The sequence below is a fragment of the Erinaceus europaeus genome, chromosome 7, assembly GCF_950295315.1.
Source record: "Erinaceus europaeus chromosome 7, mEriEur2.1, whole genome shotgun sequence".
In the NCBI taxonomy this organism is placed as follows: domain Eukaryota; kingdom Metazoa; phylum Chordata; class Mammalia; order Eulipotyphla; family Erinaceidae; genus Erinaceus; species Erinaceus europaeus.
This window is the reverse complement of record NC_080168.1, coordinates 113,948,476-114,008,623: the sequence shown is the minus strand read 5'-3', so window position 1 is coordinate 114,008,623 and position 60,148 is coordinate 113,948,476. Positions and strand designations below refer to the sequence as shown.

General features: G+C 43.4%; 2 protein-coding genes and 1 pseudogene across 3 annotated transcripts; all 3 read left to right on the top strand.

The window, feature by feature from the left end:
• The first annotated feature begins 561 nt into the window (after positions 1-561).
• Positions 562-7,663, top strand: LOC103126797 (N6-adenosine-methyltransferase TMT1A-like). Of its 2 annotated transcripts, none has more exons than XM_007537707.3 (2): positions 562-1,316; positions 7,227-7,663. In XM_007537707.3, exons 1-2 carry the CDS (start codon positions 819-821, stop codon positions 7,395-7,397), a joined length of 669 nt encoding a protein of 222 aa, XP_007537769.2. In that variant the 5' UTR covers positions 562-818; the 3' UTR covers positions 7,398-7,663. The 2 variants fall into 2 exon arrangements, with proteins under 2 accessions (XP_007537769.2, XP_060051348.1); XM_060195365.1 differs by lacking the exon at positions 7,227-7,663 and adding an exon at positions 4,582-4,756 and having other exon boundaries at positions 568-1,316.
• A 17,402-nt stretch (positions 7,664-25,065) lies between these two features.
• LOC103126795 (N6-adenosine-methyltransferase TMT1A-like) lies at positions 25,066-34,089 on the top strand. Its single transcript, XM_007537705.3, has 2 exons — positions 25,066-25,647; positions 30,322-34,089. Exons 1-2 carry the CDS (start codon positions 25,150-25,152, stop codon positions 30,556-30,558), a joined length of 735 nt encoding a protein of 244 aa, XP_007537767.1. The 5' UTR covers positions 25,066-25,149; the 3' UTR covers positions 30,559-34,089.
• Positions 34,090-42,716: 8,627 nt separating this feature from the next.
• LOC132539324 (alpha-ketoglutarate dehydrogenase component 4-like) lies at positions 42,717-43,862 on the top strand (annotated as a pseudogene).
• Positions 43,863-60,148: the final 16,286 nt, after the last annotated feature.

Here is a 60,148-nt window from a genome sequence, read left to right as displayed (position 1 = left end):
CAATATGCATCCAATGCTCCTGGCAGCGACTTTTTTTTCTCATACTTTTACTGGGTAGGACAGACATTGAGAGGGGAGTAGGAGACAGAAAGGGGGAGTGAAAGAGGACACCAGCAGACTTGCTTGGCTGACTGTAAAGCATCCCCCCTGCATGTGGGGAGCTGGGGGCTCAAGTCCGGATACATGTGTGGGCCCCACAGTTTAGTACTATGTGCACTTAACCAGGTGCACCACTGCTCAGCCAACTAAAATAAGTCATTTTTTAATTGAAAATATTTTTAATTACTATGGATACAGAGAAATTGAGAGAGAAGGAGAGAGAGAGAGACACTTGCTTCATCTCATGATGCTCCTACTCACCAGGAAGAAGTCCAGAGGAGGAATTCTTGTGAGCTGTGGCCAGGCAGGCATGTTTTCCCCTTCCTTGAAAAGTCAAAGGGCTGGGGTGGGGGAGGACCAAGTCAAGGGGGTCACTGTCAGTCAAGGGGCGGGGGCAGCAGTCCTCAGTGAGCTTTGACCAGGCTTCACCCACAGGCTGCTTTTGCAAAGGATCTTGGAAGTGCAGTGAAATGAGCTGAGCACTTGAAACTAGCAAGGGGAAACCGAATTAACCCAGGAATAAAGGACAGAATCCACCTTTATTCTCAGAAAAGGCTGGAGATGGAACTCTACTTTTATGAATTGCTTTTTCCAAATGCTTTCTCATTGGCCGGCCCTTTATTTGACCTCTCAATGCCTCTGCAGGCAGCTTGTCTTAATCTTGATGCAGCCAGTCCAGTCTCTAACCTGGGGGCTGAGTGATTTCCCTCTTCCGAGTAATGGCGCTCCTCATCTCCGTATTCCGGCTGCTTGTCTCCATCCTGGCATTCCCCATCTACCTGCTCAACTTTATTGGCTTGTGGAGTGGGATATGCAAAAGATGTTTCCCCTGCTTCATGAAGTACTTCACTGCAATATACAATGAGAAGATGCTGAGCAAGAAGCAGGAGCTCTTCAGCAACCTGCAGGCATTCGCAGCTCCTTCTGGGAAGCTTTCCCTGCTGGAGCTGGGCTGTGGCACCGGCGCCAACTTCCAGTTCTATCCGCCAGGGTCCAAGGTCACCTGTCTGGACCCCAACCCCAACTTTGAGAAGTACTTGATCACCAGTATTGCCAAGAACCGACACTTGCAGTTTGAACGCTTTGTGGTAGCTGCTGGGGAGGACATGCACCAGGTGGCCGACGGCTCCATGGATGTGGTGGTCTGCACCCTGGTCCTGTGCTCCGTGCAGAACCAGCAGCAAATCCTGCAGGAGGTGCGCAGGGTGCTGAGGCCGGTGAGTGACTCCTGTCAGGCTGGGCAGCAGGCCCCCCACTGCCAAGGGCAGTTCTGCAAGTCAATCAAACTTGTAAAAAGTAAAAGCCACTGGAGGAGACGTTGGAATTTTTTTTTTTATCTTAAGAGTGGAAGAGAAAGATAAATAAAGCTTACAAAAGCTTTTACAACTCCTGCAAGGAGGGAGTAGTATAACTGATAGTGAAAATTGGAATAAGGTATTGGGTGAGGATTAGTAAACAAAGGATTAACCTCCTTCATACTAAAGGACATGCCAAATCTGTAAACTCTATAGGAGTTTTTAAATCACTAGGTAAACAGGCAAAGAGCAAATACTGAAAGACAGGTTCAACTTTACTCTCACTTTAAAACAAATTAAGAGGAGTCGGGCAGTAGCGCAGTGGGTTAAGCACAGGTGGCACAAAGCACAAGGACCAGGACTGGTGGAAGGATCCCGGTTTGAAGCCCTGGCTCCCCACCTGCAGGGGAGTCGCTTCACAGGTGGTGAAGCAGGTCTGCAGGTGTCTGTCTTTCTCTCCCCATCTTCCCCATCTCTCTCCATTTCTTTCTGTCCTATCCAGAGACATCAACAGCAATAATAACTACAACAATAAAACAACAAAAGCAACAAAAGGGAATAAATAAATATCTAAAATATACACTACAGAAATACATTTCTAGTATTACAATAATATGCTAAGGAGTGGATCTCTTTCTAGAAAACAAATTAAAGCAAGACATCACTTTTACACTTAGACTGTTCAACAACTTAAGGTCAGGCTAGACTGGACATCCCCATATCATAAGAGGAAGTACCCACTTTGGAAGACAACTCAGTAATACCAGAATTTAAATTACATAGACTCCTGTTCAGTAGAATATGTCCTGCAGTTGTTCTGCTCCAAGGTGCACAAATTGACCAATAAGCAGACACAGTAACTACAGCATTTGTTGTTGGAAATAAGCTAAACACCCATCCATGTAAGGAGGTGCGTGTACATTGTCTCCAAGGATGAAGGAATCCTCTACAGTTGATGGGAAAAGTTCTCTAGGATCCAGAGGGAAAAATCCTCAGGGGTTAACATGAAATTAGAAAAGTAACCTAAGATGACATTTAGAGACTTTTTGAGAGAGTACGAGCCCATTTGTGGGGAAAGAGTGTGCCTAGACAGGTGTGCATGTTGATGGAATGAAGAGCAAGAAGCTTAATAGTGGTCACATCTGGGGGGCTGGGTGGTAGCACAGCCGGTCAAGCACATATGGCATAAAACGTAAGGATCCCAGTTCAAGTCCCGGCGCCCCACCTGCAGGGGAGTCACTTTACAAGCATTGAAGTAGGTCTGAAGGTGTCTATCTTTCTCTCCTCTCTGTCTTCCCATCCTCTCGATTTCTCTCTGTCCTAACAACAACAATAATAAAACACGGGCAACAAAAGGGGAAAAAAATAGCCTCCAGGAGCAGTGGATTCATAATGCAAGCACCAAACCCCACAATAACACTGGAGGCAAAATAATAATAGTTACATCTGGTAGGTGGGATTGCATACGGGGGACTTTACTTTATAAAAAATATTTTTATTTGTTTACTATTGGATAGAGACTGAGAAATTGCGAGAGTGGGGAGGGGGAATAGAGGAGAGACTGTAGACCTGCTTCACCATTCTTAAGACTTTCCCCCTAACTACAACAATAAAAAACAACAAGGGCAACAAAAGGGAATAAATAAATATTTTTTAAAAAATACTTTCCCCCTATAGGAGGAGTGCGGGAACTTGAACTTGGGTCCTTGCACACTGTGATGTGTGCTTAACCAGGTGTGGCACAGCCTGGCCATAGAAGTTACTTTTTTACTTCACACCTTTCTGTATAGTTTCAATTTTTTTGCATTTGCAATTTTTACATATTAACTTTACTAATTTAAAACTGGTTTAATTCTAGGAACAAGCTGGACATAAATGATAGCTATCCTATTTAAATACTCCTTCAAGTTAGATATTTTAGAAAAAATCAGTAATCCTATTTTATTTTTGATAAAGATTATTTTACTAAAACATTGTTCAGCTCTGGGACCTTCTAGACTCAAGAATGACAGTCTTCGCATAACGACTATGGTATCTTCTAAATTCCTCTGGAGAAAAAGAAGTCAGCAACAGGGTCAAAGGTAATATTTCTGTCTTTGACTAAAAGATAGGTCAAGAAAGGTAAAGCAGTAAATGACAAATATTAAATTCTAGGGGCTGGGTAGTGGTGCACTGAGTTAAGTGCACATGCTGCTGAAGTGCAAGGACCTTGCAAGGATTCCGGTTTGAGCACCCCCCCCCCACTGCTCCCCACCTGCAGGGCGATCACTTCACAAGCCAGGAAGCAGGTCTGCAGGTGTATTTCTCTCCACTCTCTGCCTTCCCATCGTCTCTCAATTTCCCTTTCTTCTATCCAACAATAACAGCAATAACAGTAATGGGGAAAAATGGCCTCCAGGAGCAGTGGATTCCTAGTGCAGGCACCAAGCCCCAGCAATAACCCTTGTGGGGGGGGGGGGGAAGCAACAAACAAAAACGTTGAATTCTAACGTATCATTCAATGTCTGGTTCCCACGTTGAGTTCTGTCACCAGAGGACACATTCTGGGCCCAGTCTGTGCATGCCTTTTCTCAGTGTCACTAATCTCACAATCCCTGCAGGTCGATGAATTATTCATCTTTTTTTCCCTTTTATTGCCACTGAAGCGATCGCTGGGGGTCAGTGCCCACACTGAGAACCTGAACACCTATCAGTTAAGGAGGTGCGTGTGCGCTGTCACCAAGGGTGAAGGAATCCTCTACAGTTGATTCAACAGTTCTCTAGGATCCTATGGGAAAATTCCTCAGGAGTCATCATGAAATTAGAAAAGTAATCAAAGATGACATCTAGAGACTATCTGAGAGGCCACTGATTTTTTCTTTTTTCCCTTTGTAGTTTGATAGGACAGAGATATTGAGAAGGGACAGGGAGAGAAAGACCCCTGCAGCCCTGCTTCACCACTCCTGGACTCCCCCACAGGTGGGCAGTGCAGATCCAAACCCACATGGAGGCATGTGTCCCCCCCACCCCCCCCCAATTCTTTAGATTCCTGCAATGTCCTCAAGGGCTCCTGTTTCTGTATTCCTGGCAGTCTTCCTCAGCTGCTTGCATGCGCCCGCTCTGCTAAGTATGACCAGGAGCTTTGTTACATTCTCATTTCTTTCTTTTGTCTGTTTCTTTTCTTTTCTTTCTTTTATCTATTTATTAGAAAGATAGGAGGAGAGAAAGAACCAGACATCTCTCTGGTACATGTGCTGCCAGGATCGAATTCAGGACCTCATGCTTGACAGTCTAATGCCTTAGCTGCTGCGCTACCTCCCAGACCACCAGTCTCATTTCTCACGACACGTTAAGGCAGGTATTTTCTTCAGGTGAGGTTCAGGAAATAGACCTGAAAATGTTAAGCCATTTACTCAAGTTAAGAGCTAGAAGATGTGGTGATCTGCAATGCAAATACCCTCCCCCCCCCTTCTTTTGCCTCCAAGGTTATTACTGAGGCTTGGCTTGTGCATAACTACACCATTCTCAGTGGCCATTTTACCCCTCTAGATAGAGAGGGAGAGAGAGAGGGAGGGAGAGGGGGGAAGAGAGAGACACACACACAGAGAAGGAGAGACACAGACAGCATTGTCCCAACACTTAGGAAGCCTCACCTTGGCAGGTGCTCTCATGAGAGCCCAAGTTTAAACTCTAGTCTTGGGCTCTGCTGGGTGAGTCAGCTCCTAGCCTCCAGTGCAAATGTTCTTATCTCTGAACAACAGTACTTGTTACCAGGGCTTGGTCTCTCTCAACTTTTCTACATGTTTACTGGCTTCCTCCTCTGCTCATTCTCTAATAACTGAGAGGTTTTCTGTCTGGCTCTCCCTTTACTTGTACTCAGCTTGGGCTGACTCACGTACCCTTCAAGTTTTCAATTACTAGGAGTACACAGATGATTTCTAAATCAAAATGTCTCGTCCAGATCTAGCCCAGCCCCAGCCCTACAGACTCAACTGTCAGTCAGCAGATGCTTGAATGGGTGGCAACATGTTCTAACATGTGCTGCTCAGAGTTAACACGGGCAGAGGCAAGTTTGACCCCTCCAAATCCAGCTCCTCCTTTCTGCCTCCTGGGCTAGTCTCGGGACGTGTCCCCTAGCACACTCTCTCTTTTGCCACTAGGATTAACTGGGATCAGCATGCTTGCATGACAGATGCACCTCTCCCAGCAGCCATCCCCCTCCCTTCCTTTTTCTTTTGCCTCCAGGTTTGTCTCTGTGGAGACGTACTCTACGAATCCACTGCTCCTGGTGGCCACTGTTCTTTTTTTTTTTTTTTTTTAAATAGGATAGGACAGAGAGAAATTGATATGGGAGGGGAAGTTAGAGAGAGGGAAACAAAGGCAGACACATGGGCTGCCCCTCACATACTGCGAAGGGCAAGGACTGGCTTGAGGATCCTGGTTCAAGTCCCTGGCTCCCCACCTGCAGGGGGCTGACTTCAGAAGTGGTGAAGCAGGTCTGCAGGTGTCTGTTTTTCTCTCCTTTTCTTTTTCCCTGCCTCTCGATTTCTCTCTGTCTTATCCAACAATGAAGACAACAATAGCAACAATGATAAACAACAAAGGCAACAAAAGGGGAAAAAAAAAAGTCCCAGGAGCAGTGGATTTCATGGTGCAGGCATCGAGCCCCAGCGATAACCCTGGAGGAAAAAAAGAAAAAAAGAGAGAGACTTCCTGTAGGTGGGGAGCTGGTGGATCGAAGAGGGATCCTTGAGCAGTCTTTTCCATTATTCATTCATACACACACACACACACACACACACACACACACACAGTGGGGGCGGAGAGAGAGAGAAATAGGTGGGCTGGACTAGGATGGGATGGGAAGAGAGTAATCAAAGGCACTTGCAGCACTGCTTCATCACTCGTGAAGTCTCTTCCCTGTAGGTAAGAGAGCAGGCTAGAACCTGGGTCCACATCCATGGTAATGTATGTACTTTACCAGGTGCACCACCATTTGGCCCCATCAACAGGTCTCTTTTCTCCTCTTTCCCTCCATGTCTGTCTATAACACTATCAAAAAAAGTGACCTCTGGGAATGGTGAGAACGAGCATGCACAGAGCCCCAATGACAACCCTGCTGGCAATATATATATTTTTACATATTTTTTTCTCAGTATTTTTAATCATATTTACACCCTTGTGGCAATGATGCTGAAGTGGTCAACTATTTAGTCTCAAACATACTTGGCATGTTTTCCTACTCTCCTGCTGGGAATTCAGGTTCTCTCATAGAATATACAAAGCAGAGCATGTGAACAATTTCAGATGAGTTGAAAGTTTCTTTTTCAGGCTGTCCTCAAGCCAGATAGCCCATCTGAGTGCTGTGCCTGCTTTGTTATGTATGAACTGGTGAAGGACAACAGAGAAAAACCACAACAGAAGAAATGTTTTAAGAATGCTAAAGATGGGAGTTGGGCTGTAGCGCAGTGGGTTAAGCACACATGGCACAAAGTGCAAAGACTGGCAGAAGGATCCTGGCTCCCCACCTGCAGGGGAGTCGCTTCACAAGTGGTGAAGCAGGTCTGCAGGTGTCTTTCTCTCCCCCCGTCTTCCCCTCCTCTCTTTATTTCTCTCTGTCCCATCCAGCAATGATGATATCAATAACAACAATAATAACTACAACAAGGGCAACAAAAGGGAGCAAATAAATATTATAATAGTAAAAGAATGAAAAGAAAACAGTTGACAGAAGATGAAGCTATTGACCAAAGGAGCCTTATTAATAATTTACATATTTACTCATGTCTCCTCAAGAAGTGGCCCTGGCTTTCCCAAAACTAAAACCCTGGAAATGTGTTTTCTCCTCCTCAGGGAGAGGCTTTTTATTTCATGGAGCACATAGCAGCTGAGCCTTCAACCTGGACTCACTTCTGGCAGCAGGTCCTGGATCCAGTCTGGAACCTTGTGTTTGATGGATGCAAGCTGACCAGAGAGAGCTGGAAGAGCCTAGAGCAAGCCAACTTCTCCAAGCTGAAGCTGTAGCACCTGCAGGCCCCCCTGGTCTGCGGGCCAGTGTGCCTGCACATCTCGGGCTATGCTGTGAAATAATGTGGCAGAAGACAGCTCAGGCCACTTGGAGCTCCAGCTTGGCACTTCAGGCGGCCAACTAGTTGGCAGAAAGGAAACCATTTTTTAAAATAATAATGTAGATTATGTTGAAACAATCCCACATATCCAATGAGAACTCTTTAAGAAAAATTAATATATTCATGTAGTAGAAAACTGCACGCCATTGAAATTAAAGTACTCTGTGATTACTGACTACACAATGGGTAAAGAGCAGAAGCAGGTCAGCAGGTGTCTGTCTTTCTCCCCCTCTCTGGTTTCCCCTCCCCTCTCAATTTCTCTCTGTCCTGTCCAACAACAACAAAATGGAAAAAATTTTGGAGATTAAAAAATTTTTTTTAATAGTGATTTGTAACTTTTGGAGTTTAATTTGATTTTCACAGGTAATTAATGTTCACAGAACACTGAAAACAAGTCCTAAAAGCACTGGGTTTCGACTGTCTGGTGCTGACCATGAGGGAAAGAGGACGGTAGTAGACTGACTCGTTATCCAGGGGCCAGGCTGAGAGGCTGTGTTACAGTGAGCAGGGATCCCATGCAAAGCACCATCTGCAGGGGGAGGTTTCTCCACTCTGCCACCTCGTGAACCACAAGGGAAGTTTCTCTTTCTCTCCCTTCTCTCTCAATTAACCTGTCTGTATCCAAAGTAAAGAAGGAAATCAATCAATCTCCAGTTGTGACTGCTAAGGCTGAATCTGAAATAAGAAGTCACCCCTATCTCTTACTCTGTTACACTAGAGTGACTGAGGTGTGGAAGGGAATGGGGTGGGGAGAAGAGGGTGGGATGTAATCCAAGTGTCTCTGTCTCTCTTCCTCTCTATCTCCCTCTTCTCTCTCAATCTCTAGCTGTCTCTACCCAATAGAGATAAGAAAACAAAAAATTGGGAGTCGGGTGTTAGCGCCGTTGGTTAAGCGCACGTGGCGCAAAGCGCAAGGATTCTGGTTCGAGCCCCCCACCTCCCCAGCTCCTCACCTGCAGAGGGCTCCCTTCACTTGTGATTCTTCTTCTAGCGTTTGCCCTTCTTCCGTAGCCAGTCAACAGCGTCAGGTTGAGCCTGATGTAAAGTTTCGAGACCTCCTTTGAATCTGGAGAGGTGGCAGTCGTTGACTATGTGGGTCATAGTCTGTCTGGAGCCGCAGGGGCAGTTCGGGTCATCTCTGGCTCCCCAGCGATGGAACATAGCGGCGCACCGGCCATGGCCTGTTCGATAGCCATTGAGGAGGGCCCAGTCATAACGTGCTAGGTCAAAGCCGGGTTGACGCTTGCAGGGGTCTGTGATGAGGTGTTTGTTCTTTACCTCAGCTGACTGCCAACTCTGTTTCCAAGAGACTGGAACAGAGAAGTTCAGTGTAGGCGTAGGGGACCAGAGATTGGGTGACGAGACGTCAAGCATTGGACAGGGTGGGCGAAGATATCCGCGTATATTGGCAGGTCCGGTCGAGCGTAGACGTGGGAAATGAACTTAGATGATGCCGCATCCCGATGAATATCTGGCGGGGCGATGTTGCTAAGAACTGGCAGCCATGGGACCGGGGTGGAACGGATGGTTCCAGAAATTATCCTCATGGAGGAATATAATTTGGAATCGACCAAGTGGACATGGGGACCTCTCCCTATTATACGATCCCAAACAGCCAGGCTCTTTTCACAGTGCTAGATGGAATAAAGACTCGTCACCCGACCTGTGCTGGATTAGCACAGTCAACGGCCAAGCCTTTCCCGCTACGAGACAAGTTCTCAAGATCTTCCCGCACAGTCATCACCGCCCAGCTATCATCCACATTGGTCTCTAGCTCCCACTGATTCTGTGCTTGGAGAAACTAAGATGGAACTTTCGGAAAGCAAACTGGCGTCTGTTCAGTGATCTTACCAACGATTCTATTCCTGCAATTCCAATTAACTCTATCCCCTCTGAAGATTCCTACAGGCGCTTCTGCCAAGCCATCTTCAAAGCAGCTTCCCAAGCCATTCCTCGTGGGAGACGTGCTAACTATACGCCTTGTCTTGATGCTGAATGAGAGCAACTACTAAAGCAGTATGATGAGTCGGGCGACCCAGATGTGGCTGACCATCTCATTGCCTCCCTGGATGCAGCACGCCAAGCCCGCTGGCAACAACTCATGGAAAGTCTGAACTTCACCCACTCAAGTAGGAAGGCCTGGAAGCTTCTTCACAGACTGGGTGCCGGTAGCCAACCCCCTCCCGTCTCCCATCCTCCCGTGTCTCCAAACTCAGTGGCCAGTCACCTAACTCAAGTTGGACGTGCTAAGATCGACCCAGTCTGGAAAAGAGAAATTTCCCATGAGTGGTCATCCCACTTCTGGTTATCTTGTCCATCTCCAAAAATCTCTCCCTTTACACTGTCTGAACTGGAAGACGCTTTGAAGAGGGTTAAACCAGGAACAGCTGCTGGCTATGATAACATCACCCCAGAACTCATTCTTAACCTGGGTCCCGCTGCAAAGAAGTGGCTCGCTTCATTCCTGTCCCACATCTTGGAATCTGAGTCTATGCCCAAAGTTTGGCGTCGTGCGAAGATTATAGCGGTTTTGAAACCAAAGAAAGACCCAACACTGGCCGCCAGCTATAGACCAATTTCTCTCCTCTCCGTGTGTTACAAACTCCTTGAGAGGCTGCTTCTGTCACATATTTCTCATCTTACAGAGAAATTCCTATCACCCGCCCAAGCTGGTTTCCGCCCAGGAAGATCTACCTGCGAACAAGTCCTGGCCCTCTCAACATACAATGAAAATGGATTCCAGAAGAATTTAAAGACAGGTGCTGTCTTTGTTGATCTCACAGCAGCCTATGGCACGGTCTGGCACCGTGGTCTCCTAGTCAAGATCTCAAGATGCCTGCCTCCATGGGTGGGCAACACTATATCGTTTCTTCTCCAAAACAGAAGATTCCGGGTGCATCTGGGTGACAAGTCTAGCAGATGGAGACCTGTCTCAAGTGGCTTCCCCCCCAGGGCTCTGTTCTGGCTCCTACGCTATTTAATATTTACATCAATGACCTCCCAGAAACTTCTTCAAGGAAGTTCATCTACACCGATGACATCTGCTGTGCAACTCAGGCATCCAAGTTCGACATCCTCGAGGAAACACTCACGAAAGACATGTCTCTGATATCTGATTACTGTAAAAAATGGCGACTAATCCGTAGCACTGCAAAAACGGCATCATCTGTTTTCCATCTACACCATGCCTCGGCCTCGCGTGAGCTTAATGTGCAGCTTGGCGGTACGAGAATCCGGCATGAAGCCCAGCCAGTCTATCTTGGCGTTACTCTCGATCGCACTCTGTCATTTCACAGACATCTCATAAAAACTGCAGCAAAGGTGGGCGCGAGGAATAACATCATTGCAAGACTGGCCAGCTCCTCATGGGGCGCGAGCGCTTCCACACTACGATCATCATCTCTGGCATTATGCTATTCCACTGCAGAATACTGTGCCCCAGTATGGTTCACATGTGATGAAACAGGACTGCAGGTGTCTTTCTCTCCCCCTCTCTGTCTTCCCCTCCTCTATTTCTCTCCTATCTGGCAACAACGACATCAATAACAATAATAATCACAACAATGATAAAGGCAACAGAAAGGAAAATAAATAAATATTTTAAAAAACAGAAAAAAAAATTTTTTTTGCCTCCAAGATTATCGATTATCACTGGGGCTACATGACTGCACTACGAATCCACTGCTCCTGGCAACCATTTTCTTCCATTTTTGTTGTTTATTGTTGTTGTTGGATAGGACAGAGAAATTGAGAGAGGAGGTAAAGACAGGGAGAGAAAGATAGACACCTGCAGACCTGCTTCACCATTTGTGACGTGACCCCCCTGCAGGTGGGAGCCAGGGGCTCGAACCCGGACCCTTGAGCAGGTCCTTGCATTTCACATGATGTGCACTTAACCCGAAGTGCTACTGCCCAGCCCCCAAAATAAAAATAGTTCTAGAGGGAGAGGGAAGGAGAGAGAGGGAGGGAGAGAGGGAGGGAGAGAGAGGGAGAGAGAAATAACTTCAAATTGTCCCTTAAAAGGAAAAAGTGACTTCTCATGAGAAGGATCTACAATCATCCCCAAACCTCAGTGATCTCATCAACTTCAAAATTTTTACAATGACTCAAATTGTTACTCAGGTTTTAATTGATCTCCTCTGATTTACAGTGAATCAATTTGTTACTCAGCAGATTTATCTCCTCTTTGCAAGGTTACTAGTAAGCAGTTAAATCACTCAAAAGACTGTTATTTTGTTTTTTGTTATTCTTAGTATCGCTAGGTTGACTCTCAATATTAATGTACCAGGAAGTTACAGCTAGCTCTATCTTACTGTCATGTCTTTTATAGAAAAGCTTGTTTTGTGCTCTAGAGTCTTGAAATATTAAGATAAAGACTGTACTTGACCCTTGAGTATATCCTACAAAACTGATTCAGTTAAGATTCTTGAGTTCAGGGAATCGGGCAGTAGCGCACATGACGCAAAGCGCAAGGACCAGCGTAAGGATCCCGGTTCGAGCCCCCAGCTTCTTCCTAGGTGGTGAAGCAGGTCTGCAGGTGTCTTTCTCTCCCTCTCTGTCTTCCCCTTTTCGCTCCATTTCTCTCTGTCCTATCCAACAACAACATCAATAACTACAACAATAATAATTCCAATAATAAAAAACAAGGGCAACAAAAGGGAATATATATATAATATATATAATATTATATAAATATATACATAATCAGTAAAAAAAGATTCTTAACAACAAGACAACAAATAACCCCATCCAAAAATGGGGGGAGGACTTGGACAGAATATTCACCACAGAAGAGATCCAAAGGGAGTCGGGCTGTAGCGCAGTGGGTTAAGCACAGGTGGCGCAAAGCACAAGGACCGGCATAAGGATCCCGGTTCGAACCCCGGCTCCCCACCTGCAGGGGAGTCGCTTCACAGGCGGTGAAGCAGGTCTGCAGGTGTCTATCTTTCTCTCCTCCTCTCTGTCTTCCCCTCCTCTCTCCATTTCTCTCTGTCCTATCCAACAACGACAACAATAATAATAACTACAACAATAAAACAACAAGGGCAACAAAAGGGAATAAATAAATACAGTAAATATTTAAAAAATAAAAAAAAAAACAGAAGAGATCCAAAAGGCCGAGAAACACATGAAAAAATGTTCCAAGTCTCTGATTGTCAGAGAAATGCAAATAAAGACAACAATGAGATACCACTTCACTCCTGTGAGAGTGTCAGACATCAGAAAAGGTAACAGCAGCAAATGCTGGAGAGGGTGTGGGGTCAAAGGAACCCTCCTACACTGCTGATGGGAATGTTAATTGGTCCAACCTCTGTGGAGAACAGTCTGGAGAACTCTCAGAAGGCTAGAAATGGACCTACCCTATGACCCTGCAATTCCTCACCTGGGGATATATCCTAAGGAACCCAACACATCCATCCAAAAAGATCTGTGTACACATATGTTCTTGGCAACACAATTTTTAATAGCCAAAACCTGGAAGCAACCCAGGTGTCCAACAACAGATGAGTGGCTGAGCAAGTTGTGGTGTATATACACAATGGAATACTACTCAGCTGTAAAAAATGGTGACTTCACCGTTTTCAGCCGATCTTGGATGGACCTTGAAAAAATCATGTTGAGTGAAATAAGTCAGAAACAGAAGGATGAATATGGGATGATCTCACTCTCAGGCAGAAGTTGAAAAACAAGATCAGAAAAGAAAACACAAGTCGAACCTGAAATGGAATTGGCGTATTGCACCAAAGTAAAAGACTCTGGGGTGGGTGGGTGGGTGGGGAGAATCCAGGTCCATGAAGGATGATGAATGACATAGTGGGGGTTGTATTGTTAAATGGGAAACTGGGGAATGTTATGCATGCACAAACTATTGTATTTACTATTGAAAGTAAAACATTAATTCCCCAATAAAGAAATAAATTTAAAAAAAAAGATTCTTGAGTTCATTTTGTTTTTTAAATTTTATTTATTTATTACTGGATAGAGACAGAAATTGAGAGGGGAGGTGGAGAGATACAGAGGGAGCGACACAGAGACCTGCAGCCCTGCTTCACCACTTGTGGAGCTTCCCCTGTAAGTGGGGAACGGGCTTGACCTGGGTCCTTGTGCACTGTAACGTGTGCGCTTAACCGGGTGCGCCACCGCCTGGCCCTCTTGAGTTCATTTTATTACCAAGCATACACTTTGATGAATGTGGTAGACGACATGCAAGAAAAGTTCACTGTGATGATGAACACCTTGATAATTTTGGTTAGGGGCTGTGTGACAGCACTCTGAGCAACAAGTTGTTTTTTTTTCATTCTGACAGAACTAAAATTTTTTTTCTGGGGGCTTTGTGGTGGCGCACCTGGTTAAGCACACATGTTACAGTGCACAAGGATCCGGGTTCGAGCCCCCAGTCCCCACCTGCAGGGGGAAAGCTTTGCAAGTGGTGAAGCAGTGCTTCAGGTGTCTGTCTGTTTCTCTGCCTCTCTATAGCCCCTGTCTCTCTTGATTTCTGGCTTTCTCTGCCCAATAAATAAAGATAATGAAAATTAATAAAAAAAAAGAAAAAAAGATTTAATTTTTTTTCTTTTAAAAAATATTTTATTTATTTTCCTTTCTGTTGCCTTTGTTGTTGTAGTTATTATTGTTGTTATTGATGTCGTTGTTGCCAGATAGGACAGAGAGAAATAGAGAGAGGAGGGGAAGACACCTGCAGTCCTGTTTCATCACATGTGAAGGGAGCCCTCTGCAGGTGAGGAGCTGGGGAGGTGGGGGGCTCGAACCAGAATCCTTGCGCTTTGCGCCACGTGCGCTTAACCAACGGGCTAACACCCGACTCCCAATTTTTTTGTTTTCTTATCTATATTGGGTAGAGACAGCTAGAGATTGAGAGAGAAGAGGGAGATAGAGAGGAAGAGAGACAGAGACACTTGGATTACATCCCACCCTCTTCTCCCCACCCCATTCCCTTCCACACCTCAGTCACTCTAGTGTAACAGAGTAAGAGATAGGGGTGACTTCTTATTTCAGACTCAGCCTTAGCAGTCACAACTGGAGATTGATTGATTTCCTTCTTTACTTTGGATACAGACAGGTTAATTGAGAGAGAAGGGAGAGAAAGAGAAACTTCCCTTGTGGTTCACGAGGTGGCAGAGTGGAGAAACCTCCCCCTGCAGATGGTGCTTTGCATGGGATCCCTGCTCACTGTAACACAGCCTCTCAGCCTGGCCCCTGGATAACGAGTCAGTCTACTACCGTCCTCTTTCCCTCATGGTCAGCACCAGACAGTCGAAACCCAGTGCTTTTAGGACTTGTTTTCAGTGTTCTGTGAACATTAATTACCTGTGAAAATCAAATTAAACTCCAAAAGTTACAAATCACTATTAAAAAAATTTTTTTTAATCTCCAAATAAAGGAGTCTGAGCAGTGGTATACCTGGGTTGAACACACACATTATCATGCGTTAGGACCTGGGTTCAAGCCCTAGCTCCCCGCCTGTGGGAGGACCTTCACAAGCAGAGAAGTTCTGCAGGTGTCTATCTTTTTTTCTTCTTATATCCCTCTGTACTTCTCAATCTGTCCCTGTCCCAGTCCTAACAAACAGGGAGAAAGAAAGAAAGAAAGAAAGAGGAGGAGGTGGTAGAGGAGAAGAAAACACAGGAGCCAGGACCAGTGGATTCATAGGGCAGCACCGAGTCCCTGCAATAACCCTGATGGCAATAAAAATAATAAACTCCAAAGAGATAATACTTGAACACTTTTAGAATGGCTAAATAAGAAGGTGAGTATATCAAGTATTGGTAAGGAAATGGAGCAACTAAATTTTTCATTAACTACTGGTAGGAATATAAAATGGTACAGCCACTTTGGAAAAATTGAGGGAATGTCTTAAAGACACGAATACAGAGCAGGGGTAGAAAACATAATGATTATGCAAAGAGACTGCCATGTCTGAGGCTCCAGAATTCCAGATTCAGTCTCATGTCTCACCAACCAGAAACTACCCACATGCCTGATAACTGCTGACCAGACAGACAGAGGATGATCCAGCCTCACAGTAGGATGCTGTTCAGCAACAAAACCACATGTGGCATACAACAACTGTGGCTGACTGACAAGAAAGCTGCGTAAAAGAAACCAGACAAAAAGCATATGCATTCACAACTCCAGACCCATAAAGCACTAGAACATGCAAACTAGTCTGCAGGGACCCCATCAGTGCCTGAGGAAATCCAAAGGCAGTGGACTGTTCTGAATGGTGGACCCACAACAGGTGCATATGCCAAAACCTACCAGACGATGCACTTCAAATCTGTGCAGTTCACTGTACACCAGCTTCACCTTTAAACCTCTGTTGAAGACGAAATACATCGGACATTCATAAAGCATGCGGGTTGTAGCCCATACCTAAGCAACTGAGCATGACCTGTTACCCACCAGCAGCTTATTTTCCAGAGCTTTATTCTCTTATGACGGGGTGGGGGGGGCAAAGAACCAGAGCCTTACTCTATCACCTGCAATGCCAAGGATCAAACTCAGGGCCTCATGCTTAAGAGTCCAAGATTTCATCCACTGCACCACATCCTAGGCAGGTGAGCATAACCTGTTTTTATTTTATTTCAACTGTCACCAAGCTTATCACTGGTAACTGGTGCCTGCCTGCACAACTAATCCACTGCTCCCATTGTTTGCTTTTTTTTTTTTTTGGTTTTTGTTTTGTTTTTGTTATTTGATAAGACAAATATTGTGTGAAGGGAAAGAGAAAGACACCCATGGACCTGCTGTGCCTAGTGAAGCACCCCCCCCTACAGGTGGCGAGCAGGTGCTAGAACCCGGGTCCTAATGCATGAGAACGTGCACCACCACCTGGTCCCCCCATGACCAGTGTTTTAAAAGCAAACACTGATGGGGAGACAGCATAATGGTGACTTTCATACCTAAGGCTCTTGAACTCCTAGGTTCAATCCCTAGCACGACCATAAACCAGAGGTAACTAGTGCTCAGGTAAAAGAAAAACAAAATAAACAAAAAAACAAGGAAGAAAAGGATGCTTTCCAGAAAAAGCACACTATGGGAACGAGAAATAGCATAATGGTCAAGAGAAAGATTTTCAAGCCTGGGCTGCAGTCTTAGGTTCAATACTCTACACCAGAGTAAGCCAGAGCTAAACAGTGCTCCAGTAAAAATAAAAAAAGTCCCCCACACCTATGGACATCTAATCTTTGACAAAGGGGCCCAGATTATTAAATGGGGAAAGCAGAGTCTCTTCAACAAATGGTGTTGGAAAAAATGGGTTGAAACATGCAGAAGAATGAAACTGAACCACTATCTTTCACCAAATACAAAAGTAAATTCCAAGTGGATCAAGGACTTGGATGTTAGACCACAAACTATCAGATACTTAGAGGAAAATATTGGCAGAACTCTTTTCCATATAAATTTTGAAGACATCTTCAATGAAATTAATCCAATTACAAAGAAGACTACGGCAAGCATAAACCTATGGGACTACATCAAATTAAAAAGCTTCTGCATAGCTAAAGAAACTACTACCCAAACTAAGAGACTCCTCACAGAATGGGAGAAGATCTTTACATGCCATACATCAGAAAAGAGGCTAGTAACCAGAATATATAAAGAGCTTGCCAAACTCAACAACGAGAAAACAAATAACCCCATCCAAAATGGGGGGAGGACATGGACAAAATATTCACTGCCGGTATAGCCTGAGGGTGCTTCTTCCAGAGGTAGTGCTCTCTGGGCTGGAGAGAACTCAACTGGAGCCGATCTAGGCTGCTGCATGGGAGAGGGATCAGGAACTCGTGCCGCACTAACTTCGCAGGAGATACACTCTGGAACTCTCGGAGCCGGAAAGCAATTTACAAGTGTCTTTAATCAGAAGAGCAGCTGTTTTTATACTCTCCAAGTAGGGTGGAAACAGGATGTGACATAGAGAGGGTGGAGCAAAAAGTGACTGGTGGAAGATCAGGGTGTGACAAGGAGAGGATCAGGGTGTGACAAGGAGAGGGGGTGGAGCAGGTAAGAATTCTACCACTAAACCACCAATGCCCTGGAGGGAGTGTGGTGCTTTATGTAAATGTAAAAGTGATTTATGTAAATAGACCAAAGCTTTGAATGGGATCAAATCAATCCCTATATAGGCATATGGTTAAGCAGAAGGCAGGGGGAGCTGGTATACTACCCAACAATTCACCACAGAAGAGATTCAAAAAGCCGAAAAACACATGAAAAAAATGCTCCAAGTCTCTGATCATCAGAGAAATGCAAATCAAGACAACAATGAGATACCACTTCACTCCTGTGAGAATGTCAGACATCAGAAAAGGTAACAGCAGCAAATGCTGGAAAGGGTGTGGGGTCAAAGGAACCCTCCTACATTGCTGGTGGGAATGTTAATAGGTCCAGAACAGTCTGGAGAACTCTCAGAAAGCTAGAAATGGACCTACCCTATGATCCTGCAATTCCTCTCCTGGGGATATATCCTAAGGAACCCAACACACCCATCCAAAAAGATCTGTGTACACATATGTTCTTGGCAGCACAATTTGTAACAGCCAAAACCTGGAAGCAACTCAGGTGTCCAACAACAGATAAGTGGCTGAGCAAGTCATGGTCTATATACACAATGGAATACTACTCAGCTGTAAAAAAAAAAATGGTGACTTCACCGTTTTCAGCCAATCTTGGATGGACTTTGAAAATTCATGTTGAGTGAAATAAGTCAGAAACAGAAGGATAAATATGGGATGATCTCACTCTAAGGCAGAAGTTGAAAAACAAGATCAGAAGAGAAAACACAAATAGAACCTGAACTGGAGTTGGTGTATTGCAAACAAGTAAAAGACTCTGAGGTGGGGATGGGGAGGGGACACAGATCCAAGAAGGATGACAGAGGACCTAGTGGGGGTTGTATTGTTGTATGGAAAACTGGGAAATGTTATGCATATACAAACTATTGTATTTACTGTTGAATGTAAAACAGTAATTCCCCAATAAAGAAATTTTTAGGAGGACTTCCGGAGGCAGAGCTACGAGCAGCAGATCGCTTTCTCTCCTCTCCTCTCATCTCCTCTCCTCTCCCGGATCAACTAGGAATACCAAAGGAGACCACCCGGACCAAAACAAGACAGGACTAGAATGACCACAGGAACCCAGTAAATCACCCGTGAGTACAAACACGCGTGGTTGGTGACAGAGAGGAGAGAGGGGCCTAAGGAGAGATTAAGTGACTGCTAACAGTTCAGCAGTTTATCAGTGGAGACACCACCTCCAGTCTGCTCCACCAACAAGGGGACAGCTGAAGGGAGGAAAGGACTCCCCAGAGACTCACCAAGTGCAACTCTGAGTCTCCATTGCTACTACCCTCAGAATCTGGAGCAGCAGCAGGGAGGGACACCAGGGGACAGAGATCTAACCGGGAAACTCAGGAGAAGACCTATACCTCCTTGGCATAGCTGAGGGGCTGTGAAAGTCTCTTTGCATAACCACTGGATTATCTCTGCCACACCCTGCTTTATCTCTTGGTCAGGAGTCAGTGATTAAGCTAAGAAGCCTATTGATAGTTTAAAAGCCCTCAGGCTCCCATAACCTACAGGGAAGAAAAAAAAAAAAAAGAGGCTTTTATACCACTGAGCTCCAACTCAGGGATTAAAAAAACTGTTAACTTCCATCACGGTAAACCCTTTAATTAAATTACTTAGACACAAATCAATCCAGGCAATAGTGATCAATAATTTGAAAAGTACTGATAAAGGGAACTCATAACATGATATATAAAATGGTTAAAACAACAAGAAAAAATATTGGAGACTCGAACCAGGACAAGAGTCCAACTAAAAGTCATCCAGAGGGTGAAGCACAAAACAACGAGTTCAACATCCAAACATTTGCCAAGGAAATAATAACAGGAGTGAGTAAAGAATTTGAAAAAATTGTAATCAGAAATGCAGGAACAACAAATGAGAATATGGAAGAAAATTCTAATTATCTCATGGTTATTAGAGAGCTGAAAGCTGAAATCACTGAGCTAAGAAGGCAACTAGCTGAACAAGCTAAAACAGTATCAGAGCAGGGCAACAAAATAGATGAACTCCAGAAAGCAGTAGAGGGCAGAGAGAATAGAATCTATGAGGCTGAAGACAGAATTAGCAAGATTGAGGATGAATTAGAGACAACTAAAAAAGAAGTAAGAGATCTCAAAAAGAGATTAAGAGATGCTGAAAACAACAACAGAGTCCTATGGGATAACTTCAAAAGAAACAATATACGCATTATTGGATTACCAGAGGAAGAAAGAGAAGGAGAGGAAGAAAGCATTCTCCAGGCCATACTAGCTGAAAATTTCTCTAGTCTCGACAACACCAAAGACATAAAGATTCAAGAAGCCCAGAGGGTCCCAAACAGAATTAACCCAGACCTAAAGACACCAAGACATATCATACTTAGAATGGAAAGGAATAAGGATAAAGAAAGGATCCTCAAGGCTGCAAGAGAAAAACAAAGAGTCACCTACAGAGGAAAACCCATAAGATTAGCAGCAGACTTCTCCATACAAACACTACAGGCCAGAAGAGAATGGCAAGATATCTATCGAGTGCTCAATGAGAAAGGCTTTCAGCCAAGAATACTATATCCTGCTAGACTGTCATTCAGACTAGATGGAAGCATCAAAACCTTCTCAGACAAGCAACAGTTGAAGGAAGCAACCATCACCAAGCCTGCCCTGAAAGAAGTTCTGAAAGGTCTCCTATAAATAACCAGACCACCACAAATAGGACATATATCAAAACACTCTAAAACTCTTCAAGAATGGCGTTAAAATATCTTCAACCTTTGATATCAATAAATGTCAATGGCCTGAATTCACCTATTAAAAGACACAGAGTAGGAAGATGGATCAGAAAACACAACCCAACAATATGTTGTCTACAGGAAACTCACCTAACTCAACAAGACAAACACAGATTTAAAGTGAAAGGATGGAAAACTATCATACAAGCCAATGGCCCACAAAAAAGGGCAGGAACAGCTATTCTCATATCTGACATGATAGACTTTAAAATAGATCAGATTAAAAAAGATAGGAATGGACACTACTTAATGCTCAGAGGATCAGTCAATCAAGAGGACTTAACAATTATTAATATCTATGCACCCAATGAGAAGCCATCTAAATACATCAAACTTCTACTGAAAGAGCTACAGCAATATATTAACAGTAACACAATCATAGTAGGGGACTTCAACACCCCACTATCTCAACTTGACAGATCATCCAGGAAGAAAATCAGTAAAGACATAAGGGAGCTAAATGAAGAGATAGATAAACTAGAACTATTGGACATTTTCAGAGTCATTCATCCCAAGAAACTGGAATACACATTTTACTCAAATCCACATGGATCATTCTCAAGGATAGACCATATGTTAGGCCACAAAGACAGCATCAGCCAATTCAAGAGCACTGAAATCATCCCAAGCATCTTCTCAGACCACAGTGGAATTAAACTAACACTTAACAATCAACAAAAGATTAGTAACAGTACCAAAATGTGGAAGCTCAACAGTACACTTCTTAACAACTTCTGGGTCAAAGAGGAAATCAAGGAAGAAATCAAAATGTTTTGAGAGTTCAATGAAAATGAAGACACAAGCTATCAAAATATTTGGGACACAGCTAAAGCAGTCCTAAGAGGGAAGTTCATAGCTATACAAGCACACATTAGGAAACAAGAAAAGGCACAAATAAGCAGCCTGATTGCACATCTTAAAGACCTAGAAGAACAACAACAAAGGAATCCTAAAGCAACCAGAAGGACAGAAATCACTAAAGTTAGGGCAGAAATAAATAACATTGAGAATAGGAAAACCATACAAAAGATCAATGAAAGTAAATGTTGGTTCTTCGAAAGAGTAAACAAAATCGACAAGCCTTTAGTCAGACTCACAAAACAAAAAAGGGAGAAGACCCAAATAAATCGGATAGTAAATGAAAGAGGAGATATCACAACAGACACCGCAGAAATTCAACACATCATGCGAGTCTTCTATGAACAACTATATGCCACCAAGCTAGAGAACCTGGAAGAAATGAATGATTCCCTAGATACATACCAACTTCCAAAACTAAGTAAAGAGGAAGTGGATAACATGAACAGGCCCATCACAGCTAATGAAATTGAAACAGTTATCAAAAATCTTCCCAAAAATAAAAGTCCTGGACCAGATGGTTTTACACATGAATTCTATAAAACTTTCAAAGAAGAACTAATACCTCTACTTTTAAAAGTCTTCCAGAAGATTGAAGACACTGGAATACTCCCTGCTAGCTTCTATGAAGCCAACATCACTCTGATACCAAAAGCAGACAGGGACACAACCAAAAAAGAAAACTATAGACCAATATCTCTGATGAACATAGATGCAAAAATATTGAACAAAATTCTAACCAACCGGATACAGCAGTATATCAAAAAGATTGTCCATCATGACATAGTGGGGTTTATCCCAGGCATGCAAGGTTGGTTTAATATACGTAAATCAATCAATGTGATCCACCACATCAACAAAAGCAAGACCAAAAACCACATGGTCATAGCAATAGATGCAGAGAAAGCCTTTGACAAAATACAACATCCCTTTATGATCAAAACAATACAAAAAATGGGAATAGGTGGAAAATTCCTGAAGATAGTGGAGTCTATATATAGCAAACCTACAGCCGACATCATACTCAATGGTGAAAAACTGGAAGCATTTCCCCTCAGATCAGGTACTAGACAGGGCTGTCCACTATCACCATTACTATTCAGCATAGTGTTGGAAGTTCTTGCCATAGCAATCAGGCAGGAGTAAGGAATTAAAGGCATACAGATTGGAAGAGAAGAAGTCAAACTCTCCTTATTTGCAGATGACATGATAGTATACATGGAAAAACCTAAGGAATCCAGCAAGAAGCTTTTGGAAATCATCAGGCAATACAATAATGTGTCAGGCTACAAAATTAACATTCAAAAGTCAGTGGCATTCCTCTATGCAAACACTAAGTTAGAAGAAATTGAAATCCAGAAATCAGTTCTTTTTTCTATAGCAACAAAAACAATAAAATATCTAGGAGTAAACCTAACCAAAGAAGTGAAAGACTTGTATACTGAAAATTATGAGTCCCTACTCAAAGAAATTGAAAAAGACACAAAGAAGTGGAAAGATATTCCATGTTCATGGGTTGGAAGAATTAACATCATCAGAATGAATATATTACCCAGAGCCATCTACAAATTTAATGCTATCCCCATCAAGATCCCAAGCACATTTTTTAGGAGAATAGAACAAATGCTACAAATGTTTATCTGGAACCAGAAAAGACCTAGAATTGCCAAAACAATCTTGAGAAAAAAGAACAGAACCGGAGGCATCACACTCCCAGATCTCAAACTGTATTATAGGGCCATTGTCATAAAAACTGCTTGGTACTGGAACATGAACAGACACACTGACCAGTGGAATAGAATTGAGAGCCCAGAAATGAGGGCCCACACGTATGGACATCTAATCTTTGACAAAGGGGCCCAGACTATTACATGGGGAAAGCAGAGTCTCTTCAACAAATGGTGTTGGAAACAATGGGTTGAAACATGCAGAAGAATGAAACTGAATCACTGTATTTCACCAAATACAAAAGTAAATTCCAAGTGGATCAAAGACTTGGATGTTAGACCAGAAACTATCAGATACTTAGAGGAAAATATTGGCAGAACTTTTTTCCGCATAAATTTTAAAGACATTTTCAATGAAACAAATCCAATTACAAGGAAGACTAAGGCAAGTATAAACCTATGGGACTACATCAAATTAAAAAGCTTCTTCACAGCAAAAGAAACCACTATAGAAACCAAGAGACCCCTCACAGAATGGGAGAAGATCTTTACATGCCATACATCAGATAAGAGTTTAATAACCAACATATATAACGAGCTTGCCAGACTCAAAAACAAGACAACAAATAACCCCATCCAAAAATGGGGGGAGGACTTGGACAGAATATTCACCACAGAAGAGATCCAAAAGGCCGAGAAACACATGAAAAAATGCTCCAAGTCTCTGATTGTCAGAGAAATGCAAATCAAGACAACAATGAGATATCACTTCACTCCTGTGAGAATGTCATACATCAGAAAAGGTAACAGCAGCAAATGCTGGAGAGGGTGTGGGGTCAAAGGAACCCTCCTGCACTGCTGGTGGGAATGTCAATTGGTCCAACCTCTGTGGAGAACAGTCTGGAGAACTCTCAGAAGGCTAGAAATGGACCTACCCTATGACCCTGCAATTCCCCTCCTGGGGATATAAAAAAAAAAAGAGAGAGAGAGAAATTTTTAAAAAATTAAAAAAGCAAACACTACCATTACTTTTTTTTGAAAAATTTTTATATTTATTTATTCCCTTTTATTGCCCTTGTTTTATTGTTGTAGTTATTACTGGTGTCTTTGTTGGATAGGACAGAGAGAAATGGAGAGAAGAGAGGAAGACAGAGAAGGAGAGAGAAAGACAGACGACTGCAGACCTGCTTCACAACTTGTGAAGTGACTCCCCTGCAGGTGGGGAGCCGGGGACTCGAACCAGGATCCTTATGCTGCTTCTTGAGCTTTGTGCCACCAGCACTTAACCTGCTGCGCTACCACCTGAGTCCCCATTATTTTTTAAAAAAATTTTAATCGATGTTTCTTGATAGCTCTAAAACATAAGCTTCTTGTTAAAATGAAAAGTAAATACACACAGGAGGGTTAGGTGGTGACTCACCGGGTTGAACTCACTTATTATCAAGCACAAGGACCTAGGTTCAAGCCCCCACTACCCACAGTGCTGAGGGGGAGCTTCTGGAAAGTGAAGCAGGGCTGCAAATATGTCTCTTCCTAGCTCCCTCTCTATATCCTCTTCCTTCTCAATTTCTCTGTCCTGTCAAATGAAATGAACAATTTTCATTTATTAAAAAAAAAAAAGCTGATGGAAGTCTGACAGGATTTTCTGAGTTTGAGTTCCCAATATGAATGTTACTGGGGTGTTTTCTTCCAAATTACTGGCAGCGCAGTGGATGAGCACAGGGAGAAATGCAAACTGGCCTTTTAAAAGGGCAGCAAGCCCTAAACAGGCACTTAGAATAACCTGGGTGAGAAGGAGTGTCTGAGAGCAAGAGCCCAGAGGGCCAGAGGAGGAATTCTTGTGAGCTGTGGCCAGGCAGGCATGTTTTCCCATTCCTTGAAAAGTCAAAGGGCTGGGGTGGGGGAGGACCAAGTCAAAAGGGTCACTGTCAGTCAAGGGGCGGAGGCAGCAGTCCTCAGTGAGCTTTGACCAGGCTTCACCCACAGGCTGTTTTTGCAAAGGATCTTGGAAGGGCAGTGAAATGAGCTGAGCACTTGAAACTAGCAAGGGGAAACCGAATTAACCCAGGAATAAAGGACTGCGATGCCCTTTTATTCTCAAGAAAGGCTGGAGATGGCACTCTTTGCTTTTATGAAAATTAAGCTCTGAGTTGCTTTTGCCTTCTCATTGGCCGGCTCAGCCCCGCCTCTGCAGGCAGCTTGTCTTAATCTTGGTGCAGCCAGTCCAGTCTCTAACCTGAGGGCTGAGTGATTTCCCTCTTCCCAGTAATGGCGCTCCTCATCTCCGTATTCCGGCTGCTTGTCTCCATCCTGGCATTCCCCATCTACCTGCTCAACTTTATTGGCTTGTGGAGTGGGATATGCAAAAGATGTTTCCCCTGCTTCATGAAGTACTTCACTGCAATATACAATGAGAAGATGCTGAGCAAGAAGCAGGAGCTCTTCAGCAACCTGCAGGCATTCGCAGCTCCTTCTGGGAAGCTTTCCCTGCTGGAGCTGGGCTGTGGCACCGGCGCCAACTTCCAGTTCTATCCGCCAGGGTCCAAGGTCACCTGTCTGGACCCCAACCCCAACTTTGAGAAGTACTTGATCACCAGTATTGCCAAGAACCGACACTTGCAGTTTGAACGCTTTGTGGTAGCTGCTGGGGAGGACATGCACCAGGTGGCCGACGGCTCCATGGATGTGGTGGTCTGCACCCTGGTCCTGTGCTCCGTGCAGAACCAGCAGCAAATCCTGCAGGAGGTGCGCAGGGTGCTGAGGCCGGTGAGTGACTCCTGTCAGGCTGGGCAGCAGGCCCCCCACTGCCAAGGGCAGTTCTGGCAAATCAATCAAACATTCTCATGTAAAAGCCACTGGAGGAGACGTTGTTGGATTTTTTTTTTTTTTAATCTTAAGAGTGGAAGAGAAAGATAAAGCTTACAAAAGCTTTTATAACTCCTGCAAGGAGGGAGTCGGAGTCGGGCGGTAGCGCAGCAAGTTAAGTGCACATGGTGCAAAGCACAAGGACTGGCATAAGGATCCCGGTTAGAGCCCCCGGATCCCCCCCTCAGGGGAGTGAGGCAGGTCTGCAGGTGTCTGTTTTTCTCACAGGCGGTGAGGCAGGTCTGCAGGTGTCTGTTTTTCTCTCCCCTCTGTCTTCCCCTTGTCTCTCCATTTCTCTCTGTCCTATCCAACAATGACAGCATCAATAACAATAATAACTACAACAATAAAACAAGGACAACAAAAAAGGAATGAATAAATATAAGAAAAAAAACACCTGCAAGGAAAGAGTAGTATAACTGATAGTGAAAATTGGAATAAGGTATTGGCTGGGGATTAGTAAACAGAGTTAACCTTCATACTAAAGGACATGCCAAATCTATTATCTCCATAGGAGTTTTTAAATTATTTTTAAAATATTTATTTCCTTTTGTTGCCCTTGTTTTATTGTTGCAGTTATTATTGTTATCGGTGCTGTTGTTGGAGAGGACAGAGAGAAATGGAGAGACAAGGGGAAGACAGGGGGGAGAGAAAGACAGACACCTGCAGACCTGCCTCACCGCCTGTGAACCGACTCCCCTGAGGGGGGGGATCCGGGGGCTCTAACCGGGATCCTTATGCCAGTCCTTGTGCTTTGCGCCATGTGCGCTTAGCCCGCTGTGCTACCACTTGACTCCTTCCAAAGGAGTTTTTAAATCACTAGGAAAACAGGCAAAGAGGAGAAACTGAAAAACAGCCAATCGTAGAAACATGCTCAAACTTTACCCTCACTTAAAAACAAATTAAGGCAAGATATAACTTTTACACTTAGACTGTTCAACAACTTAAGGTCAGGCTAGATTGGACATCCCCATATCATAAGAGGAAGTACCCACTTTGAAAGGCAACTCAGTAATACCAGAATTTAAATTACATAGACTCCTGTTCAGTAGAATATGTCCTGCAGTTGTTCTGCTCAAACGTGCACAAATTGACCAATAAGCAGACACAATAACTACAGCATTTATTGTTGGAAATAAGCTAAACACCCATCCATGTAAGGAGGTGCGTGTACATTGTCTCCAAGGATGAAGGAATCCTCTACAGTTGATGGGAAAAGTTCTCTAGGATCCAGAGGGAAAAATCCTCAGGGGTTAACATGAAATTAGAAAAGTAACCTAAGATGACATTTAGAGACTTTTTGAGAGAGTACGAGCCCATTTGTGGGGAAAGAGTGTGCCTAGACAGGTGTGTATGTTGATGGAATGAAGAGCAAGAAGCTTAATAGTGGTCACATCTGGGGTTGGGATTGGATATGGGGGAAATGACTTTTTTTAAAAAAATTCTTGAGGGTCAGGCAGTAGCGCAGTGGGTTAACTGCACATGTCTCAAAGCGGGATGACCAGCATAAGGATCCCCATTTGAGCCCCCGGCTCCCCACTTGCAGGGGGGTTACTTCACAGGCGGTGAAGCAGGTCTGCAGGTGTCTGTCTTTCTCTCCCCGTCTTCCTCTCCGCTCTCCATTTCTCTCTGTCCTATCCAACAACAATGACATTAATTACAATAATAATAACTACAACAACAATAAAACAACAAGGGCAACAAAGGGGGAAAATATAGCCTCCAGGAGCAGTGGATTTGTGGTGCAGGCACCTAGCCCCACCAATAACCCTGGACTCAAAAAAATATATATATATACACACACACATTATTTACTATTGGATAGAGACTGAGAAATTGAGAGGGTGGGGTAAGGAGAGTAGAGAGGGAGAGAGAAGGAGAAACACTACAGACCTGCTTCACCATCCTTGAGACTAATCCTGCACGGGGGTCCACGCACACTGCGATGTGTGCTCTTAACCAGGTGTGGCACTGCCTGGCCCAGAAATTACTTTCTACTTCACACCTCTCTGTATAGTTTCAAATTCTTTACATTTGTACATTTCAAATTCTTTTACATTTGTAATTTTTACATATTAACTTTATTAATTTAAAACTGGTTTATTTTTTATTTTCCCTTTCGTTACCCTTGTTTTTTTTTAATTGTTCTAATTATTATTATTGTAGTTGATAATGTCATCGTTGTTAGGACAGAGAATAATGGAGAGAGGACGGGAAGACAGAAAGGGGGAGAGAAAGACACCTGCAGACCTGCTTCACCGCCTGTGAAGCAACTCCCCTGCAGGTGGGGAGCCGGGGGCTCTAACCTGGATCCTTACACCTGTCCTTGTGCTTTGCACCATGTGTGCTTAACTCGCTGCACTACTGCCCAACTCCCAAAACTGGTTTAATTCTAAGAACAAGCTGGACATAAAGGGTAGATATTGGGGGTCAGGTGGTAGCGCAGGTGGCACCAATAATAATGACCAGAACAAGGTTACAACAACAACAACAAGGGCAACAAAAGGGGGGTAAAAATGGCCTCTAGGAGCAGTGGATTCATGGTGCAGGCACTGAGCCCCAGCAAAGGAAAAAAAAAAAGGGTAGATATCTTGTTTGAATACTCCTTCAAGTAAGATATTTTAGAAAAAATCAGTAATCCTATTTTATTTTTGTTAAGATTATTTTACTAAAACATTGCTCAGCTCTGAGACCTTCTAGACTCAAGAATGACAGTCTTTGCATAACCACTATGATATCTCCTAAATTCCTCTGGAGGAAAAGAAGTTAGCAATAGGGTTCAAAGGTAAATTTCTGTCTTTGAAAGATAGGTCAAGAAAGGTAAAGCAGTAAGTGACAAATATTAAATTCTAGGGGCTGGGTAGTGGTGCACTGAGTTAAGTGCACATGCTGCTGAAGTGCAAGGACCTTGCAAGGATTCCGGTTTGAGCACCCCCCACCCCACTGCTCCCCACCTGCAGGGCGATCACTTCACAAGCCAGGAAGCATGTCTGCAGGTGTATTTCTCTCCACTCTCTGCCTTCCCATCGTCTCTCAATTTCCCTTTCTTCTATCCAACAACAACAGCAATAACAGTAATGGGGAAAAATGGCCTCCAGGAGCAGTGGATTCCTAGTGCAGGCACCAAGCCCCAGCAATAACCCTTGTGGGGGGGGGGGAGCAACAAACAAAAACGTTGAATTCTAACGTATCATTCAATGTCTGGTTCCCACGTTGAGTTCTGTCACCAGAGGACACATTCTGGGCCCAGTCTGTGCATGCCTTTTCTCAGTGTCACTAATCTCACAATCCCTGCAGGTCGATGAATTATTCATCTTTTTTTCCCTTTTATTGCCACTGAAGCGATCGCTGGGGGTCAGTGCCCACACTGAGAACCTGAACACCTATCAGTTAAGGAGGTGCGTGTGTGCTGTCACCAAGGGTGAAGGAATCCTCTACAGTTGATTCAACAGTTCTCTAGGATCCTATGGGAAAATTCCTCAGGAGTCATCATGAAATCAGAAAAGTAATCAAAGATGACATCTAGAGACTATCTGAGAGGCCACTGATTTTTTCTTTTTTCCCTTTGTAGTTTGATAGGACAGAGATATTGAGAAGGGACAGGGAGAGAAAGACCCCTGCAGCCCTGCTTCACCACTCCTGGACTCCCCCACAGGTGGGCAGTGCAGATCCAAACCCAGGTCCTTCCACATGGAGGCATGTGTCCCCCCCACCCTCCCCAATTCTTTAGATTCCTGCAATGTCCTCAAGGGCTCCTGTTTCTGTATTCCTGGCAGTCTTCCTCAGCTGCTTGCATGCGCCCGCTCTGCTAAGTATGACCAGGAGCTTTGTTACATTCTCATTTCTTTCTTTTGTCTGTTTCTTTTCTTTTCTTTCTTTTATCTATTTATTAGAAAGATAGGAGGAGAGAAAGAACCAGACATCTCTCTGGTACATGTGCTGCCAGGATCGAATTCAGGACCTCATGCTTGACAGTCTAATGCCTTAGCTGCTGCGCTACCTCCCAGACCACTAGTCTCATTTCTCACGACACGTTAAGGCAGGTATTTTCTTCAGGTGAGGTTCAGGAAATAGATCTAAAAATGTTAAGACATTTACTCAAATTATTATTTTTTCTTTTTTTGCCTCCAAGGTTATTACTGATAGTTTATATTTACCCTGTCTTCTCAAGAAGTGGCCTTCCGGGAGTCGGGCTGTAGCGCAGCAGGTTAAGCGCAGATGGCGCAAAGCACAAGGACCGGCAAAAGGATCCCGGTTCGAACCCCGGCTCCCCACCTGCAGGGGAGCCGCTTCACAGGCGGTGAAGCAGGTCTGCAGGTGTCTATCTTTCTCTCCTCCTCTCTGTCTTCCCCTCCTCTCTCCATTTCTCTCTGTCCTATCCAACAATGACAACAACAATAATAACTACAACAATAAAACAACAAGGGCAACAAAAGGGAATAAATAAATAAAATAAATATTTAAAAAAAAAAGAAAAAGAAGTGGCCCTCCAGGACCACTGAAATCTGAAGCTTAAATCAGAAGCCCTGGCTTTTCCAAAACTAAAACCCTGGAAATATGTTTTCTCTTCCTCAGGGAGGGGCTTATTATTTCTTGGAGCACGTAGCAGCTGAGCCTTCAACCTGGACTTACTTCTGGCAGCAGGTCCTGGATCCGGTCTGGTACCTTGTGTTTGATGGATGCAAGCTGACCAGAGAGAGCTGGAAGAGCCTGGAGCAAGCCAGCTTCTCCAAGCTGAAGCTGCAGCACCTGCAGGCCCCCCTGGCCTTGGAGCTGATGTGCCCGCACATCTCCGGCTATGCTGTGAAATGATGTGGTAGAAGACAGCTCAGTGGTTCAAGCCACTTGTAGCTCCAGCTTGGCACTTCAGTTGGACAACTAGTTAGCAGAAGGGAAACTGGTTTTTTTTTTTTTTTAATAATGTAGTTTATGTTGAAATAATCCCACATAATCAATGAGACAATTTAAGAAAATAATAATATATTCATGAGATAGAAAGCAGCATGTCATTACAATTAAAATACTTGAGCTTGAGTGAAATAAGTCAGAAACAGAAGGATGAATATGAGATGATCTCACTCTCAGGCAGAAGTTGAAAAACAAGATCAGAAAAGAAAACAGAAGTAGAACTTGAAATGGAATTGGCGTATCACACCAAAGCAAATTAAAAGTAACTTCCTCAAAAAAAAAAAAAATACTTGAGGACTGCTGATCACACAATAAGAGCAGAATACATAGGTATTACAGGATGATGAATGAAAGCATTTTTCTGTCCATTTCCACCCCAATATCACTGTATTGAGGAAATGCTGTCTTACATGCTGTTGTCATGAGAGCACTTTCCCAAATTTCCCCAAATGGGTATCAGTACATGTGGCCCTTAGCCAAACTACCCTTCCATTCCACCACAGGGACTGAAGTCACAGACTTTCCCTCATGACTCTTCTCGCTCCTCTAAGTCCCCACACAAGTTGTGAGAGATTACAGTCCATGGAGGGTTCACCCCCATTGTCGTGTGCTTCTGGGAAACCACATTTTTTAATTTAACTTTTTAATTGCCACCAGGCTATTACTGGGGTTCTGTGCCTGCCTGACAAACCCACTGGAGGCTCCCTGTGGCCAATTTTCCTGTCTTCTTTTTTATTTTATTTTATGAGGCAAACAGAAACTGAGAGGGTACAGTCCTGCTTCATTGCTCATGAAGCCTCCATTCCCTGCACCTCCCCCCTAGGCCCACAGGTGGGGGGCAGAGGGCTCAAACACATACAACAGTATGGATATGTGAGTGCTCAGCTGGGTGCACCACCACCTGGTTGCTAAGGAAATCATGTTTGAAAGAGAAATTTGAGTTATTATCCTTAAAAGCTATGCTGTGACCTATTTAGTCATTTTCTACCGTCTCCCCCGGAATCAAAACCAATCAAGCAGGATGAGAGACATGGCTCAGGCAGAGTCCTTGTTGCCAGGCCTGAAGCTCCAGGTTCAATCCCAGCATCACAGTAAAAAAAGGTGTGTGTGTGTGTGTGTGTGTGTGTGCGCATGTGTGTGTCTGTGTGTCCCTCAAAACCAGGGAATTTTATAAGTAAGTCCTACAATTATCCCCAAACTTTATTCAGTGACTTCAAATTTTTTACAACTGTCACACAGTGTTACTCAACAGATTTTAATTTATCCCCCTAGAAAACTTGAAGTTATTGGAGCCGGTGATGGCGCATCAAGTTAAATGCACAAAGTATGAAGCACAAGAACCTGCCAAGGATCCCAGTTCAAGCCCCCTTTCCCATCTGCAGTGGGCTCACTTCACAAGTGGTGAAGCAGCTGCAGGTTCTTTCTTTCTTTCTTCCTTTTTTTTTTCTTTTTGCCTCCAGGGTTATTGTTGGGGCTCTATGTCTGCACTACAAATCCACTGCTCCTGGAGGCCATTTTCCCCTTTTGTTGCCCTTGTTACACTTATTGTAGTTATTATTGTTGTCATAGCTGTTGTTGTTGGATAGGACAGAGAGAAATCGAGAGAGAAGGGGAAGACAGAGAAGAGGAGAGAAAGACACCTGCAGACCTGCTTCACCTCTTGTGAAGCAACCTCCCTGAAGGTGGGGAGCCAGGGGCTTCAACCAGGATCCTTAAGCCGGTCCTGTGCTTTGCACCATGTGTGCTTAACCCACTGTGCATCCCCCAGGTTCTATCTTTCCCCCATGTTCCCCTCCTCTCTCAATTTCTCTGTCCTATCCAATAAAATGGAAAAAAATGGCCTCCAAGAGCACTGGATTCGTAACGCAGGCACGGAGCCCAAGCAATAACCCTGGAAAAAAAAAAGAAAAGAAAGAAATACTAGTCAGAAATATTAGTACAGAACTTTTGGGGAAAAAAATCCATCTGTTATTTAGTATCACTAGGTTGACTCTCAAAATTAATGTACTAGGAAGTTATAGCTAGTTCTGTCTTACTTTGTTGTGTCTTTTATAACAAATATTTTTTTCAACATTATAATTTTAATTATTAAGATAAAGGCTGGACTTGATCTTCAGTAGATCGCTAAGACTGCCTTGCTCATTTAGGGTTCTTGGGCTCATTTTATTATCAAGCACATACTTTAATGAATATAGCAGGTTGCAGGCGATGAAAGGTTCACTGTGATTAGGAAAATCTTCTGCAATGTAGCTACACCATGTTAGGGGCTCCATGCAGCCATCTGTTAGGCTATACAGTCAGCATGTGATTTTTTTATTCTGATAGAATGTTTACTACTGTTCCAAACTGATTTGTTCCCTCTAACTATAGAGACTCTGAAAATCATCACGAATGCTCTGAAAACAAGTTTGAGGTTGGCGGGTCACAAGGCTTTCAATCACAAGATCTTCTCATTTGCTCTATTCCTACTTTCTGGGTCCTGTTTATTCAATTTTATTGTTTTGTCTGACTGCTTCTTGGTGCCTTTCAGCCACTAAATTGCAGATGCTACTATGATTCCATCCTGACTTTCCTGGGCAGATGACTTCACCAAGTGTCCAGGAACCTCACCTTTCTAGAGCCCTAACCTACTAGGGAGAGATAGAAACAGGCTGGGGGTATTGATTGACCTGCCAACGCCCATGTCCAGCAGAGAAGCAATTACAGAAGTCAGAACTCCCACCTTCTGCACCCCACAAGGAATGCCGGTCCATATTCCCAGAGGAAGAGCAATGTTAGGGAAAGATGACTAGAAGGCTCTGAATTCTAATGCCATTAAGACCCAAAGGACCAGAGAAAGAAGAGGGAAAGATGAAGGACATTCAAAAGTAGAAATAAGTGTAGGTTTGACTTAGTAGGAAAGGAAGGCAGGATCATAGGGAAAAAATGGAAAAAATATAAAAACATATTTATATAAATTAGTCAACCTGTATCTGTGACCTTGGGAGAACTACTGCAGTTTCCAATGGGAACAGAGCTCTGTTGGTGGGAATGGTGTGGAATTGGACCTCTGTTGTCTCTTAATTTTGTAAATCAGTATTAAAATCACTAAGGGAAAAGAATTAAAAAAAAAGATTTTTGGGGCCAGCCGGTGGTGTATCCGGTTAAGTGCACACATTACAGTGCGCAGGGACCTGGGCTGAAGCTGCTTGTCTCCACCTGCAGGGGGAAGCTTCCCAAGTGGTGAAGCAGGGATCTCTCTCTCTTTCATGCTCTCTCATTTTTTCTCTATCCAATAACAAATGTTTTGAAAAATAAGATTTCAGCAATACTCTGCATGTATTTTATATTTTTATATATTTTGAGATGATTCTGCAAATGGATTATTATAAGCATCAAAGTAACTCATGAGTCTGCATGCATTTTTAGAATGGAAATAAATGTTTTGTAACTCTTCTGACTTGGCTTCATTTAGCTCAGCGTCTCCAGGAAAGCTTCCATTTGTTGTGGAAAATGAAGTTCTTTTGATGTGCAGATTTTCGTTCTCCTAACATGAGCTACGAATATAGCAAATGGATTTTAGAAAAATGGGGGGCGGAGCACTACAACTCCTGACGTTCTGCAAAGCAGCAGTTTAAGCGCTGGAGAGATAGAGTGAGGGCAGGATTTGCATGTCGGTGTTTGAGAGAGCATCCAGCAGGAGTCAAGGAGAGCCAAGGAGGAGGGCAGCAGAGTGCACATAAACTGGAACGGGGTTACAGAAAGGACAGGCATATACCAGACCCTGAGCCAAGGAGCAGCCCCGTGAGTTCCAATTTTCCCTTTGTACCTGCCCCCTCCCCCTCCCGAGGAGAAAGGGAACAAGTTACAGACAAAGGGGACCTCCTGCGGAAAGGACCGCATTCTGCATTCTCACGATTCCCAGCTCAGTAGGGAATCAAAGAAGGTAGTGTTTCTTTTTTTTCTTTCCCTATTTCTCTCCTCATGAGGGCTGCAACTCTCTCATTGGTCAACTTCCTTGACCAATCATCTGCCTCTGGGGGGGGTGCCACTCTAGTTTTCTTGTTCCCCCTCCTCCTCCTTCTAGCTTTTCAGTTTTTGTTTTTTGTGTGTGATTGTTTAGGAAAAGGGGAGGGTGCTGGAATAGCATAAACTGCAGACTGGTCTTCAAATATTTTTTCCTTTCCTTTTCTTTTTTTAATTTTTTAAATATTTTTTGCAAGTTTGTTTGCTTTGCAATGCTGTTATTTTATTTCTCCTTATTACTTTGACCAAAAGTAGCCTTTGTTGGTAGTACACTGACTGGTTGTCCTCTCTTTTGGGGTAGTTGTGGGTTTTTGTTTCATTCTGTTTGTTTGCTTTCTTTTGTTGCTTTATTTTGTCTTTTTCTCTTTTCCTCTCTTTCCTCCTGTTTTGAAAAATCTTCGCTTTCGCTCCTGTATCTGCTGCATACACTTGTGCTTATTTGTGATCTATATTGTGTAAGAAGTCAGACAGAAGGTTAGCTATGTCTCTCCCTTTATCTTCTTTCCCTTCCCACAATCTCTTAAATTCATGCTTGATAGTGGACTTTTGTAAATTGTCCTTGCTTTATTTTTTTCCTGCTATTATTTAAACAAAATATTTATTCCCTTTTGTTGCCTTTGTTGTTTTATTGTTGTAGTTACTATGTCGTCATTGTTGGATAGGACAGAGAGAAAGAGAGAGAGGAAAGGAAGACAGGGGGAGAGAAAGATAGACACACCTGCAGATCTGCTTCACTGCCTGTGAAGCGACTCCCCTGCAGGCGGGGAGCTGGGGGCTAGAACCGGGATCCTTAAGCGGGTCCTTGTGTTTTTGCACCATCTGCGTTTAACCTGCTGCACTACCGCCCGACTCCCTTTTTATGCTATTATTGTTGTTTTTTGTCATTGGTTGCTCTGTTTTTGGTGGGGAGAATTTCTGTAGCTAATAGGCTTTGGTTAACTGCACCATTCATCATTTTTGTTATTATTGTTGTATTTGCTGAGGATGGTGACCTCAGTTGTAAGAGGTTTACTGGGGCTTTTCCTCACTTAATACAACAACTGAGCGTAAATAGCCAAGGAGCAAAAATACAAAACACATCAATAAAAAAAAAATATGGTCAAATCAAAAGCAACTAAATCAATTACAGCAATGAATCAGGACAGAAGAAAAATCAAAAGTGGAAGGATTAGATCTTATTTGTGAAATCCATAGAACACGTGGTCAGGGAACTCTTCTAACTCTCCTGAACATGTAAGTTAGAACCAAGGAGAGGGGGGTTGGGCGGTGGCGCAGTGGGTTAAGCGCACGTGGCGCAAAGCGCAGGGACCGGCGTAAGGATCCCGGTTCGAGCCCCCGGCTCCCCACCTGCAGGGGAGTCGCTTCACAGGCGGTGAAGCAGGTCTGCAGGTGTCTATCTTTCTCTCCCCTGTCTCTCTGTCTTCCCCTCCTCTCTCCATTTCTCTCTGTCCTATCCAACAACAAAGCAACGTCAACAATGGCAATAATAACCCCAACGAGGCTGCAACAACTAGGGCAACAAAAAGGGGGAAAATGGCCTCCAGGAGCGGTGGATTCATGGTGCAGGCACCGAGCCCAGCAATAGCCCTGGAGGAAAAAAAAAAAAAAAGAAGAACCAAGGAGAGATTAGTATGCTGGTCTTTAAAGTCTCCTGAGCTCTGCAACCATCTCCTCCCCCAAGTGGGCACACCTCCTTAACTGCTATCCACCGTCACTACTTGAAGCAGTGACATGCTTCAAGGGATGGATTACACGCTGGCTGGCCCTCAGCACTGGACAAATGTTTCATCCCTGCACCTGAGCACTCCGACCGCCTGCAATGAGACGGAAGGGCAGCATCCCCTCCATAGACACGGACATGGATGCCAGGAAGGTACACAAGACAAATGGCCATTATGAGCACATCACTGCCTTTTCATAAGACCATTTGCTGTCCTGGGAGGGATTCCATGGCACAGTGCTTAGAAAGACTTCTCAGTGGGGTAATTGCAGACAGTGAGGAAAACAAAACAACACTGCCTTTGGCATCGCATCGGTGACCTAGGTCACTTGTTGACCCCATGATTTTGGCAAGTGACTTCTCACTTACCTCATCTATCCACAATTATATTTAACTGAAAAGTGGTCATGAGCGTAGTAGATAAAGCATTGGACTCTCAAGCATCAGGCCTGAGTTCAGTCCCCAGCAGCACATGTAGCAGAGTGATGTTTGGTTCTTTTTCTCTCTCCCCTCCTATTTTTCTCACAAATAAATCTTTTAAAAAAAGAAAAGAGGGAGTCGGACTGTAGCGCAGCAAGACAGCTCACTTAGATGATGCACACAGTTTTGTCACACAATTGACCTAGGTTTGAGCCTGGCCCCACCACACTGGAGGAAGCTTCTGTGCTGTGGTATCCTTTATTCTCTCCTTGTCTCTCTGCCTCTATTTGAAAAGTTGGTTCTGAGTAATGAAGCCCTGGTGACAAAACAAAATAAACATTAAAAACAAAAATGTCTATTTCTGGGAGTCTGGTGGTAGCTCAGCAGGTTAAGCGCACGTGGCACAAAGCACATGGCACAAGGGCTGCGGAAGGATCTCAGTTCGAGCCCCTGGCTCCCCACCTGCAGGGGAGTCGCTTAACAGGTAGTGAAGCAGGTCTGCAGGTGTCTATCTTTCTTTCCCCGTCTTGCCCTCCTCTCTCCATTTCTCTCTATGCTATTCAACAACGATAACTTCAACAACAACAATAACTATAACAATAATAAAACAGCAAGGGCAACAAAAGAGAAAATAAATAAATATAAAATAAATTTTTTTTTAAAATGCCTATTTCTATTTAGTGGGTTTAAACTCTCTAGACATCTCACATTTGATGGTGAAACAAACATTGCATAATAGTTCCTTTTGTACTTTTCACCCTTTGATACTTAATAACTGAAATTCAATTCTAATTTATCTGCTGAAGCATTTGAGAATTTAGTGAAATCATAAACCAACGCCAACAAAAGCAAAAAGAAAACTGCTCAGTTAAGTATCACTAAATCTCAATATTTAAACCAAAAGCCTTCAGGCTATCTTACATAATAACCAGAAGTTCTAGAAGCATGGAATGCCAGTGACTTGGGGCACAGGTCAAGTTAACTAAAGGCACAGGAAAAGAATGTACTCTAGTGGCCAAAGTCCTCAGCTTCTAGTTCAGTTTAAAACACATTGATCAAGCAAAGTATTACTTTGGTTCTAAAGGAAACTCTGGGGAATCTATAAAGAACTACATGGAAACTAAGAAGTTACCATGTGGAAAACTGAGAAATGTTATGCATGTACAAACTATTGTATTGACTGTCAAATGTAAAACATTAACCCCCCCAATAAAGACTTTTTTTTTTAAGTTACCATTCAGAATTTATCCCTCCATCTTTATTTATTTATTTATTTTTTATCACCAGAGTTACTTCATAACTCCCAGCTGCCTGCCTAGGTTTTTCTTCTTATATACAAGGAGGGAGAAAGAAAGACACATCCACAGCAATGTTCCACCACTCAAGAAGGTCCCCTAGGCAGATGGGGACAGGGACTTGCACATGGCAACATGTGTGCTCTACCAGTGTGCCAGTGCCAGGCTCCTCAGAATTCATTTTGCCACCAGGGTTATTGCTGGGGCTAGTTGCCTGCATAATGAATCCACTGCCACTAGAGGCCACTTTCCCTTCTCCTCTCTCCCCTTCCTTTTTTCTTTTCTTTTCCTTTCCTTTCCTTTTACCTAACAGGACAAAGAGAAATGAAGAGGGAGACAGAGTGAGAGAGACACCAGAGGACCTGCTTTGCCTTTCATGAAGCATCCCTCCTGCACGTGGGAAGTAAGAGTTTGAAACTGGGTGCTTGCACATAGTGATACTCTGCTCAACCAGGTGTACCACCATCCATCCAGCCCCAGAAATTCCTGTCCTTAAAAGTAAAAATCTCGGGAGTCAGGTGGTAGCGCAGCTGGTTAAGTGCAGGTGATGCAAAGCACAAGGACTGGTATAAGGATCCCGGTTCGAGCCCCCAGCTCCTCACCTGCAGGGGAGTCACTTCACAGGTGGTGAAGCAGGTCTCCAGGTGTCTATCTTTCTCTTCCCCTCTCTGTCTTCCCTTCCTCTATTTCTCCCTGTCCTATCCAACAATAACTACAAGGGCAACAAAAGGGAATAAATAAATATTTTTTAAAAAGCTTTTTAAAAAAGTAAAAAATCAAATGGAATTGGCGTATCGCACCAAAGTAAAAGACTCTGGGGTGGGGGCGGGTGGCTGGGGAGAATACAGGTCCATGAAGGACGACAGAGGACCTAGTGGGGGTTGTATTGTTATATGGGAAACTGGGGAATGTTATGCATGTACAAACTATTGTATTTACTGTTGAATGTAAAACATTAATTCCCCAATAAAGAAATAAAAAAAAGTAAAAAATCTCTCACATCTAGCAGTCTTAGACTGCATCTTAAGATATTTTACTTATTTATCAATGAGAGATAAGAGGAGAGTAAGAGAACCAGACATCATTCTGATAAATGCACTGCCAGGGATCAAACTCAGGACCTTGTACTTGAGAGCCCAAACCTTTACCCACTATGCTACCTTCCCTCTAGACTACTAACTGCAACCTTCTTAATCTTTAAACTGTATCTGACACTGTGTGTATGTGTGTGGGTAGGATGTAGGGTGGATCACAGAACTTTGATGGAATTATAACCCTGAAATCTTGTAAACCATTAATAAATCACTAATAAAAACTTTTTAAAAAAGGGTCAGGTGGTGGTGCACTTGGTTAAGCACTCACATTATGGTGATAAAGGACTCAGGTTTAAGCCCCTTGTCCCCACCTCCAGGGGGAAAGTTTCACAAGTGTTTAAGCAGGTCGAAGGTGTCTGTTTTTCTCTCCTTCTCTATTTCCCACTGCTGTCTCGATATCTAGCTATCTCTATCCAAAAAATAATTAAAAAACATTATTTTGCAACTGATTTAAAATTATTTTTTAACATATATAGAGAGAAATTGAGAGGGAAGGGGTAGATAGAAAGAGAGACAAGTGGGAGTCGGGCGGTGGCGCAGTGGGTTAAGCGCACATGGCGCAAAGCGCAGGGACCGGCGAAGGATCCCGGTTCGAGCCCCCGGCTCCCCACCTGCAGGGGAGTCACTTCACGGGCGGTGAAGCAGGTCTGCAGGTGTCTATCTTTCTCTCCCCTCTCTCTGTGTCTTCCCCTCCTCTCTCCACTTCTCTCTGTCCTATCCAACAACAAAAGCAACGTCAACAATGGCAATAATAACCGCAACGAGGCTGCAACAACTAGGGCAAAAAAAAAAAAAAAAAAAAAATTTAAAAAAAAAAAAAAAAAAGAAAGAGAGACAAGTATCTACAGCCCGGGGGCTGGGTGGTAGCACAGTGGGTTAATCGGGTTAATCACACCTGGCACAAAGCGCAGACTGGAGTTAAGGATCCTGGTTCGAGCCCCTGGCTTCCTACCCACAAGGGGGTCACTTCACAAGTGGTGAAGCAGGTCTGTAGGTGTCTATCTCTCCCCATCTCTGTCTCCCTCTCTCGATTTCTATCTGTCCTATCCAACAACGACAGCAATAACAATAATAATAATGTTAAACAACAAGGGCAACAAAAGGGGAAAAAATAGCCTCCAGGAGCAGTCGTAGTGCATGCACCGAGCCCCAGCAATAACCCTGGAGGGAAAAAATACACCACACACACACACACATACATACACATCTACAGCCCTGATCCACCAGTCATGAAGCCTTCTATCAGTGGGGACTGGAGCTTGAACCCAGGTCCTTTACACTGTGATGTGTGCATTCCACCAAGTATACTACCAACCAGCCCGATTTAACTTCCTTTGGCTCCATTCACCTTGTTCAGCACACCAGCATAGCATGACTTAAACAGAAACTCCATCACTAACCTCCCTGGGGTTCAAGGAAGTGGCTTCCTAGGTGAAGTATATTTACTTTATTTTATTTGCCTCCAGGGTTACCGCTGGAGCTTGGTGCCTGCACTATGAATTCACTGCTCTGGGTGGCCATTTTTTTCCATTTCTATTAGGACAAAGAGAAATTGAGAGAGAAGGGGGAGAGAGAGATAGACACCTATAGACCTGCTTCACTACTCATGAAGTGTCCCCCTTGTAGATGGGAGCCAAGGGCTTGATCCTTGTGTGGGTCCTAGTGTTTGTACTATGTGCACTTAGCCTGGTACACCACTGCCCAGCTCCTGTCTTAAACCAGAAAATGCTTCAACTTGCCTCCATGCCTCTATACTTAAAAAAAAAATTTTTTTTATCATTTTATATTTATTTATTTTCCCTTTTGTTGCCCTTGTTTTTTATTGTTGTTTGTAGTTATTATTGCTGTTGTTGATGTCATCGTTGTTGGATAGGGCAGAGACAGAGAGGGAAGAGAAAGACACCTGCAGACCTGTTTCACCGCTTATGAAGTGACTCCCCTGCAGGTGGGGAACCCGGGGATCTTTATGCCAGTCCTTGTGCTTCGCGCCATGTGTGCTTAACCCACCGAGTTACTGCCCAACTCCTGCTTCTGTACTTTCAAGACCACCTTCATGTTCCCAACTTCCAGCACAGTTCAGGTGAATACCATTCCTACTACTCAGAATTCTGAAGACACTCAGTTTACGACTGAATTAAATTGCTCCTGTGTTTTTAACTGACAAAATACTTCGCCCTTCTTTGTGACCCTTCTTTGTAGAAAAAGCTTGAGACTGGGAGTTGGGCAGTAGCACAGCGGGTTAAGCGCACGTGGTGCACAAAGCGCAGGGCCAGCTTAAGGATCCGGGAGTCCCTGGCTCCCCACTTGCAGAGGAGTCACTTCACAGGCGGTGAAGCAGGTCTGCAGGTGTCTATCTTTCTCTCCCCCGTCTTCCCCTCCTCTCTCCATTTTTCTCTGTCCTATTTGACAATGACGACATCAATAACAAAAACAATAATAACTACAACAATAAAATAACAAGGGCAACAAAAGGGAAAATAAATAAAAATTAAAAAATTTTAAAAAATAAAGAAAAAGCTTGAGACCTAGAGTCAGATCTGAATCTAAGTCTTCGCTTTTTTTTTTTTTTTGCCACCACAGTTATTACTGGGGTTCAGTACTTTTACAAATCCACTCCCAAGGAACTTAAAAAAAATTCTATTTATTTAGGATAGAGAAAGAGAAATTAAGAAGAAAAGGGGAAATAAATACCAGTAGCACTGCTTCACTGCTTATGAAATTTTTTGAAGGTAGGGGCTGGGAACTTGAAGCCAAGTCCTTGCCCAATGTAACATATGCACTCTACCAGATGCACCACCACATGATTCCTGTGTGTGTGTGTGTATACATATATGTATATATAATATATATATAATTTACATATATAAAAAGTATATATATATTCTTTGTACTTAATTTGATAGGACATAAAATTTGAGAAGGGTAAGGAGGTAAGGGAGAGACAGAGACATCTGTGGCACTGCTTCACCACTTGTAAAACTTTCCCCCGAAGGTAGGGAGTCAGGGCTTGAATTCCAGTCAAGCATGGTAACATGTGCACTTAACCGGGTGCACCACTACCTGGACCCTACCCTGCCCATTTTTTTTTTTATGGGTAGAGCGAAATACCAGAGTACTGCTCCGTACCTCATAAAGCTTTCCCTTTTTATGATGCTCCCAAATGGTGTTCAGGGACTCAAACTCAGGTGCTAACTAGGTGAACTATACCCCAGCCCCTCATCACTGGACCTAATTAATATCTCCCTCACTTAGTATAGGAGGGAAATACCACCTCCGAGGTACCTCCTAGGACTACTGTGGGGATACAATCAAACCAAGGCAAATGGTGCTTTGTGAACTACACAAGCTCTCTATAAATTGTTGGTGGTGAGAGTTGTAGCATCTTCACACAGCCCCACTGGTCACACTTTGCCCTCCTGAAGTGTTTCAAGAGGAACTCAGCACAACTTTATTTTTCTGTCCAAAAAAGTACTTCTAATAAATATAACTCAAGGAATTCCAATGACCTGGATTTTATTGTGTACAGGAAAGTTTTCTGAAGAGTTGATATATTTTAAAAGGAATTTCCTGAAGATAGTAACATGGCAAAGCTATCACTGTTGCATCTAGCATCAAAAGCCTGGCGTTTTCATGAGATGAATCTGCTTTCAGCTGCCTGCCACCGCTCAACTCCTATGTAGCAGCGGGTACTACCATGATTTCCAAATCCTTCTCATCTTGGCTCCCATGCTAGTTGTCAAACTAAGCAGCTAGTATTAGGACTGTAAAAAAGCCGCAGCATTTGGTTCAAATTCTCTTTTCACCTCTCAGGTTATGGGAACAGATTATTAACTCTGATCCCAGAGGAAGATTCTTTTCAATTTTATTGTCCACAAAAGTTTAAGAACAAAGAAATCGAAAAGCATCCTTTTGGAATAAAAAGTAAATACAATGCTAAAAATATCTACGTGAGACTTGTTATCACTGCCGCACTTGCGCACGCCGGAAGCTGCCCCTTCTGGGGGGTGGAGTCATGATGGGCAGCAAGATGGCGTCTGCCAGCAGGGTCCTTCAGGTGGACAAGCCACATACTCCATGAATAAGGTTTCCTGACAGAAGAGACAATCCTAAACCCAACGTGTCAGAACTTTGGGCGCAGCAGGACTGCCATCTCACTCTTCAATTTCACAGCTTCTAAGGGAAGTAAAACATGTGACTGGTTGATGCATCAGGGCCCACCAGACACGGCAGAAATACTAAAAACATTAGCTCAGAAATACAGAAGGAAACTTGTGTCTCAACAAGAAATGGATTATATCCAACGTGGAGGCCCAGAATAATCAATGACATCGTGGCTGCTGTTTGTCATCAGACAAAAGAACAGTCTATCATAAAGGACTTCCAAAATGACAAATCGTACATTAAGCAACTTTAATAATAAATACTCTGTAAAAAGAAAATATAGGAAATTTAGAAGGACACTTGTACCTCCTAATTTACATATCGTGGTCAGCTCATCCACAAGCTTACCTAATTGTTTATGTACTTCATACTTATTGAAGTATGTATTTATAAATGGTAGCCTATTAATTGACTTTTGATTATCATGTATTACCTATGTTGCACTATGAAAAGCACACAATGCCTAGCACAGATTTCCCACTTTTCTTTCAGTTTCTATTTAGACATTTATGGGATTTATCTTATAATTATCACTATTTTGGGAAAGTGATTTCCTTAGAATTTAGTGAGGATCTTTGAAATTATTCATAATTTTCTCAAAATTTTTTTTCATTTACAAAATATAACTGATAAGTGTTATTTTACTATAAGCAATGAAAAATATATAGCCAAAGTAAAATAAATGACTTTGTGGTATTAAGATGGGAAGTTGACACCCCAAAATTATTTGTAAGTTCTATTCAGAAAAAGTGTCAAAGTATAAAATAGAAAATGAGAAATCAAAATGGATCTTACATAGGAATATTTGACCAGAAATTTCAATTTGATAATGTTGTGAGGGGTACTAAGAAAATCTGTTTTACTTTATCATTTTGATTGTGATCATTTAGTACAAATTCTAATAACTATTTTCTGAAAGCTTCATAAAATCAATCTAAATATTTACCTTAGGGCCGTTGATGAAACTTGAATGAGATCTTCCTGCACCACAGGTGTGTAATTCTTGTGAAAGTAAAGTCTCATAAAACTTAATTCTGTTCCATATCTTTAAAGAAATCTGTGTGTGTGTGTATGTGTGTGTGTATATATATATATATATGTTTATTTATTTATTTATTTATTTATAAATATAAATGATACTATGTATGGAGTCAAGTGGTAGCACAGCGGGTTAAGTGCATGCGGCGCAAATCGCAAGGACCAGTGTAAGAATCCCGGTTTGAGCCCCCAGCTCCCCACCTGCAGGAGAGTCGCTTCACAGGCGGTGAAGCAGGTCTGCAGGTATCTATCTTTCTCTCCCCCCGTCTTCCCCTCCTCTCTCCATTTCTCTCTGTCCTATCCAACAACAACAACAATAAAACAAGGGCAACAAAAAGGGAATAAATGAACTTTAAAAAAAATGATGCTATGTACCAAAATGCTTGCCAATGCACATTATTCTATCTGTTCAAATTTAAAAATTAGAAGCAGAAGGGGGCCAGGCAGTAGCACAGTGGGTTAAGCGCACATGGCAATAAGTGCAAGGATTGGAGTAAGGACTGGTTTCAAGTCCCCAGCTCCCCACCTCCCCACCTGCAGGGGGTGGGGGGGGTTACTTCACAAGTGATGAAGTAGGTCTGCAGGTGTCTATCTTTCTATCCATCTGTCTTCCACTCCTCTCTCAATTTCTCTCTGCCCTATGCAACAACAACAACGATAAACAAGGACAACAGAAGGAAAAAATAGCCTCCAGGAGCAGCGGATTCGTAGTGCAGACACTAAGCCCCAGCAATAACTCTGAGGCAAAAAAAAAAAACAAAAAAAAGTAGCAGCAGATATTGAAGAAGAGACTACTCATAAATTATTAGCCTGTCCATCTTCATTTGTCACTGTGCTTTTATTTTCTTCCCTTCTGGGAGCCTGGGTTTTATGAAGAAGCACTGACTACACCTAGGGAGGTGGAGCTGCAGAATACAGGACTTGCAGGCTATCAGAAAGGGGAGTAACAGATGCTGGGGAGGCTACTGTGGTGCAAGAACCCTTGTGCCCTGCTGGTGGGAATGTCAATGGTCCAACCCCATGGAGAGCAGTCTGGAGAACTCTCAAATGGCTAGAAGTGGACCTTCCCTTTGACCCTACAATTCCTCTCCTGGGGATATATCCTAAGGAGCCAAACACTGAATCCAAACAGATCCATGTACACCTATCTTCATAGCAGCACAATTTGTAATAGCCCAAACTTTGAAGCGAGCTAGGTATCCAGAAAGCAGCCCAGGTGTCCAACAACAGAAGAGTGATTGAGTAAGTTGTGGCATATATACACAGTGGGATACTACGCAGCTAATAAAAATGGTGAGTTCACCTTCTTCACCTCATCTTGGATAGAACTTGAATGGATCATGTTAAGTGAGATCAGACAGACAGACAAGAATGAATATGGGATAACCTCACTCATAGACAAAAGTTGAGAAAAAAGAACAGAAGAGAAGGGAGTCGGGCAGTAGCGCAGCAGGTTAAGCGCATGAGATGCAAAGTGCAGGGACCAGCATAAGGATCCCGGTTCAAGCCCCCAGCTACCCACCTGCAGGGGAGTCGCTTCACAGGTGGTAAAGCAGGTCTGCAGGTGTCTGTCTTTCTCCCCCCCCATCTTCCCCTCCTCTCTCCATTTCTCTCTGTCCTATCCAACAATGATGACACCAATAACAACAATAACTACAACAATAAAAACAAGGGCAACAAAAGGGAATAAATAATATATTTTTAAAAAAGAACAGAAGGGAAAACACAATGCAGAGCGGGAACTGGAGTTGGTGTATTACACCAAAATAAAAGACTCTGGGGGTGGGGGCGAGTACAGGTCCAAAAGGATGACAGAGGACCTAGTGGGGGCTGTATTGTTATGTGGAAAACTGAGAAATGTTATGCGTGTACAAACTACTGTATTTACTGTCGACTGTAAAACATTAAGCCCCCAATAAAGAAATTTTAAAAAAGAACAAAAGGGAAAACACAAAGCAGAACAGGGACTGCAGCTGGTGTACCGCATCCAAGTGAAAGCCTCTGGGGGCGGGGGAGGGGGAGGGTTCCGGTCCTGGTAGGCAGAAGAGTACCTAGTGGGGTGTGAATTGTTATGTGGATGGGGGTCAGGTGGTGGCGCACCTGGTTAAGCGCACACATCACAGTATGCAAGGATCTGGGTTCAAGCCCCTGGTTGCCACCTGCAGGAGGAAAGCTTCATGAGAGGTGAAGTAGGGCTGCAGGTGTCTGTCTCTCTCTCCCTCTCTATCACCCCTTTCCTTCTTGATTTCTAGCTGTCTCTATTCAATAAATAAAGGTAATTTTAAAAAAATCTTAAAAAAAAGAATTGTGTGGAAAACTGAGAAATGTTACACATGTACAAACTATTGTATTTTATTTTACTGTTGACTGTAAACCATTAATTCCCCAATAAGTTTTTAAAAAATGGTGAATTCACCTTCTTCACCCCATCATAGATGGAACTTGAAGATAAGCCAGAAAGAGGAGGATGAATATGGGAGGGTCTCACTCATGGACAGAAGTTGAGAAATAAGAACAGGAAAGGAAACTATACTGGGCTGGGTTTGGAGTATTGACCAAAGTAAAGAACTGGTGTTGGGGAGGGGGCGCTTTCAGGTCTTGGATCACAATGGTGGAGGAGGACCTAGCAGTAGGTGTTTTGCAGAAAACAGAAATTTCACACCTGTATCAACAACTGTATTTACTGTAAGCCACCAATCCCCCCAATTAAAAATAGATAAAAGTATGTCCACCTGCTGAGCTACCGCCCCATCTCGCAGACCAACCTCTTTCACGTGGTGTTAGAGAATGAGCCCACAGTTCCAGACCCCCAGTCCCCACCTGCAGATGCAAAGCTTTGTGAGTGGTGAAGGTCTCTGTCCCTCTACCACCCCCTTCCCTCTCAATTTCTGGCTGTTTCTATCCAACAAATAAATAAAGGGAAACGAGAACGAGCCTAAACTTTGCATATGTGCAACACCACCACTGTGTGGTCACCTGAGTCCAGTCAGTATTTCCGTCACCGCTTTCCTTTATTCCAAGTTTTCAGAGAGAAAGGAGAGAGAAGGAAAGACACCACCGCACCAAGGCTACCCTCAGAGCAGCGGGGGCCAGTCTCCAGTCTGGGTTGCTTGCACACACGACAAAGGCGGCACTCTACCAAGTGAACCATTTTTGCTACTACTGTCCCCAACTTTTAAAACCCCTCTCTCCTTTTTTAAATACATCCCCCCCCTTGCTGCTGAGGCAATACTGTCACCCCTTTTTTAGAGAAAAGGGAGAAGGGGGCAACCAGGCGGGTTAAGCACACATAGTATGAAGCGCTAGGACCTGTGCAAGGGTCAGTTTGAGCCCCTGGGCTACTCACCCGCAGGGGGGACGCTTCACAAGTGGTGAAGCAGGTCTACAGGTGTCTGTCTCTCTCTCTCTCCCTATCTCCCCCTCCCACTCTCAATTTCTGCCCACTCTCAATTTCTCTCTGTCCTATCTAATAAAAGAAAAAAACAAAAAAAAACATCCACTAGGAGCAGTGGATTCGTAGTGTTAGCATCCAGCCCCATCAATAACCCTGGAGGCAAAAAATAAAAATAAAGGCGGAAGGGGCAGAAGAGACACCACTCCACCATCCACAGAGCTCCCTAGTGCCATCCATCCACAAGGTTCCCATGTACAGTTGGGACTTGAGCCCAAGGCCTTAGGTATAGCGAAGTATATGTTCTACCAACCAAAGTATCTCCCAGCCCCCAAAATTTCACTTTTATGGGATCATAAAAGACCTTAATATAAAGGGAAAAAATAGAATGAAGTTTCACCCACATGTCAACAACAAGAGAACTCCCCTCTGTTGACCTCAGGCTAGCCCTGGGCTTTGTTCATCATTATTTTTCCCTCTCCAGGAATTCCTTCTTGAGTATTGTGAAATGAAAAATCCACAGGCAAAGAACGGAGGAGGAGGAGAGGAGAGAGAAAACACCGCAAGTGGTGGACTTTCACTTCTGCATTCCAGTGCCCCACGTGGAAACCTTGTTTGTAATCAGTCAGCCGAAGCCCTTTTCCATTCTTGTCTGTGGTCGGTCAGCTTGCACCTCACCCAGTCTGAACAGGGCAAGAGCTGACCTCAGAAGCAGAAGGTGGCTCAGGCCTGGTAGGAGTCCACCTGAAACCCCTTGAGAAGTAAAGGTAACTTCCTGCCCTCCACTAAGCCTGTGCCTCATTCTTGGCTACATTCCAGTTGTAACACTGGAGAGTTGAAAGTTGGTTTTTTTTTTCTTCTTTCTTTATTGGATAGAGATAGCCAGAAATCAAGAGGAGGGGGGTGTGATAGAGAAGGAAAGAGACAGAGAGACACCTGCAGCCCTGCTTCACCACTCGTAAAGCTTTCCCCCTGCAGGTGGGGGCCAGGGGCTCCAACCCGGGTCCCTGTGCATCGTAACGTGTGTGCTCAGTGAGGTACGCCACCACCTGGTCCTAAGTTTTTTGTTGTTGTTGTTTTTCGTAACGGTTAAACACCCTACTCCAACAACGCTCAGCAAAAAATAAACACAAGAACCTTTGTGTTGCTCTCCTCTCAGATTTCTACTCCCCTCCCCACTTCACTGTTGAAACCAAATGCATTTCTTCACATTCCTTTCACTCCTTACAACCAGACTGCCATACCCATCTGAAACTGTCCTTCACAAAGTCACCACCACTCTCCAGCTTTTCCAACAGGAAGGCTGCATGCTGTGTGTGGCTCCTGTGCCCTCAGACTTTGCTCTCGAGAGCTTCCTTCTCTGAACCTTGTGAGCATCTCTCAATTGTCTTCTCAATCCTCTGGATATTTATTCAGTTTCACCCCCTTGCCTGCCTTCTGCTTTTGCAGAGTTTCTTAGTTCTCACCTGCTTCCCTATGTGGGAATTCAACAGAGCTGTGATTCCTTAACTGCTATCACCACCCTCTCCTTTGTAGGAGGAAGCTGGGCACTTGCAGCCATAAATCATCACTGTAACAGACCACCTGTACTGTAGCAGGACAAAAACCCCCAGTGCTTCTCACTGAGCTAAGAATCAAGGTACCTGTGGGAGTTGTGTTTTCTGGAAACCCCAAGCGAGTATCTGATTCCTTCTCTTTTCCAGCTGTTAGAGGCTCCCCTTGGCTTCTTGGCTCATAAGCCATTTATTTTAGAAATGCAAAATAGCTTCTACATACAAGAAAATACGTTCTATTTCACTCATGATACAAAAATTGCTCATTCAAATCACTGTGATACTATTTATTAAAATTTATTTTCCCTTTTGTTGTTCTTGTTTTTTTATTGTAGTTATTGTTGTTATTGATGTCAATAGAGAGAAATAGAGAAATGGAGAGAGGCGGGGAAGACAGAGTGGGGGAGAGAAAGACACCTGCAGACCTGCTGCACTGCCTGTGAAGCAACTCCCCTTAGGTGGTGAGCTGGGGACTTGAACCGGTATCCTTATGTGCAGGTCCTTGCGCTTTGAGCCACATGTGATACTATTTCTTACAGGTCAGAATGATAAAACCTTCTGAAGTCTGACACTCTGTCCAGCAGGTGGGTGGAGAGACAGACACTTCTACAGACTGTTGGTGGTGAGATGTAAACCTGTATTTACTTTTGTACCCAGGAATCCCACACTTCTACAAATTGACCCTGAGGATAGACCAGTAATATGCAAATACAAATACACACAGTTTTCCATTGCAGCACTATTTGTTTGCTACTAAATGCTAATACATATGAATTCTTAAACACACACACTGGATAGAGAAAAAAATTGAGGGGAAGGGAAGTCAGTAAGAGACAGACATCAACACCACAGCCTCACCACTTGTAAAACTTTCCTCCTACAGCTGGAGACTGGGGGCTTGAACCAGCTGGGCTCAACCAGACACACCACCTCTAGCTCCTCATGCGTATGAGTTCTCAAAAGGTAGCATTTCTGCACAGTGGAGGACTAGGTGCATGTAAAGCAGACTGGGACAGAGCACAACAATGAGGTATCTATGCCAGAGGTCCCCCAAATCCTGAAAGGGGGAGGCTGCACCACCACCACCACGAAAGTCCTCAGCTCCCGTGAAAGGTACAAATCAGACTCAAACCAAGACAGAAAGCTAAGTAAAGCAGGTTTATTCTAAACAGCTGCGGTGAGTTACAAGTTGGCTACTCCCACAAACGGAGCAGCCCCTGCAGTGCCGTGATCTGGTATTTAAGGGTTTCTTGATTACTATGCTATGCACGGGCAGGGGTTAGTCTTAACTTTTGGAGGGAGGGGTGCTGACGTTTCAGAACCCATTTTCTGTAATCAGTAAGGAGGCTGCAAACAGTAGTGGCCTAGGTGGGAGTGATTGAGTATGTTAATGAAGACGAGTCTTGAGGTTACTGAGAGGTCAGGTCCAACCTGCTGGTTCTTGCCTACAAAGCTTTGCAGCTTGTTTCCAGATGACCAGGAAATGTTGAGTTAAATAATTATATTGGGTAAAACCTTAAGAGGGGTGGCTTCTTTGGAAAAAAAAAAAGCAAGAAGCAAATAAATATTTTTACAAAAATCAAACTGAAGAGAACTGGTAAAAATGATACTCGGTAGATGGGAAGAGAAAAAAAGAAGTGACACTTTTTTTTTTTTTTTTTGCCTCCAGGGTTATCGCTGGGGCTTGGTGCCTGCACTACGTGTCTACTGCTCCTGGAGGCTTTTTTCCCCTTTTGTTGTCCTTGTTTTATCATTTTTATTAGTTATTGCTGTCGTTGTTGTTGGATAGGACAGAAGGGGGAGAGAAAGACACCCGCAGACCTGCTTCACCCAGTGAAGCGACCCCCTGCAGGTGGGGAGCAGGGGACTTGAATGGGGATCCTTACGCAGGTCCTTGCGCTTTGCACCACGTGCGCCTAACCCGCAGCGCTACCCCTGACCCCCCAACACATTTTAAAACCCTTTGTATAGTTATGACTTAGAAATCATGCTAATGTTTTACATAAAAGATGTCTTGTACTCTTATGGAAAAATCCGTGTTTCAGCTCTGAGTGTTACAGCTCTGGCATAGCCAAGAACGAGACAGGGGCCGCGTGGAGGGCATGGAGTTTCGTTTATTTCAGCCAGTGGAATCAGGTGGACTCCTGCCACACCTGTGGCTCTTCAGCTCCGGTGAGCAGATTATCCTTTTCGAGTTGCGGGGCGCAAGCTGATTGGTTACAGAGCAGGGTGCGGTCTGATTAGTTATAAAACAAACTGCATCAGGGTGCCAGCGGACTGGTTTCAACCTGAGTCCGCCAGAATTCCGACTGTCACAGAATCAGCTCAAATGTGCAGATTGTTACATATAGAACCCACGAAAGTGTTCGGATTACTTAAGGATCCAGGTTCAAGCCCCCGCCCCCATCCCAGCCTTGCCCTGCTGGTTCCTAATTCAATGGCTTTTTAGTATATTCAGAATTGTGCAATCATCATCACAACATATAATTAAAGAATTCACTACCTGCTAAAAGGATGCTGCTTCCATTCGTAGTCATCCCTACTTCCCCCTCCACTTTCCAGCCATAGTAAACCACAATCTATTTTCTACCTCTATAGATTTGCCAAGTTCTGGGTATTTTACACAAACAGGATCACACAGTATGTGGTCTTTCGTGACAGACTTTTCTGCATTTAGTGTTTCCAAGGTCCTTCTATGATGAAGAATGTAAATACATTTTTATGGCCAACTTATGTACAATACTCCATTTTATATCTATATCATTTTATTTACTTAACAGATGGGTTTCTGGGTAATTTCCACTTGTTAGGTACTGTGAATAATGATGCTATAAACACTTGTGTACAAGATTTTATGTAGATATATTTTTCATCGCAAGTACATTTTCATTTTTAGTACTATTTTGACTAACCCCTCCTGACAGCTGTAAAATTTTTATTGGTTTTTAAAGGATTAGGAATTTCAAAAGTACTTCTTATGTATTCTAGAATAAAGCAAATAAATATACTAAGTATAGTGGGAGCCAGGTCTCTCAGAAATAGAGAAAGGAATCATAAATAAGAGGGGGAAAGAGCTGATGAGTCCTGCACAGTTGAACTCAAATTGGAGGCATTAATATGAACTCATGGACTAAATATAAGTAAATAGATGCATAAGTTACTCCATATTGAAAGTATATCTCTATTTGGAAGCAGATTCTAAGTATGAACATCCAAAGGGTGTGCTGTAAACACCCAACCCAATTCTGGCCACTGGTACCTGATATGATTAAGTATAATTAACTTGAACAAAAACTCACCAAGGTCCTGGATTTTTGCCCGGAGAGAAGGTCAAGGGAGGTAGCTATAAAGACAGAACTTCCATGGTCCAGGAGGTGGCACAGTGGATAATGCATTGGATTCTCAACCATGAGCCTGGTTCAATCCCCAGCAGCACATGTACCAGAGTGGGAAGAGGAGTGACACTCGTCTTCTCTCATGGATAAAGTCTTTTTAAAAAAGATTTTATTTATTGAGGAAGTAGGAGGAAAGAGAAAGAACTAAACATCACTCTGGTACATGTGCTGCAGGGATTGAACTCAGGATCTCATGCTTGAGAATCTAATGCTTAATCTGGACCACAATAAATTCTTTTTAAAAAAGACTGAACTTTCTGGATGCCACTTCACAGACTGCCAGGGCACAGTGGCCTAGTTTTCAGAGCTCTGATAGGCAGTGTGTCAGGATGGCGAGTGGTCTAAGGCACCAGACTCAAGTAAAAACTTCAGAGCTCTGATATGGAAGTGGATGCCTGAAAACACAGCTGCTTTGTAGCAACTGTGTTTGGGCCCAGCTAATAGCCAGCACACTGGCTTGGTGCCCAGTTTCCCAGGTTGCAGAGCTGCTCTAGCCTGCCTGAAGCTAATGCCACCCAGGAACAGGACACTAGGCACAGACCCCTGACTATCTGCACTCCTTTTTTAAAAAATCATCATCTTTATTTATTTATTGGATGGAGACAGCCAGAAATCAAGAGGAAAGAGGGTGATGGAGAGGGAGTGAGACACCTGCAGCCCTGCTTCACCACTCACAAAGCTTCCTCCCTGCAGGTGGGGACTGAGGGCTCGAACCTGGGTCCTTGTGCATTGTAACGTGCGCTCAACCAGGTCCACCACCACCCGGCCCCTCTATCTGCATTCCTTCTATCAGAATGCAAACTACTGGGTCCCAGATGAGTTCCAGGATGTGTCCAAGTGGCATGCCAACTATTTTCAAATAAGGAAACATTCAGAGTCCATGCGAAAGATTGAAACTGGATCATTATCTCCCAAGAACACACAGAAGCTAAAACAAGTACACCAAGAGCCTGGATGTTTGACTTTAAGCCGTAAAATGTACTCAAGAAAACAAGTGCAGAACTCCATGATAATTGACTTTAGTGATATACTGAGAAAACTGCAATGGCAAGGGAACTAACTGAAAAAAAACAAGGTGTGGGGAAGGGGTTTACATTAAGCTAAAAAGCCTTTGCAGTTTAAGAAACTCATTAAAAAGACATGCTACTGAAAATATTCCAACAACATATGTCTAGCAAAAGGGCTAGTCACAGAAGGATAATAGTCACAAGATACATAAAAAAGGAAAACTAAAAACTGAACACCACCATCAAAACTTGAGGGGAAAAGATCGAGAGATAATGCATGTAGTAGAGAGATTTTACCATGCGTGAGGCGTCTCTCTCCTCCCCTCATCCTGCTTTCACCTTCAAGAAATATTAATAGGGGGTCAGGCGGTGGCGCAGTGGGTTAAGCGCACGTGGCGTAAAGCGCAGGGACCGGCGTAAGGATCCCGGTTCGAGCTCCCGGCCCCCCACCTGCAGGGGAGTCGCTTCACGGGCGGTGAAGCAGGTCTGCAGGTGTCTATCTTTCTCTTCCCTACTCTGTCTTCCCCTCCTCTCTCCATTTCTCTCTGTCCTATCCAACAACGAATTGCGTCAACAAGGGCAATAATAATAACCACAACGAAGCTACAACAAGGGCAACAAAAGGGGGGGGGAAAATGGCCCCCAGGAGCGGTGGATTCATGGTGCCGGCACCGAGCCCAGCAATAACCCTGGAGGAGGAAAAAAAAAAAAAAAGAAATATTAATAATTAAAAAGCTGATCAGGGATAATTGCAAGACTCCAACACCATCTGAACAAAGAAAAGACAAAAAACATTTGGTGAATGTGTGATACCCTAAATCTCCCTTTTTCTTTAAAGTAGTATTTCTGACTCTCCTCCTGTTCACATCAGAAGCAGAAAAACCAGTCTCGATATGAAAAGTACCTTCCCCTCAGAGACAGGGAGAGAAAGGCCTTTATCAGAAATGCAGATTGCAAACTATGTAAATAAACTCTGCTTCATTTGCTAAATGAGCTGCGTCAACCAAAATTTACAAGAGTCTTTGTCCTGTGTGTCATAGATTCATTGCTTCTTTGTCTAAAAACGCTATAGCTGGCTCTTTTGGTCATTCACTAGTCCTCATGTTTTGTGTGTCACCACATGCATACGATTTAATTGTCTTTACTCTTGTGTCTTGTGTCAATTTATTATTGAGACAACCAAAGGGGGCAGAAATCTCACTAACATTTCCCTTACAAAACTAAGATGTAGAAGGAATATTTAGGATATCACAAATAGACATAGTACTACTCAGTTAAATTAATGGGTAAACATCTAAAAATAGCATTATATTTGCATAGTATTAAGACATTCCCTTACAAGACAGTTATGAAGGGATAGACAGAAACTTTACACACAAGTATTATGCAGGCACCATGTTAATCCAAGTGACTGAAGCAGTGCTGTGCCACAGAGCCGACTTACACCAAACACAAGAGAGGCACCATCTCTCTCCAATTTTGTGTTCAACAAGGACAGAACAATGTAGTTTGAAATTGACCTTGGTGGTAATGGCACATCATAAAAATGGGCAAATGGTACAAATAAGCTTTTTTTCCCCCATTAAGGACCAATCAGACGTTCAGTAGCAGAACCCCAAACCAGTTCCTTTCACCAGATACTGACTTCATGCCTCCTGACATTACACACCAACAAAAACATCACATTTGTGATATTCAGCCAAAGCTATAAGGCAAATCTTATTAACATCAACAGTGGGTTCTTGAAAAACCACAGCTTGGAGCTTAACAATGTACAATGAAACCAGGTCCTTGAATAAACACCATTTCTTTCAAAGTCTGCCAGAATTCTCACTAATGCTGTTAGAGGACCTGAGCAACATCCTATAAAACCATTGGCCTGGACTAGCAAAATATTGAGTTAGGAAAAACAGACAACTAAGATGGTTCATCTTATGTATCAAAATACATTTAGTTAAGGGACTCAAGGTAAAACAACATGCTGGGCACCTCTGTGTCTCCGGAATATAACAGCATTTGAATCAGCATATACTCAATAAAGACCACCCTTCTCCAGTGCTGGTCTGCAGGATGCAATCCATTACAGGTCTAAGCAGAACAGAAAAGGAAAAGTAGGTGTGAATTTTCTCTCTGCCTGAGCTGGAACTTCCCTCTTTCCCCTGCCTTTCTCATCCAGTCATCAATTCAGTAGACACCCAGTCAAGCGTCCTTTGTTAAAATTTCTTTTGCATCAGGAAAGGAGGTAGAAGCAATTTATCCTGTAATATAAAAGCTATGGGTCTCCTTTAAAATACTGCTTGAAACTTTCCTTAAAAAACCACTTACTTACCATTACCCAGTTGTAGGAAGAAAACCTTATTAATTACTGAGCACCTGTTATTCAGTTCCAAGTCAAGGCCTCAAAGCCAGAAGACACTGAGACTCAGCAAACATACCTGAATTAGGTGGGACTCCAGGCAAACCTGGGAATCATCTATGCAATACCAGACACAAATTTCAAGCTGGAGGCTGGCCATGGACATATCAAATGTGAGGGGGGTAGGGAGAAAGAGGGAAGAAGCTGGGGCGGGTGGAGGCAAAGTGAGGAAGAGTTCATATTCAGTCAAATGGTAGCATAAATACACATGGCTATGTATTAACAAAGGGAAGTCCGAATATCAGACACACAGTTCTTTGCACTCTTCTGTAAACCTGAAATTAATTAGCAGTGGTAAAATAAAAACCGCAAACACTACCTGGTCTTCTGCCCTCTTCTTCCCATGGTCAATGTGGCTGCAGATAGGCAGCGGTGAGCAAAGCCTTCTTTCTCCAAGGCTTCGAGTAACCCCAAAGCATCCCTGTGACATCAGGGCAGAGGGGGAAGGAACAGTCCACGTCCACCTGTGGCGCGCTTTATCTTCAGTGACCCCGCATGCGCAGTCCACCGACCACTCAGCATCTGCCAGCCGGCACACACAACCTTTGGATTGGTTGTGGGCACAATGACGTCACCTCTTCCCTGCGAGGCACGTGAACTCCTCGAGGTTCCACAGGGCCCACAGGTGCCAGGGCTTAACTCTGCCATGTGATGCTGGGCAAACTCGCTGGTTTCCCTCCACCCGCCAACCCCACGCTCAAACTCCGGGTCATAATCCTGTAAGCACTTTCTTCAAGTCAGGAACAGGATTCACAGTCAGAGAAGCTGAAAGCTCCTCATATGAAGGCAAAATTGAAGAAAGGTCTCTTTTCTGAAAGCCTTAATATTGTGGAAAACGTTTAGCTTGTTGTCCAGGTGCTGCTACTTTGCAGGGATTATGGCAACCCTGGCCAATACCAGCTGGGTTACATCTTCTGATGAAGCCCACTCACCTAAAGCCATTCGATTTGAATTTAGGAGTGAAATTGTTGGTTCTAACAGATTGGGGTTCTTCTAAATCGTGTTGTGACTACAGTCGCTTTTTCAAGGTTTCTCAAATAAAATTTTAGTTCTACTGTCCACCATAGCACCTGGCAAGTAGTAGGTGCTTGGTAAATATCTCAATGGCCTGAGTGTCCTCCACATTATGCCTGTAAACCTGGAGGTATTTCTGTGAACTTATGCTGGCTTTGCCATCGCTCTTTAAAATATTTTCCGAAAGAAACTTTATTCTGTTTGTAGATGACGTCCTGATGCTTCCCCCAAATTTCAAACTACTGAGTAACACAATTATGATGTGTTTTTACTCTGAATTCACAGAATCTAATTGTTACTTCTCTTCATATAAATCCCCTACCCCATATAATGCTGGGGATCTAACTTGGGACCTTATTCTTGGGAGCTTAACACTTTAACCAATGTGCCACCTCCTGACCTGATATCTTGTACACCTTTTTATTTTTATTTAAGGTAGCAAGAGTGAGACAGACAAAGGGAGAGGTATCACAGTATTGCTCCACCATTTCCTCTGGTGCCATGGTGCTCCCACATAGTGCCTGGGTGTGAACCCAGGCCTCATGCATACAGTAAGGTACCTGGTCCACCAGGTGAGCTACTCTGACCCCCAATATCTCTCTAAATAAAATTTAAAAATCTAAAAAAAAGCCCAAAAACTCATGTAGGGTTAGGAGAGAGCTCACCTGGCAGAGTGCACACCATGCATAAGAGAAAGTGACATAAGCGGTAGAGCAGAGCTATGCTACCACCTCCCTGTTTCTACCTGTGATTTAAAAGGGAAAAAGTCACTGAGCTTTTACACAAGCATCAAGTCCTAGAAGCAAAAATACAAGAAAAAGAAATTTAAGTGAAGGAAGGTAACAAACCCAAATAATCTGTTGACAGAAAATTTAAATATTTTCATAGACCTTAAAAGTGATCACAAAGTACAAGCGACTGTATTTTACTGTTGACTGTAAACCATTAATCTCCTCAATAAAGAAAAAAAGGAAAAAGTGATCACAAGGTGATTTTAAACACATATTATAATAATGGAAGAAGTTTCAAATTTTAAAAATGATTTGTAAATTATTTGTAGAGGACACCCTATCCTGCAGCAGGAAGTACACAGTAGGTGTTAAAATAGCATTTGCTAAACATGCTATTCATTGATATGTCTTCCAGTATTATTGTTATTTATTTTTCTAACAAAAACTTGACTCAAACTTGCCTTGATCAAGTCAAAGTTTTGTTTTTACTGAAATTGATTTTGTTTCTCTGTGATGAATGTCAGAACTTTTCTGTTTTCTACAGCATCTTTGTGATTAGCACTTAGATGAATTTATCAAACATATTTTTATCTTTAATCACTTTTTATGTCTAGAAAGACAATTTAGTTTACAACACAGTCACATTCAAAGGAGGTTCCATATATCTGTGGAAATAGTGTTCTCAGACTTGGAGAGAATTATAGAACTTCTTTCTCTGTGCTCATTAGACAGAGATAATTCTTTTTTAAATTTAAAAAATTTATTTATTTATTACCTTTTGTTGCCCTTGTTGTTTTACTGTTGTAGTTATTATTGTTGTCTTCATTGTTAGATAGGACAGAGAGAAATGGAGAGAGGAGGGGAAGACAGAGAGGGGGAGAGAAAGATAGACACCTGCAAACCTGCAGGTGAAGCGACTCCCCTGCAGGTGGGGAGTCGGTGGCTTGAATCAGGATCCTTACACCGGTCACTGTCCTTTGCACCACCTGCGCTTAACCCACAGTGCTACTGCCTGACTCCCAGACAGAGATAATTCTTAGCGCTGATGAATAAAGTATCTGAAGTTAAGGGATGAGTCCTGCATTATAGTTCTGACCAGTAGAGTGCCTTGTATACAGTAAAATGATTGTCATTAATGATTACTTAATGACAAAAATGATGATTATAACTTTGTAGCAATTTCTTGCTGTGTTTTGTTCAAGACTTTCTGATCACAATTTACAGTAACACATGATTCCCACCTGGTAGAGCCCATGCTTTGCGGTGTGTGTGTGTGTGTGTGTGTGTGTGTGCGTGTGTGTGTGTAAGACCACGGGTTCAAACCCCAGCATGCCAGGGGAGTGCCATGGCTGACACTGGGGGAGCTCTGTGGATAGCAGGGCAATGCTATGGTATCTCTCTTCTGTATCTCAAAATAAATAAAACTGGGCTGGGGAGGCAGCTTGGTGGTATCACCTTCCATATAGAAGGCCCTGGGTTCATTCCCTGGCACTGCATTAAAAAAATTATGAAGTTCAAATGTTACAGTAGCATAGTAAATTCAGATTTATGCTGATCATTTTTTAGTATTTATTCCCTTTTGTTGCCCTTGTTTTATTGTTATAGTTATTACTGTTGTTATTATTGATGTCATCGTTGTTGGATAGGACAGAGAGAAATGGAGAGGGGAGGGGAAGACAGAGAGGGGGGAGAGAAAGATAGACACCTGCAGACCTGCTTCACCGCCTGTGAAGGGACTTCCTTGCAGGTGGGGAGTCAGTGGCTTGAAACAGGATCCTTACGCTGGTCCTTGCGCTTTGTGCCACCTGTACCGCCTGACTCCTGATTTATGCTGATCTTTTAAAAAAATTTTTCTATATTTATTTATTCCCTTTTTTGTTGCCCTTATTTCATTGTTGTAGTTATTATTGATGTTGTTGTTGGATAGGACAGAGAGAAATGGAGAGAGGAGGGGAAGACAGAGGGGGGAGAGAAAGACACCTGCAGACCTGCTTCACCACCTGTGAAGTGACTCCCCAGCAGGTGGGTAGCTGGGGGCTCAAACCAGGATCCTTATGCCGGTCCTTGCACCTTGCGCCACCTGCGCTTAACCAGCTGCGCTACCGCCCGACTCCATTATGCCGATCTTAAAGGACTCTTAGTGTTCTATTTTTTCCTGGAGTCACCATATGATCCAAGCCAAAATTACTAAGATGGAAGACACCTATAAATTGTGCGTTAATTTCAGAAAAATATAACTAGAAGTAATTCAGGT

Coding starts and splice junctions, on each gene's coding strand:
- LOC103126797 (XM_007537707.3), top strand. CDS start 819: ATGGCGCTCCTCATCTCCGTATTCCGGCTGCTTGTCTCCATCCTGGCA. Junction 1,317..7,226: donor TGCGCAGGGTGCTGAGGCCG/GTGAGTGACTCC, acceptor TCTCCTCCTCAG/GGAGAGGCTTTTTATTTCAT.
- LOC103126795 (XM_007537705.3), top strand. CDS start 25,150: ATGGCGCTCCTCATCTCCGTATTCCGGCTGCTTGTCTCCATCCTGGCA. Junction 25,648..30,321: donor TGCGCAGGGTGCTGAGGCCG/GTGAGTGACTCC, acceptor TCTCTTCCTCAG/GGAGGGGCTTATTATTTCTT.